Source organism: Eufriesea mexicana, unplaced genomic scaffold (genome assembly GCF_001483705.2).
Source record: "Eufriesea mexicana isolate 0111107269 unplaced genomic scaffold, ASM148370v2 scaffold47447481097, whole genome shotgun sequence".
In the NCBI taxonomy this organism is placed as follows: Eukaryota; Metazoa; Arthropoda; class Insecta; order Hymenoptera; family Apidae; genus Eufriesea; species Eufriesea mexicana.
This window is the reverse complement of record NW_016907857.1, coordinates 20543-90916: the sequence shown is the minus strand read 5'-3', so window position 1 is coordinate 90916 and position 70374 is coordinate 20543. Positions and strand designations below refer to the sequence as shown.

The 70374-nt window shown below is 26.9% G+C and overlaps 13 protein-coding genes across 15 annotated transcripts in view; 6 read left to right on the top strand and 7 right to left on the bottom strand.

The window, feature by feature from the left end:
• Positions 1–27974: 27974 nt before the first annotated feature.
• LOC108552797 (transmembrane emp24 domain-containing protein 2) lies at positions 27975–29869 on the bottom strand. Its single transcript, XM_017907839.1, has 3 exons — positions 29659–29869; positions 28313–28653; positions 27975–28140 (listed from the first exon to the last, which is right to left on the bottom strand). Exons 1-3 carry the CDS (start codon positions 29783–29785, stop codon positions 27991–27993), a joined length of 618 nt encoding a protein of 205 aa, XP_017763328.1. The 5' UTR covers positions 29786–29869; the 3' UTR covers positions 27975–27990.
• A 1576-nt stretch (positions 29870–31445) lies between these two features.
• Positions 31446–32624, top strand: LOC108554447 (protein ABHD11). Its single transcript, XM_017910048.1, has 4 exons — positions 31446–31576; positions 31660–31816; positions 31869–32234; positions 32313–32624. Exons 1-4 carry the CDS (start codon positions 31446–31448, stop codon positions 32622–32624), a joined length of 966 nt encoding a protein of 321 aa, XP_017765537.1.
• Positions 32625–33210: 586 nt separating this feature from the next.
• Positions 33211–34325, bottom strand: unc-119 (unc-119 lipid binding chaperone). Its single transcript, XM_017910256.1, has 4 exons — positions 34026–34325; positions 33830–33943; positions 33421–33720; positions 33211–33338 (listed from the first exon to the last, which is right to left on the bottom strand). Exons 1-4 carry the CDS (start codon positions 34168–34170, stop codon positions 33211–33213), a joined length of 687 nt encoding a protein of 228 aa, XP_017765745.1. The 5' UTR covers positions 34171–34325.
• Positions 34326–34908: 583 nt separating this feature from the next.
• LOC108551148 (synaptic vesicle 2-related protein) lies at positions 34909–37498 on the top strand. The gene is made up of 7 exons (XM_017905580.1): positions 34909–35089; positions 35727–35911; positions 35994–36190; positions 36273–36336; positions 36407–36532; positions 36612–36820; positions 36892–37498. Exons 1-7 carry the CDS (start codon positions 34924–34926, stop codon positions 37496–37498), a joined length of 1554 nt encoding a protein of 517 aa, XP_017761069.1. The 5' UTR covers positions 34909–34923.
• A 1020-nt stretch (positions 37499–38518) lies between these two features.
• On the bottom strand, positions 38519–41494 carry Gint3 (GDI interacting protein 3). The gene is made up of 5 exons (XM_017900952.1): positions 41325–41494; positions 40356–40502; positions 39885–40284; positions 39225–39499; positions 38519–39139 (listed from the first exon to the last, which is right to left on the bottom strand). Exons 1-5 carry the CDS (start codon positions 41399–41401, stop codon positions 38743–38745), a joined length of 1296 nt encoding a protein of 431 aa, XP_017756441.1. The 5' UTR covers positions 41402–41494; the 3' UTR covers positions 38519–38742.
• A 91-nt stretch (positions 41495–41585) lies between these two features.
• LOC108547049 (uncharacterized) lies at positions 41586–42394 on the bottom strand. The gene is made up of 2 exons (XM_017899784.1): positions 42000–42394; positions 41586–41661 (listed from the first exon to the last, which is right to left on the bottom strand). The coding sequence occupies exons 1-2, from the start codon at positions 42307–42309 to the stop codon at positions 41621–41623; spliced, it is 351 nt and encodes a 116-aa protein (XP_017755273.1). The 5' UTR covers positions 42310–42394; the 3' UTR covers positions 41586–41620.
• Positions 42395–43298: 904 nt separating this feature from the next.
• LOC108553616 (pre-mRNA-splicing factor CWC25 homolog) lies at positions 43299–45152 on the top strand. Its single transcript, XM_017908979.1, has 4 exons — positions 43299–43410; positions 43516–43855; positions 43959–44119; positions 44193–45152. Exons 1-4 carry the CDS (start codon positions 43393–43395, stop codon positions 45150–45152), a joined length of 1479 nt encoding a protein of 492 aa, XP_017764468.1. The 5' UTR covers positions 43299–43392.
• A 310-nt stretch (positions 45153–45462) lies between these two features.
• Positions 45463–51386, bottom strand: LOC108553352 (probable phosphorylase b kinase regulatory subunit beta). 2 transcript variants are annotated; one of them, XM_017910315.1, is made up of 20 exons: positions 51349–51386; positions 51126–51244; positions 50916–51051; positions 50584–50791; positions 49803–50159; positions 49519–49716; positions 49237–49375; positions 48887–49167; positions 48789–48803; positions 48003–48233; positions 47758–47945; positions 47512–47627; positions 47297–47439; positions 47106–47238; positions 46872–47014; positions 46599–46801; positions 46378–46515; positions 46057–46297; positions 45706–45813; positions 45463–45639 (listed from the first exon to the last, which is right to left on the bottom strand). In XM_017910315.1, the coding sequence occupies exons 1-20, from the start codon at positions 51384–51386 to the stop codon at positions 45463–45465; spliced, it is 3312 nt and encodes a 1103-aa protein (XP_017765804.1). The 2 variants fall into 2 exon arrangements, with proteins under 2 accessions (XP_017765804.1, XP_017766582.1); XM_017911093.1 differs by lacking the exon at positions 48789–48803.
• Positions 51387–52486: 1100 nt separating this feature from the next.
• drongo (Arf GTPase activating protein drongo) lies at positions 52487–55429 on the top strand. Of its 2 annotated transcripts, none has more exons than XM_017897819.1 (6): positions 52487–52826; positions 53863–54383; positions 54467–54661; positions 54738–54914; positions 54992–55110; positions 55185–55428. In XM_017897819.1, exons 1-6 carry the CDS (start codon positions 52660–52662, stop codon positions 55236–55238), a joined length of 1233 nt encoding a protein of 410 aa, XP_017753308.1. In that variant the 5' UTR covers positions 52487–52659; the 3' UTR covers positions 55239–55428. The 2 variants fall into 2 exon arrangements, with proteins under 2 accessions (XP_017753308.1, XP_017754090.1); XM_017898601.1 differs by having other exon boundaries at positions 52760–52826; positions 53845–54383; positions 55185–55429.
• A 371-nt stretch (positions 55430–55800) lies between these two features.
• On the bottom strand, positions 55801–60514 carry dock (SH2/SH3 adaptor protein dock). Its single transcript, XM_017896631.1, has 4 exons — positions 60344–60514; positions 58661–58893; positions 56783–57720; positions 55801–56590 (listed from the first exon to the last, which is right to left on the bottom strand). The coding sequence occupies exons 2-4, from the start codon at positions 58677–58679 to the stop codon at positions 56369–56371; spliced, it is 1179 nt and encodes a 392-aa protein (XP_017752120.1). The 5' UTR covers positions 58680–58893; positions 60344–60514; the 3' UTR covers positions 55801–56368.
• Positions 60515–61487: 973 nt separating this feature from the next.
• On the top strand, positions 61488–63147 carry LOC108554982 (spindle pole body component 110). Its single transcript, XM_017910480.1, has 3 exons — positions 61488–62669; positions 62757–62816; positions 62899–63147. Exons 1-3 carry the CDS (start codon positions 61488–61490, stop codon positions 63145–63147), a joined length of 1491 nt encoding a protein of 496 aa, XP_017765969.1.
• A 3275-nt stretch (positions 63148–66422) lies between these two features.
• Positions 66423–69334, bottom strand: LOC108551979 (E3 ubiquitin-protein ligase RNF25). Its single transcript, XM_017906719.1, has 6 exons — positions 69284–69334; positions 69134–69205; positions 67780–68020; positions 67244–67462; positions 66814–67125; positions 66423–66605 (listed from the first exon to the last, which is right to left on the bottom strand). The coding sequence occupies exons 1-6, from the start codon at positions 69307–69309 to the stop codon at positions 66423–66425; spliced, it is 1053 nt and encodes a 350-aa protein (XP_017762208.1). The 5' UTR covers positions 69310–69334.
• An 855-nt stretch (positions 69335–70189) lies between these two features.
• Positions 70190–70374, top strand: part of LOC108545158 (PRKR-interacting protein 1 homolog) — a 2255-nt gene continuing 2070 nt past the window's right edge. Inside the window, exon 1 of the mRNA XM_017900569.1 lies at positions 70190–70309. Within this exon, the coding sequence (XP_017756058.1) occupies positions 70217–70309 (93 nt within the window). The 5' untranslated portion in view covers positions 70190–70216. The remainder of the gene's footprint in view (positions 70310–70374) is intronic.

The window sequence follows — 70374 nt, the reverse complement described above, 5'->3', positions numbered from 1 at the left end:
ATATAAAAAAAGAACCAAAGAATTATGTTGTTAATAATTAACATATATATGTGAAACTTTCAAAGTGAATAAAAGGTACCTAAGTATATAACCATCGTAGATTCATTTTCTTTTTACCAAGAACAAAATCATTCGCTTTCATCTGTGACTTAATGTTCGTTTATAATTAATTCATCAACTTTTATAATTGCATCATGAAGACACAGTCTTAGTGAGTCTTCTAATATAAGTCTGGATATGAATTCATTGTTATTTAATTCATTATTGGTGATTATTGCATAGAGTGTTTGAACCATTGCCAAAGATACTAATGATTTGTGTTTCCATTAGTGTAATGGAATAATTAATAATTTCAGTTTATGAATTAATTATAGAAATTTGGAATTTTTCGCAACAGAAATATATTTATATTTGCTTCGTTGACATTATTAAATATAAGAGACAAAGTTTGATATTTTACATTGATACTTTATCACGTAGCTATTTCAAAGATGCAACATTTTCCCGCTACAAAAATATCTAGCATATCCGGCTGCATCCAACTTCCAGTTGGCGGCAAGTGGGCATAAAGGTAACATGGTGGAATATTCTCATGCGTCAAAATGAAACATTAAATCTCAGAACGTTTCGTGAAGTAGTGATATCGCTGATTGACGTTTTAATTACTTTACGAAGTTCAAAATTACTAACTGTGAACATTTCTACTGTGGTAATATACTACATGTGAAAAAAAGTGATGTTGCATAGTGTAAACCGTGTAATGACACATGTGTGAAATGAAGTGGTGTGAGAGCGCGATCCTATAATACTACCGCATTGTCCGTTATTATTGGCTGTAGAAGCTTCTAGATTTCGACAGTTCATTGGAGTATTTGATCAACATTACTCTGAATAGGCAGTTTGTAAACAGTTTTTTCAATTTTTCTTCGATTTTAACGTTCAATTGCAATATAGTTATGTATTATCATTTTTACATTCTAAATTTCAATTGTGGATTAGAATATTTCCTTCCTAATGTATAGAATAGGCTATTCTCCAAAAAGTAGAGCAATTATATTACGATTGAAGGTGCATATATGAAACAAAGTAACGGAAAAGCAAGTGCCTGTGCAATCGTTCTACACAATAAACTTTATTCGCCTATATTTCTGAAATTAGGCTTTTCGGTTAGATTTTTTCGGCATAACAGCGTAGAGTAATTTTTTCCATAACGGGATTGGATATTTTTTTGCGGTTTTGAGCTTGCGTTTTCGAGAAATAGTGCCGGAAGCGTCAGTGGCTGTCAGATCGTGCTACGCAATTTACTTTTTTGGCTTCTAGTTCTTGAATTAGGCTTTTTGAATCGGATTTTTCCACTGATTCGCGTAGAGTGATTTTTTCCTTAACGGAATTGGATATTTTTTTTTGGTTTCGCGCGTGCGTTTTCGAACAATAGTGCCGGAAGTGTCAGTGGCTCTCAGATCGTGCTGCGCAATTTACTTTTTTGGCTTCTAGTTTTTGAATTAGGCATTTTGAATCGGATTTTTCCACAGATTCGCGTAAAGTGTTTTTTTCCTTAACCGAATTGGATATTTTTTTTTGGTTTCGCGCGTGCGTTTTCGAACAATAGTGCCGAAAGTGTCGGTGGCTGTCAGATCGTGATGCGCAATTTACTTTTTTGGCTTCTAGTTCTTGAATTAGGCTTTTTGAATCGGATTTTTCCACTGATTCGCGTAGAGTGATTTTTTCCTTAACGGGATTGGATATTTTTTTGCGGTTTTGAGCTTGCGTTTTCGAGAAATAGTGCCGAAAGTGTCGGTGGCTGTCAGATCGTGCTGCGCAATTTACTTTTTTGGCTTCTAGTTCTTGAATTAGGCTTTTTGAATCGGATTTTTCCACTGATTCGCGTAGAGTGATTTTTTCCTTAACCGAATTGGATATTTTTTTTTGGTTTCGCGCGTGCGTTTTCGAACAATAGTGCCGGAAGTGTCAGTGGCTCTCAGATCGTGGTGCGCAATTTACTTTTTTGGCTTCTAGTTTTTGAATTAGGCATTTTGAATCAGATTTTTCCACAGATTCGCGTAGAGTGATTTTTTCCTTAACCGAATTGGATATTTTTTTTTGGTTTCGCGCGTGCGTTTTCGAACAATAGTGCCGAAAAAGTGTCGGGGGTTGTCAGATCGTGCTGCGCAATTTACTTTTTTGGCTTCTAGTTCTTGAATTAGGCTTTTTGAATCGGATTTTTCCACTGATTCGCGTAGAGTGATTTTTTCCTTAACGGGATTGGATATTTTTTTTTCGGTTTCGAACGTGCATTTTCGAATAATAGTGCCGAATGTGTCAGTGGCTGTAAAAATCGTTCTGCGTAATAGACTTTTTTCTCTTCTATTTCCAAAATTATGCTTTTTGATTGAAGCAGTAATACAAATATGTAAAGTGTGATATTTTTATTGGATTCGAGGTCAGCTACCCTTATGATAGTATACGAGGTAGAAATCTTTGATGGTCAAATGAAGATTCATAAAAGGGAGATGCTTCAGGCAGATAAACGGGAATGAAATTAATTTAGGCAATTTCCTCGTTTAACAACATATAATATTCGAATGTCTCATCGTTGGGATGTTTATATCTCATCGTTGAGTTCTTCATATCTCATCGTTGGATTGTGTTAGATTTTTATATTTCCATGTTCTAATTAATTTTCTTTCAGGTTTTAATTATTTTTTACTTTTCAGATTTTATTTTTATTTTACAATTCGAATATTTCGTATAATATTCGAATGTGTCGTCGTTGAGTTCTTATGTCTCATCGTTGGGTTGTTCATGTCTTATGGTTAGGTTCTTAATGTCTCATCGTTGGGTTGTTCACTTCATTGAGTTGATATTTATGGTTTATATTTATTTTATTTGTTTATATTTGTTTTATTGTGTTTACTAATCATTTACTAATTTGTTTCGTTTCAGCTTTTCAGGTTTTTCAAGACATCATTGAACGACGCGGGATGCGTGCGATTAGATCTAAGTAGACTTAAGTATCTATAAGATAGATTTTAAGTTTTTCAAGATTTCATCGGAAGGCATCATTGGACGGCGAGGGATGCGTGCGTTTAGACTTAAGTAGATGTAAGTAGTTATAACATAGATTTCTAGACTAAGTTTCATGTGCGCGTTATCTGTTCACAGGTAAGCTACCTAACTTGGAGCGAAATATATCAATTCTCTATCCCCCTCGTTTACCAAATAGAACATAATTGTTCTCACAATAATCGCGATCGTTCTTAAGTACCGACTAGCCTACGCGACGTACTTCCCGTGTACTCGACAACTCCACGCTTTGTAAGTCATTCTCACGATTCGTCTCCGACACTCATTCTGCCACTGTCAATCTCGTCATGCGTCAAGATCTCTGATGGCTGTCGGGCTGGTGAGGCATCTGGAGCAACACGAGGGTCCGTCGACCTTAGTCGTCCTGGGTGCCAATCTGTGCACACGACCGGGGCATGGGCCCTGCAGTCGGAATCATTGCATGAGCGTGCCTGCCTGCCCCATTGCACAGCGGCTATGTGGTTATCTTTGCATAGCGCTGGGGCAAGGAGCATGCGCGTGATTCCAACTCTTAGACCTCGCATAGGACCCTTGGATTGACTCTAAGTGTTTCACTGGTTCGTTGGCTGCCTTAAATCACCCAGTAAGCCATAGCGAGGTCGGTAGTGGCAGGGTGGGTTAGGCACGATCGAGAGGGTGCCGAGGCATGAAGTTGTCTTGTACACGAGAGTACGTCTCGTAGGCTAGTCGGTCTTTCGAATAATCGCGAACTCCCTTTGTAAGACACGATATTTAATAAAGTGTCAGTAGAGTCGTTTTAACTTAATTCGCTCCAAGTTAGATTAGATATCTTTGATACAAATAGCACCAATAGGCTGCGCCACTAGGGCGCATGTTGGGTCTCGATGCGTAGCCACCTCCACGTGGTGAGATCTGGTAATTGGTATCGTTTCCCAAAGAATAATTTTTGGGAATCGATACCAAGCTAAGAGCTACGTACAAAATTTAAGATGTGTCTTATCTCTTGTAAATTTTCAATGTTTTCTTTGAACTTTGAAAATAAAGAGTGGGCTATATCTGACAGCAATATGAAAATTAAGACGAATCAAGTGAGGGAGGTAAGGTAAGTAAGGTAAGTATGGTAAACAACGTAAGTAAGGTAAGTAAAACAATTAAAAGTGCCCGTCAATAGCAGTTTATGTATAATATGTACATTCATGCAAATCCTGCAAAATTTGTCTCCATAGAATTCTCAGAAAGTGACGTCACTTTTTAGAATTCACCTTAGACCGGTGAACGACCTCCAGTCATGTTATTTATTCCTAATACAAAATCGGAAAATCGGCCGAAAACATCTCATCGAGACAACAAAAGTATTGTTCGTGAGGACCGACTCATTGTCAGTTTTATAGATGCTGTCTTTGAAACGCGGCAAAATTCGAACCACGTGAACTACGCCCGCGCAGTTTACACACATGACACCTATGCATATGTAGATCAGATTGATCCAACCCGCAATAGATTCGGCAGCCATCGAAAAGTGTCGACTTTTGCCACTCGCTCTCAGAACGAAATTTTCGGACCAAAAATCATTTGAAGTTTTTTTATAGTATTTATTAAAATGATTTTTTTACAAGGAAGCAAGGTCAGATTCAATAATCACAGCAAAGGTCATTTAATTCTCGTGTATCGGAAAATGGTAAAAAAACGACAAAATAATAATCACATGAAATAGCAAAAATAAAAAGGTGGACGTGGTGTTGAACAAATGATAGGAATTTTCGGGGAAATGTGACGAAAATGGAATTTATACAATAAATTCATAAATTATTATAGATTTATTATTGTACATTATACATTATACATTATATCACAAAATACGCAGTACATGTATCGTTTATACGTTTTATTTCGCATATAGTATTGCATGGTTACAATATGTATCATATAATAATGTATCATATAATTGTTGTTGAATACAATATATCGTTACAACGTATGTTATAGTTTATAGGATATTTATATTGTCATGTATTGTATCACATATTCATACTATATTTTAATCGTCTGTACTGCCACACTGTACATTATAATTTTATATTGTTCATTATCACAGGATATAGCTATATAATATATTGTTCTCCGAAATTGTTATACAATATATTACCATATCACATTCTCGTATTGCATTATCATATTACGCATTATCATATCATATACATATACAAAGTTTTCCGACATATTTCAGAGTACGCGTTAATACATGTTATCCCGTTTATTCTCTTGTACATATCACACTCTTTAACATATGAATCAATAACTTTTTACCATATATCATATTATCGCGTTACATTATTCCCAGTCATAAACGTTATTAAACTATGATTAGATTTCCAGCGAACTGCGTGCACGCGTACAAGGATACCTTGATTTGGAGCGGTCGCATTTCCAAACCGTGTGCCTGTAACTTATCTTTCCAGATCGCAATGCTAGATTTATGACACCGAATACCTTCAGAGCACGCGGAATAAAATATTTCTCACCGGTATATTACCCGACCCTAGCGAAACGATATGCAAGCTTGTGTTTTTACGTTCCTCAGGGCCATTATTCCGCGTTCTTAAACATCCATAAACACCCAGACCACTTTACACCCAGGTAAGCGCAGATCGTTGTTTTCCAGGCAGGGAAAAGGCGCGGGTCGTTGAATCAACCTGTCCACGACGAACTGGCCTGGGATTTTCACGAGTAGCAGGACGACTCGAGCCCTCTTAACGAAGTTGCTGCATAGGGACGATATGCGAGCACACATTCGTGTTACGCGTGCATGCGAGAAAACGAGAGCGTTGCTTACCCGGCTTGTAGAGTCGAGAGGAGAGAAAGGAGTGCGTACGGAGGACACTCGGCGAGAGGCAGCAGGCAGTGAAAAAGAAAGAAGAGAAATAATGGTGGAAGGGGATAAAGAGAAAGTTAAAGAAATTGTAAACATTGGAGGAAGGGACAGAGGGATGGAGAAAAGGGAATGATAAAAAGAGGAATGAAAAATAGAGAGGAGCGAAAGCCAAAAGGAAGAAATTTGATAAGGATTCCGGTGGTAGACAGAGATAAAAGCGAAAAACGGAAGGGTGAAGATCGATGAAAGATAAAGGTAAATTGTAAGAAGGGAACAGGGGTCTAACAGTGAAAGCAAAATGTAGAGATCGATATATATAGAGAGGATAGATCGGTTGGAATGATTGAGAAGTAATTAGTATTAAGGAAATCATAATTATGGCCAGGAGTAGATAATAAATGAAAGTATTGAGATTGTAGCATTACGATATCGTGGTTTGATTCTTGTTAGATTCGTAATTAAGTCCGACGAATTGATGATTGTAATGATATTGTAATGTATTCTTAAATCTTTTATGATCAGCTATTATTTATTTGAAAATTTTTTAATCTTTTTTACAAATTGTCAATTATTAAATCACGCATTGTAATACTTTCATAATTTATTTAAAAAAGAACAAAAAGAACAGTGGCATGTCATTTTTCATTGTAGAACCATTATGCACCGTTATTAATTTGATAATTTGCAATTTGCAAAAGAGAAAATATTTTGCAAGGAAGAAACAATATTATGATTTTTTTTACGAAGTATTTTATTTATTTACAGTTACTTTTTCATAAAGTAATGGATTATTAAATTGTTAAATTTACAGTAAGAATAAGAAAGAAAGAAATATGGTCATTAATGGTAACCCACTTGATTAATTTGATTAAGTTAAATCAATACTGCGGGAGAATAAATAGTGTCAAAAGAATAAAGAATTAAGTGAGATTAAGAAAGCCATAATTGCGATCAGAAGTGGATAACAAATGAAAGATATGTTGAGAAACAGTTAAGTACAAAAGCCAGAAGAACGTGTGACGGGGGAAAACAAAATGATGGAATTTAAAATAAAATTATATTAATATGAAAGATAAAAGTTATACTAGAATAAAAGTTACCAAAAAAAATCATCAAAATAGAATCATTGAAAAAAATAATAACTTCCTATCTCAATATATAATATGAAAAATAATTTCAAGACAAAGTACTTAAAAATAGAAGAACAGATAATAAAGGAACGAGGAAAGAGAAAATTTTAGAAAGGTAATCGAGGTAAAATTGTCGAACGAAATAACGAGAAGAGTAAGAACTAATCGTTATAAATATAAAATCAAAGAAAATATCGAGAAAGATATAGAAAACAGGAGAGAAAAAATAAATGTTTAGGAGGAAAGGAAGGAAAAGGACATGAAATCAAGACCAGAATCGAATTGAGGCAAGTAGTAAGATTAAATGATAATTATCAACAAGATGACACTTAGATGATAAGATTTTTAGTATGCCTGATCGTTAAATGTGGCCTGCATGGGATCATGACAGAAACAAATGCCAGATGCCAAGACGGAACTCATTTGAATAAATTAATTTTCTGACGATGGAAAAATCATTAGCGATAATGATTCTCGTTTATTTTTCGACAGACGAACAGCTCGAATGAAAATTTGCGGAAACGAGGCTAAACTAATGGATGAGTCATTACACGTGCTATATATATGTCGTTAAACGTCATAAAGTAGAATAATATTTTGATATGAAAATAAATTTTATCATAATAATAATAATTATTATTATAATATAATATAAAATACTAAGATTTTCTTTAAGATTTTTCGAAGAAGGTTTCGAGAATCGGCTGAATGATGATTAAATCGATAAGTTCAACGAGCTAAGTAATCGCGGAGTATTCCCACATTTTACACGTTTATTACCTGCGCTATCGCATTGAATGTTACCTGCACGATGATACAGGTATTATAGGATTTCAGTAGGTTTATCGGCGGAAAAGTTATGATGTCTCCCAGTCAGGTGGCGGCAAACAGCTTTTGCGCTTACAAGCAGCAGCTTTACATATGGAAATGGTAGCGATACGAATCCATACTGAATTAAGTAAATTAAATTTTTCTAATTACGATGAAACTACTTGTTAAATTGAAATCATATAAATTCCAGCTAATTGAAGTTTGTTGAGCAAATAAAGGTCTATACGATGTATAAACCAAATCAATCATCAAGCTAATGAACCTTATAGTGCAATACAAAATTTGCATTTCAATGAGCCTTGGTTAGTGAGATATAAAAGTTTACTTGTAATGTAAATCAACATTTTAATGAAAATTTCCTGGTCACTGTATGATTATTATTCAATTACCATGTTTAAATTTTTGAAATTAAAAAATACTTTAAAATACATCAAGAGATGCATACGTATATTTTGATAGAAAATTTGATATACCTTTATAGCAAAGAGTATAAAAATAGTACATTATGTCATATTGTACATGATATCTGTGATATAATATAATTACAATTGCAACAGAATAATTAATCAATTAATCCTAAAAATCTGCTTTGATCGCTGCTCAACTATAATTTTTGTTTGCCAAAGATTATTAACTTTTACGTTTTGACGAATTATCAATTCTTATTATTAAATTATTTTAAAAAATTATTATCATAATCCTCCTCATGTTATTATTAAAATATTTTCTTTCCTTTCATTAAATACTATTTATATGACAAGTTACCTTTCTGAAATTTAAATTTTATCAGCTTTAGTGCAAAATATATGAGAATAAAACTTTGAACAGTCGGTAATATATATGGTATAATATTTATAATCTTCCTTTACTATACAAAGTGTCCCTCACAACTGAGAAAAGCCATATCTTTAAAACTATTAGAGATAGAGAAAGATATGAGACAAAATTAAAGATTACCAAGTGATGCATAATTTAAACATAATTTTATACATTTTTATATATTGGTGTATCTAAAAAATACAACTGCATCCTTTTTTCCAATAGAACTTCATAATTTTGATTTTTCGATGTAGACTTGACAACTCTAATACGAAAAACAAAGATAAACCACGTAAAAAGTTCGGGATAATAGAATTAAAGGGGACTGAAACCGAAATGAAGGAGGCTGAAAAGCAAAGATTCCGAACTTTCGTTACACCTTGGCGTGTCGAACACCAAGATGGCTTTCCAAAGGTTTTGTCGAAAGGACAAGGAAGTCTTTTACCCAGAAACGTTCGTCGCAGGATGCACAATGGTGAGCGACAACAATGAGGCAGAAGTGCGATAAAATGCGGACTATCATCGGCTCAGAGGCACCGGGCCTCGTTAAAAGTGTGCGGCAATTAATCTGACTGGAGTCCGTAAATCATCGCCGCAGCGATCATCGAGAGGAAGTCGCGGGTCAGCGACGCGAATGTTCGTCAATCGATCGATGATACGCCGCGTTTCTCTACATAGTCGACGAAAGCTCACCTTAACGGCTATGTTTATCGATGTCGAATGCCATCGTGCACATTGATTCTTAGCTAACGAGATCCTATTACTGACATTGACGAGCCCAGCGCGAGGAATTCTTGTAAAGACCGCTATCAAATCACTTTCTAAGGACACCCGCGTAACTGCGCGTGACTACCGGTTGTAGGAAACATGGAAAATAATTAGGCAAAAAATATTTTTCTTTTTAGAATGATTGGTAGTGTTTGTATGGCATTAGGAAATGTTCCTGGTTCGGTATTAGAAATTGAATTATTTATAAATCTTTATTTCTAAAATTAGAATCATTTTTTTTTAATTTATTAACTACCGATTGTAGGAAACGTGGAAAATAATTAAGCAAAAAATACTTTTTTTTTTAGTATGATTGGTGGTGTTTGAGTGACATTAGGAAATTTTTCTGATCGATGTTACAATAGAAATTAAATTATTTGTAAATTTTTATTTCTAAAATTATAGAAATACCTTTTTTAGTTAATTTATTTAAAATTAAAAAATTAAAATATCGTATCAAAATAGTGTACTTTCTGAAATTCAGTTCCCTATCACATGAATAAAAAAGATAGTTCCTGATGATGTATAATATTCTGATATAAAACTACTTTAGTTACAATATTATTTATGATCAAATTAAATATGTTTATATAAATGCATATTTTTATAGCAAATTGTTAATAAAATGATATTCAAATAAACATTTGGTTTATCTCAAAAGAATCTTCCAACCACCTACACTGTATTTTGCATATTTTACGTATTTCATGTGTTTTGAGTATTTTTTTAGAGAGCATATGTAAGAGTATACTACATACTTCACGTACGTCCATCATATTTATTTTGTAAAATCCGATATTATTTGCCGAACTCTCGAACATATTTACCGTGAGTGACAACGCACACAAACATTGTATACATTACTAAGCAATTGCCATTAAACGATACGACAAACTTATTAAACGACATCGAAAGAAATCTAATGAGTATAACTGGAAATGTCGGAGAAGGAATTACGTAAAAATGGAATGCAGTTTCGAAGAGAAATTCCAGGTTTAGAATTAGTTTCTAGTATACTTCGAATCGATGAAGTTTCTTAAGAAATTTAAATATTCTTACTGTCAGTAATAAGATCACATCGCGTGATATCAAACTGTCCATGTATGTCAGATTATAAATTAATTTTAATCGATAAAAATCATCGATTAACTATACATAATATAAATATGCCTGCAGTTTATTATAATTTAAGTTATGACCAATAAATTTCAGTATTTCTCAGATTTCATTTGCATATTTTGATGTATTCTAAATTCATAAACGTCCACAATCTATTCGCGATATGATAATATTGCAAAACAAGTGAATAATTATCTGAAATTATCGGAAAAATAATTATCTAAAAAAGGACTGTTCTCGATAAGAGAAATGGTACCTAATAATACTTACATGGTATCATTATAGAAAAATATCTAGATAACGACGTGGTTTAGAATATTAGCAATTACTGCTATACTAACAACACTATAATACCAAAAATTGTTCTATTTTATCCCTTGAATTAGACCTGTATAATTAAGAATAAATATAGCAAAAAAAGCAGGTACATGATAGTAATGATGATAATAGCTACAAAAAGGCACGTGATAATTGTAAGTAGAAAGTACACAAAGTTAAAGGAAAAAGTGCTCAGGTTGCAGTATGTGAGTGATATCCCATTAATCCTTATCGTAATCTTCTCAATCAACGTTATTCCGCAATCTACTCCTAACAACTTTCAACGTCTGCAATCATAAACAATCTGTATCTGCTAGTACGGAAGACCGGCGTCTTGCATATCTGTCGTACAGCAAGGAAGTTACTTAGCAAAAGCTCAAACTGATGAGATAAGGTTGCTTAGAGTAACCTGCGCCTCATCCATAACCAGATATATGTTAGATAACGGCAAATCAGAAATAATAATAAACAAAAGCGAATTGAAATTTGAGAAAAATTTGAAGATAACCAATTTTTATAGAATCTGCATTTCGTTAAATACCTTATGGACAACCCTTCGACGACCCTTTGCTATTTATTAAATTGTTTCAGTATTGATTTCGTTAAGAATTAATTGCGGTTTTCAGTGATTCATTCGGTAATAGTCGGAGACCCTTGGGTGAAATAAATTAGAATTAAAGAGTAAAATATTTCGTTTACTGTTATTAGAATAACAATGGGATTGTGTTATATTAGAGTGGCTATTGGTGGAATATAGTTTACTGAAAGACCGTATAAATGCATGGAAGAATCTGGAAGCCAATATAATTAACACGTCAACTGTTTTATTGCTCAGAGCTCAACATTTCTCTATTTATGCGGCGCGAACGCAACGAAACCAGATAGAGCAGTTGCATTTTTCAAACTATGTGAACTAGTTTCGATAACGTCGGCCATTTAAAATTCAACGGGACATTGTTCCCGGAATAAATTGTCTTGAGCCGAGCGGCACTGAAACGCGATTCGATATTTCGATATGCGTATCCGCTTGTCAAATGAACAATATAATGATTCCAATAATTTTTGCCATGGAGAAAACACGCTAAAGGATAGAAACTAATGATCGACTTTATTCGTCGCTTTTCATTTTCTAATACCGTTTGCGAATGTTACTACATATTAACTTTAATCATTAGATTGTTAAAGTTTCTTTACTCTACCTAAATGAAAAAACATCGATAATAATAATATTTCTATTAAATTTTCTCGTATTTATATTAGCAATAATACTATTACTGATTATATATATTTATTATATATATATATAATATATTATAATATATTATTATTAGTATTAATATCAATAATACGTAATATACTACCATTTAAATTAATACGTACAAAGTGAATAAACATAAAAATGAAATATAATCAAGTATAAATCCAAATTGAATTCCAAACAAATATTGCAAAGTACCCTATTAAAAACTTAATATGTACGTAAGCAAATATATAAAAATGCTATTTAAATTCGAGTTCAACGATAAATGCAATTCCAAGATTCGTCGAGGATATTTCAATATATATGCTGTTTTAAATAGACTAGGCTTTCCGTGTATTTATAATCCTATCGATTCCAGTTTGTAATTACAACATTAATGCGTTAATAACAAAGGCAAGGTTACATTATCGATACTTAATTATTATGGCCCATTAAATCGATTAAACGATTACTCACCGAACCGGGTGTATCCAAAGTCGTTAAGGACGAGTTAATTATTGCCTCGGCAAGATCGGCTACCGTTTCACTTTTTTATCGATGAACGACACAGTGGCACTTACTTTTGGATTAATGCCGATAACGACGAGTGTCGGCTCACTTTCATCGAATCGTTCCTCAGATTTCCGGTTTTGCCGGCAAACCGATCGTTTTTCACGCGGCACAATTCATATCTCATCTTGAGCATCGGCGCACTTGATTTTCACGATTTACAGGTGAAAATTGTCCTCGACCAACATTCCTCCTTCCATCGACACGTCACTTTCCTTCCTTTGTAAATTTTGTCGTAAAATAAAAATTATAATTCGAAATTTACCCTCCTAAGTTTCCTACGAACTGAAAGTTGACAATTGTCTGATGATTTCCCGAGACAAGTGAATACTTAACTCAAAATTTTTAAATAATTCCAATTAAAACACTTTTTCTTAAGAAATACCTAATTTTACATGTATAGCGTTGAAACTATCGATTTTTAATACTTTACTACTTATACATAATGAAATGCAATTAAAGTGATACGATGAAAATAAGCAAGTATACATAATTACATCTTTATCTGAATAAAAATCGACGTTAATTTAATATTTTCGATAACCGTGAAAATAAAATATCCAAATCTAGTGGGAAAAGTATATTTCAAAGTAATTCCGATCTAGTAAAAATTAAAAAATTAAATGTTTGACTAGACTCATGAATCATGAAAAATTTTTCATAAAAGCTACATTGCTATTCAATTTTGTAAATCAGACGGTTCCTTTCACTTTAGGTAAATCAAAACGTTTGACTGGAAATTATATGTGGGGTACACAAATAAGAATCTCGACACTATAGAATGTAAACCAAAATCCTGTAACAAACCTCTATGAATTCTACACCATTTTTTCCAAGCTTTTATACTACTATATTTAGCACAATTATATCACCAACTTCCCTCTAATCACCACAAAAGTTGTCCTTTACACTCTCTCTTCCCATCTGACAAAACCACTTCCATCACGAATTTCCATCCAAGAACCAAGCCGATCGTGCCGGAATCACGAGTCAAGAGGGTGTAAGGAAACGTTCGTTGGGGTTCATCCAAAAAGACCAAGCCGTGCGTTAAAAACGACGCCAGGATCACCTGTTTGTCGAGCAACCGGTTGCGGAAGTGTCACCCAAAGCAGTCACTCGAAGCACCAGCGGGTAAACACATTCCAATTCTCGATCATGCTATGGACTCTTCAAACACCGAAAGATCCTTGTCACTTCCTCTCCTCGTATCCACGACAGACGTCGTTCACCGTGCTAAATTCCTCTCGACCTTCTTCGTAGCCCGTCATCCTCGTCGAAAACGAAGCGTCACCAGGACGAGAGCTGTTACGTACAGCTTGGAAAGAAACGCTTGGTACCCCGTAAGCGGCAGCGACTCTCCTGGTAGAACGTCTGGAGAATTTAACCGGCGCGATATCCTTTGAAACACGTCCAAGTCCTGTTCACCGTTCACCACCGTTGGCCGTCCCCAGACCAAGGAGTTCAAGCAATCCGAACCATATTTGGCACGTGAAATTCCGTGATCTGGAGGATTTTTCGGCAGCCGACGGGTAGTTGGAAGGTTGCTTTCCCGGAGTCGGACAGGATCACTGAAAGGAGCCGGTCCCACGGCTGATCGGTTCTTGGTGCATCCCGAGAAGAGGTGCTGCCTCGTGGCAAGAGGCCAGGGACCGAGGTACGCTGCGAAACCGACTTGGACGACGTGTTACTGCGGAATGGTCGCAGAGTGCAGGCAGAATCCACGAGACCGTGGTACGTTTCGTTCTCTCCCGCTGCCTTGTCTCTCTTGCACGCCACGGGATCGGCCTCTCCTTCTCGTTCTCCCAAAGAGGGAGCCCCCTCGGCTAGTGATGGCCTTAAGGCACCTCGAATCAGTTGGAACGTATCAAAGCTACTCATTATCGAGATAATTGCCCGATCGAATAACAAACCGAATAGTTTCTCGCTTGCCTTCTGTCGAGGCTTAATGTACGACAAATAACGTTGCTGATGAATTGAGATTGGCTGATCATTTGGGTTACGTGCAGTTTCGAGACTGCGTTTAGGTATAATTTAATAGTAATTTATTTAGGTGATTAGGTGTTTATTGACCTTTGCTTTTGGTAAATAAACGGAGTGATAAATAATAGATGTTCGATGTTAATAGCGGTAGACGATGAATGTGTTGTAGAAAATATCTTTGCGTAGAGTGAGTAGGTTTTTAGCTAATGGAAAATTAAGTATGGTATAAGGCATGTACTTGAAATTTATGTTAGCTGATAATATTTTCTAAATTTGTTTACGGGTGTGTATGAATTATTAAAGATTTTAATGCTACGTGATTTTATATGTACACCTACTTACTTAATACTTGGTACTTTATTTTTAATACTTTTATAATTGTTGTTGACAAAATTATAGTTAATGACTTTTTTATCTTTGATTTAGTAAAATACCAAATTGCATTATTTTCAATAATATTTTAGATATTTTATGTATTATTATGTACTATCTTACATATTGCTGCGTATGTTATAACAAAAGAGGCATATATATATATGCATATTTTAAAGGAACCTGGATTTTAAAATGTAGAATGATTTAAAACTTTTAATCTAACTTTGCAGTTGAAATATAAAGATGTATAGTTCATATGAGTTATATATATATATATTTACGTAGGATGTAACATAATTTTTAATACTGAAACTTCATCAATTATATTATATATTAATTTTTTGAGTAATTATTTTCAATTATTTGCAAATTAGTGACAAATAAAGATTAATTTCATAATTTTAAAAATTAAAACATTTTGCAGAAGCTAGTTAATTAATAAATCTTGTTTTACTTTTATTAAGTTTTATAGAAAGAAAATGTAATATTATACTATAGAAAGAATATATATATAAGCAACGCATATCCTTTTTATAATAATATACGAAAGAAGATAAATCTATATCTTTTAAAGATGATTATAAAAAATGTAGCGTATAACAAATAAGAAATATTTAATTTACATTAATCACATTTTTCCTAAAATGTATTTTTATATATTTATATAACTAAAATATGTCTCTATATTTTATTTAACGACCTATTACAGTCTCCTAACTTATTAGGTTTATTTGCAATGATTTATCATAAACGTAAATTAGATGAATTCATTATAAATATAATAATCACAAACATTATGCGAACATAGTAAATTAAAAATTACCAGATCAATTAAAAAATCGCATCGTCTGAATTAACTGTACGACTATTTCTTCCATTGCATCAACTCCATTACCAGTCTAGAAAATTGAAAGTTACCTTAAAAATAAAAATATACATACACGTGAAAAAAAATTAAATTTACAATACAAATATGAAATTATGAGATTATTACATTTGAATTTAAAAAAATTCAAAGTTACCAAATCAGCTGAAAAATCGCAGCGTATAAGAAAGCTATGTGAATATTTTTTCTATTACACTAACATCATTTCCAGTTTAGAAAACTGAAAGTTATCTGAAAAAGAAAAATATACATATACGTAAAAACTAAATTTACAATAGAAATATAAAATTTTGCAACTATTACTTTCAAATTAAAAATAGACTCTAAATTACCAAATCAGATAAAAAATCCCATCGTATAAACAATCTGTGTGAATATTTCTTCTATTATATCAATATCATTACCAGTCTAGAAAATTAAAAGTTACCTGAAGAAAGAAAATATACATACATGTAAAAATTAAATTTACAATACAAATATGAAATTATGGGATTATTACTTTTAAATTTAAAAAATTCAAACTTGCCAAATCAATTCCACGTGGACTGAACCATTTTGTCTGAATATTTCTTTCATTATATCACCAGTTTGAAAAATTGAAAATTACCTAAAACAAAGATACACATTCGAATTAAAATTCAATTTACAGTAAAAACATAAAATCGTGCGACTATTATTTTTCGATATTATTATCTATTCAGAAAGGTTCGAAACTACCAGGTCAATTAACGCTACAACTACCAAAGTGGTCAAAACGATTTATATCGGACTTCTTATTTTTGCAGTTGCTGAAAATATGTAGTTGCTTTTGACAAAGTTGATACTGATTTTTATTTAAATAAGTAAATTATAAGTACACGTGCTCTTTTACTTTTATCGTTTTTGAAAGTATAATTAAATGTATAAAAAAATTAACATCACCACTAAACCTACCACGACCAGTCGAAAGACTACATGGAAAAATGAATGGAGAACTTTAAAAAAGGACTAAGAATCCATTTGTATTGAAAAATTCATAAATGTATATCAAAAGGAAAATCGAAAAATCAAGTGACCAGAACGGTAACGCTGAATACAGAATTTTCAATAAAAAATTAAAAAGCAGTTATTTAGTTTGTAATTAATGGTTAATAGAGGTAATATACGTTATATTTGAATACACACAAGTTGGTGGTTCTAGCGTTAAAAAATCGCATTGTCTGAACTAGTTGCCACTGATCACTGAGACGCCATAGCTGATGCAAGTTGTTTGAAAACTCACGATACGGTAGCAACTGAATGCCCATCGCTACCCTCGACGGAACTCGCCGGCTGCTTCTCTCCCCTGCTTCCCTTTGCCTTTCTGTTTCTCTCCGGCCCCTCTCACCGCTCTCTGGCCGGTTCATTGGTTCATCGGTGCACCGGTCCAGGCTCCGTATTCTTCTCTCTAATTATACCGTTACGTGCAATCGCTCGTGTCAATTAGCAGCTCTTTTTTTCCTGCCCGAATGCAACCCCTTCTTTCGCGAAGGACCCCGAGCAGGATTTCGATTCGACTTTACCTTCCCACTCCTTCCTTCTCTTTCCTTCCACCGATTCCGTGCGAGCAAAGGGGTGCGTCTCTGATCCTTCTCCTTCGACGAAGACTTTTCTGGGGGGATTTCTAACAAGAGACACAACGAAACGTGATTCGATACTAGAACTACCGACTAATCAGAATGACTCTTTTCAAAGTCTTTGTTTTTGAAATTTAAGAACTTAATTTCATTGTAGAATTTACTTTTCAGTTTGTTGCGAGAAATATGACTATATAGTTTGACATTAGAACTATTAAAGTAAACAAAATGACTAGTCTCGGAGTTTTTATTTTTGAAATTTGAGGGAGTTGAAGTTTGGTTTCATTGAGGAGTATAATTATACAATGTGACACTAGAACTACTAAAGTAGAGAAAATTTCTACTCTCAGAGTTTCTATTTTTGCAATTGTTTAAAATTTACAAATTTACAATTACTAAAAACCAGACTATAATTCTGTATGTAGTGAATGATATTTCGATTTTTAAAATACCACAAATTAATATTTCTACATATTAAAAATACCAAAGTGTCAATGTCCTTTGTTACTTTAAATTCTATTATTATAATACTTAAAATTTTTCAAATTAAGTTTATTTGAAAATAAATATACAATGTATATTTATAAGTTGCTCCGTGCATCTATTACTATAAACAAAATGTTTAAGAACATAATTTAGAATTTAAAATTCCTATATTTTTTGTGTTCGCTGAAAATTCTATTCTATTACTTTCTCGAAATAATTTATCGAGAAATCTTTTAAATGATACAAATTACGAAGATGTATACACATCACAAAGGTATTCAAGAAAGTAAATCGTAGGAAGCAATTAAGGAAAAGTAGGTTATCTAAATAAAACTTTCGTAAGCAAATAATAAAACGTGTTATCTAGGTTTTAATATGTCTATTAATTATTGAAACAAATTCTTCTAATGAAATAATTAAGAATTTCATGCTAACAATATAAATTATAAATTATTTTAATTAATTTATTATTTAATTATTTAATTTAATTAGTCACAAATTATTATAATTTGTATTTTAAAAAAATATTAACTGTATATTTTTGCAATTAATAATAAAAAATTTAACATATTTTTTAATATTTTTAATAATTTATTGGCTAACTTAAATCGAATAGCTATAAAACAAACTTTCAAATGTTATGTAAAATATTTTTTAAACTGAATTATTAAATGACAATTATTTCTACAATAAAATATAACGCGTCCCGTATTTTAATCTCAATCTGTAATATATATAATCGTTTGATTGGACGATAAAGCAACTGACTATGATTTGCATATACATACAATCAGTGATCAAACAATATAATATATCTATTTCTTAGTTGTTTCATTTTATTAACGTATTATTATTGGTTTCTTCTGATTATGATCTGATATGTTGAAGCCTTCCATTTAAAAAAATGACAAACCCATATTTATTTAAATCACATCTAATGTAAATCGATATTTCTTTAAAGTACTTGATCGTTACTTTTATATACATATAAACATATCGAATTTATTTATACTCGTTAAATTATTACAATAAATCTTTACTATCTTATTTCTTACTATACTTAATACTCTATCAGTATTAATACAAAGTATTTTACACTTTATATGTAGAATACGAGTATTACATTAATTTATATTGGCAAATTAAGTTCTTTTTAGTATTTCCATATTTTATATTTTTCAGTATACTTGCTGCTGAAAATTAATTTCTTACAAAATGATTTTCTAATTTAAAAGCCGACTATGGAGAATATAATACATTTTTTAATTAAGGATAGAATAATTCAAATTTAATAAAATTTAAAATTTAGTTAAGTTAATATTTATCACTACTAAATATTAATAATATATATGTTATATTACCTTTTATTATAATATAATTAGTCGTAGGTAATTACAGTATTAGTACAAATACCGAATACAATAGCGTAACTCTTTGTAGGTATATCAGTATAGTTAGAATACAATGTTTAACTCTCTGTGGGAAAAAGAATGTGGGTACAATTATCCAGCCTTTAAAGGTAGTCTCCCTTCGGAATGAAGTTGGGTCATTAGTAAGAAAGGCAGAACTCTTACTCACATCGATGAACACGATAAACCACTTGTTTTACATGTAAACACGTTCTGCTCTGGTAATTGAACGGGTTCATTCTCAGGTTCTTCTGTCTATTGTCATTAGATTGACATTGAAATAGACAATGCATTTTCTGCATAATTAATTCAAAAAGATTTTTTTATAGAGGATCACCAAGGTTTCGCTATAATTATTCCATATGTATATAATTATACAATATAATCATTCTAACTTCTCAAAGCAAAACGATTAATCCCGATGAAGTTGATTAATTTTATTTTCGTATGACTCGTTTAGAAAATTTATTTAATGTGCTATTATCGCGTCAAATTATATCAGAGTCCAAAAGATGGCTGGTCAAGGACATTTCTCTGCCGGCGTTTTTAAGAGACTACGAGCCCTGTCTAGCGAGATTTGCATATGTAGTGGTTTAACAGATCAACGTAATAGGTTCATGGGCGGCACTTCTGAACTTCAGGCATATATCTGTAGTGTAGTTTGATCTTTGTTTTCTTTTTACTTGGCAATACTTTGTCTTCGTCTTTTCTTTTAGAACAGAACGCTCCATTACCTCCTCGTTTTCTTGTAGGGTTTACCCCTTAATGGCCTTGGCCGACCAAATCTTTAATAAATACATGTATGTTTAATATTTTAATATTTATTGTATATTCGTATATTAACATCTTATTATTTTTATATTATATTTTTATATTTTTATATTTATATTTATATTTTATATTTTATATTATTAATATTTTAATACGTTTATAAATACATGTTTAATATTCATTGTAAATTGTTATTAGAAATAACATTTTTAGCTAGGGCTTTATGGTCCAGTTTATTTATTAAGGCATTTGGAAAATTCATAATGGAGTTTGAAGAAAAATTTGATAGTAATGTATTTCTATAGGATTCGAATTCCTGAAAAAATTTAAAGATAGTGTTAATTTCTATATAATTAATATAGTTAGAAATATCTCAATATGTGTGTACCGTTCCTTTCAATGATTTATTTATTATATATTTGTTGGACAACAATTTTTTTTGTAAAAGCTTTTCGACCTTCCTTTTATTTTCTTATTTATAAAAGTTTTATGAAAACCAGAATAAGCGCTGATAAGATAAAATTCAATATTTCTGGAGTTTTCAAAATCTAAAATTGTCTTGAAAAATGACACCGTTTCAAGATTGAAGCTAATAGATTTCTCTGTTTATTATCAATAATTTTAATACTATAAAAATAATTAATTATTTATTTCAGTTCATATAATATTATAAAGAATATTATGAACAACATCATATTTAATATTCTATCTCATAAAACATTATATTTCATTATTTTTTGAACATCTTTGTTTGAAGAATTGATAAATGAATATTTTGCGTTTTGCCACTCTAAAATAAACGAGACAAAACAATTACCTCGAAAAAATAGATACAAAATTATTTGCCACAAAACTCATAACAATCTTTGTGATAAGTTCAACGTACAACTCGAATATATTATATCTCGTTAAGCAAGCCGTGTTCCTTGCATGTTCGATTAATGCTCTGCGGGTAGAATCGTTTATTTGCCGTAGTACCGACTCTAATTCTTCTTTCTTCCTCTTAATTATACCGTTACGTGTAATCGCTCTCCTTAATTAGCAGCGCCCTTTTTCTTCTGTTTTGGGCCAAACCCTTTGTATCCTCAATAAATCTAGCAACTTATCCCGTGAATCTCTTTTCACGATCAGAGAATAAATATTACAGTCGATTAATTAAAGGATCTACTGTCGAAAGCATTTTTGGGAAAATCTCTCTACACCTTCATCCTCCAATGAATCGCATTCACTAGAGACTAAAATATAGTTAATCGAAAAAGTATACAGACATGTACAGTATACAGTATACAGGATATTAAATCCATATGTAATTTATGAAAAATTATAATACAGTAAAGAAGAAAATTAATATTACATTACTCTATATATTCTATATACTTTATTATTAATTAATTGTTATTAATAATAATAGTTATTATTACGATTTATTAATAATAATAAATTTATTAATTAGTATAATATTAATATTAATTTTAATAATTAGGATTGTTTATTATAGTTAACATTTATTATTCTACAATAAATCGTAATCCTTGTAATCTCTTTATTGTACCTTTTTAGATGAAATTTAATTAAAGATATTTTTATTACACGTGAAATAATTGATCGGTCCTATTAAGGGTATTCACTAGTAAGTGTATAATAAATTTTATTCCATTTCGTCGTTTTATTAATAAGGTTATAACAGAATTTACATATTTCTAATTAAATCTGATATCTTGATACTAAACCAATTTAATCCTTTTTACTTATGTTATCTGAGCAAATAAAAAATTTATTGTGAATTGATCGAGCTTACAAAGAATACCTATAATATAGTAGCATTAGATTTTTAACATTAGATTAGAATAGGTAACTTAAGAATTTATTAAATTTATATTCATATTTAATAAAAAGAAATTCTTTTAATAACATAATCTACTTTTATTGTGCTATATGAATTCTACCTCATCTTTTTTGTTATATATTGAATATCGTTTATAGCAAGTACAGCTAAACTTTTAATTTTATTTTTAGCGATATCTATTCTAATATAAAATAAATCATTAATTTATTAGCTTAATAATTAAAACCAATTTATTAATACAAGAATTTTAGTTTATCAAAAAATGCTTGGTTTTATTTTACCTTTGTATCTTTAATCATCCTGTGGTATTTGTTTTATTCGTTTATTCTTAATTTTTCTGAATTTTATATGCAGTATGCATATACATATGAACATGTATATTTCTTCTGCTATTCAAAAGCTTGCATGTAAAAAAATAATATTAAAAGCCATTTAACGAAATTCCAATGTGTAAAAGGGTAATTTCACATGTGAATACGCTGAATGGGGTGTCTGATATTACAAATTCTTCCAAACGACCGAATTTGTTCAGACATTGACAGGACAGTAGTAATTATACCCTAAGACCCCTCGTTAGAGTCGTGCAATTGCTCTAATAAATTTGCATATTTCTTGTCAAGAACACACGTGCCAACCAGAGCGTTAAATTATAGAGTAGTTTCTCTAATCCAACGAAAGGTAATTGGAAGCTAGTGAAATTACTAAAATTATTTTTTTTTTTACTATACGATGTATGATAAGCTTTAGAATCGTGTATAAATTAAATGAAACTCCCACAAGAAGTATGGCGATATAAAAATATTCCATTATTATAGTAATTCCTATCATCAAATTTTATGCTATTTTAAAGATTTATACCACCTTGATTCTTTCATATATACTTTTTAGAATAATAAAGAATTTTATAGTTAATAATTAATTTAACAGTTGAAAATATTGCAATTTACAATTAATAACTAAATTTTACATTTTTCAATAAATTATTAAATTTAACATTCGAGCAATAAATAATAACTGTAAGTAATTATCAGCAATAATAATAATTTATAAAAGCCTATAAATTATTACTTCGTTTATGTACGTAATAATTTATATTATTATTCAATTTATAAAAATAAAAATAATCCGTAAAAGAATTCATGAAAATAATTCTAATTTACAAAAATTCACCTAACATAAACAACAAACAATATACATGTACATAATATACATGCATATGATAGTATAGTAGTAATAAAATAGTAATCAATAATAAGGCACGTTGCAAGTTAATAATTGATTTATAAAGAACAATCCATTCCTAGACCTATAAACTACCTTCAATGATTGCAAAAACTTCACACTCTGTACTCCTTATCGTGTAACTCGTAGTTCACCCTGAAAGATTTATAATCACCGATTAAACTAACGTTTATAATCAACGATCTTTAAAAAAGAAAAAAGAAAAAGAGCTCGTTCAATAAACTCTGTAATTCATAGTTTGTTCGCGAAACATTTATAATGAACGTTTTCCTTGCTCTCATATCGCACCATAATGGCGATGAATTTACGACCGTATGTTATATTTTTCAACGTTGTTCACAATGGTAGTCTGTTATACGAGACCGCGATCAAATCGTACATTTAGTAAATTCGGTAATTACCTATATAATCTCGTATCGTTTGTTACACGCCTGATTACACGTCAACTGTAACTAAAAATAATAAAAATCATTGACGAATTCGAAACTGCGTGACAATGTGAGTGACATCCTTGGATGAGTATTACACTCAACGTGAAAAATTAATAGTTTTCATAGGTTCCAGGAGTATAAAGAGATGTATATTTGAACTTACAATATTTGCCTAAGTTTCTTGATTATTCACATGACACTTCAGTAAAGTTTAGTAATTAATATTATTGGTAATTAGGAGTATAACTTTATAGTATATAAACTCCTAATACAAATCTATAGGTAATAAAAGTTAGAAACATTCTTCGTAGGAATATTATGGCATTATGTATCAATATTAATAAATATTATGTAACGATACCAGAATGTTGATATTATGTAAAATTGGAGTTTTATTTTGCTTTTTTCATAAGAAAATACAGATATAGTTGTGTACGTTTAAAACTATACATTTTGCTATAGCAGTTGTAATATTTTTATGACAATCACATAATAATCTTACAATTAGTGGTACTCTGTGATATTAATGTCATAATCATAGTAATATTCTATAATAATAGTATGGTAATCAAAATTATTTGATGGTATTTTGTAAAGGTATTATATTAACCATAGTGACAGTCTGTAATAATAAATCAACAGCGGGTACTCCGTGATGGTAACATAAATTAGTCGTTAGTTTATGAACATGGTCTCGATGAATTAGGGTATACGAAACTGAGTACATCGCATGAAGCATTCCAATTAATTTTAAGCGATAACGAAGGCTAATGACAACGTCCAGTGACAGGGTATCTGACAGAATAATCAAATATCACGACCAAAACGTAAACCGTATGGCTATAACTGATTCATCGTAAGTGTCTCGATTAAACATGAATATAGCCCTGAAGAATCTCATGATTCACATTTAAAAATTGTACAATAATGACTGTCTCATATATCTAAATCGCTATTGTTAGAATAAAACTTTTCTTTATATAAAAGATAACGTGATCTCTACTTTTTAGCAATGAATTGCAAATGAAATAACAATTATTAGTTTATTCTGATAAAACAAATTAAATTCTAATAAACAAATTAGAATTAACAAAGTTACAAATTACTTTACTACAAATTTATGTTAATTAAATGAATATAAATCTCGTTATTGATGACTCAGACAGGTTTTATTCAAATATTACGTATCATCATCGTCATCATTTTAATCATTAAACAAAATCGACTCTCTATAACGATCGATTTTAAGAAATTAGTAACAAACCTTTACGACTAACTATTTTCAAATTACTTTGTTCTGTATCCTAATTTTCTTAATTCAATATCTTATCTTCTGCATAAAATCATAAGTGCTTCTTATTTCAGAATTTCTCTTATTACAGCGTACAAGACTTTTTTTACAGTGTATCTTTTGTTCCACTAATTGTTACCCGCAATTTGTTTATTCAAACCTTTTATTAACTATGTTTAGAAAGATAATAATTATTTAAATATAAGTTTTAATTAACAAACATAAAAGATCACCATGTTATTACATTTATCTTTAGTAAGTAACATAATATTCTTTATAAATTACAAGAAAGTTATTAAAATAGTAAATGAATGTATAAATAATAAACTATTTAAATTTTCTGTCGTTTAATAATAAACCGAAGATCTAATAATTTTAAACAAAGAATATTCCCGATAAACGATGGGATACGTTAATTTATGCCTTATTATCTCCATTAGTTTAATTCGTATAATATATTTTAATAAGAGATGAATATAAGCTCGCATAAAAGTTACCGATTGTAGATTTTCCAACTTTCAAACTCAAACGAACCACTGAACAGTAATACTGTCCATTCCTTTTCCGACGTTTCACACAAGCTGCTGGAATACCAAAAGTATTGTCTTTCGGTATAATCACGGCCGGGATTAGAGCAGACACCGAGCCATGCAATCCGCTCGTGTTTCCTGTAGCTACAGATCAAGAAGAAGGAAGAAAAAAAGCATCCACAGTATTGTTACTCCGTAGGGTCGATGGAACTGCTAGGTGGCATCTAATGAGAAGGAGCGGACAATGAGCCTTTCTAACTTAAGTGCCCTAGGGTGAATACCAGAAGGGTGCTTCAACCACCCTTCTTATTTCATTCATTTATTCTCACGCTTGCTTCACGAATCAGACGAGTTACCTGGCTAGAGGGCTACGCTATGAATGGTATCAAGGTTTTGGAATATTTGGTAACAGAAACCTGGTAAATTGAATAATCGTATTTGAATTTTAAATACGAAGAAAATAAGAAGTTCAAAAATTCGAATAACCTCTTCCCTGGTATAAAATAAGATGAAAAAAGGAATAAGTAGGTGATACTGTAAACAAACAATCGTACGATAGAAATTGGTTAATTAGAAAAATCATGAAAATTTGAGAAAGTTTGTGGATCATGAGAAAAATTGTTTGGTTTATTATTTTCATCTCAAATCTAGAAGTTAACAATTGTTATGAAGAAATCGTTTCATAGTAGTATAATGGTATACTAATAAAATACGAAAATATTGGAATAAACAAATAAAATAATTTTCAATATACCGCGTTCTAGTAAGTTAGTAAAAAGGTTGAAAATTGAATTGATAGTTCTTTTTTTCAATAAACAAAGTTTAGCGAAACATATGTTAATGTTCTGTTAAAATGACATTGCGAATTTGAACGATGAAATTATTATACCGTGCTAGAAAAAAACAAATACATTGATATATTAACATACTTGTGAATCAAAATGATGTTATACAAAGCTAATGAACGAATTCAAAAAGTGATAAATTGATAAAAAAAAAAAAAAATGAAAAAATTTATTCTATTTAGTTTTATTTAAGACTTAATTTAATCGTCTAATTTTTTAACATCTTGCATATGGATGTACTATAATATTCCATGAATAAAAATATAATAATCTTTAATGAATGTCAGTTATTTGAGAAATAAGGATAATAATGACGAAAATTAAAAATGTTTATTCCTATAATAAAAGAGAAAAGAAAGAAAAACGAAAAAGAAAAATATACATATATATGTATACATCACACACACGCACACACATACATATACATGCATTTAATAATAATCAACTGAAAATCATACGATTTCGTTATTCGTCAAATCATTAAAATGTTTGATATATCTAATTATATCTAATTACCTAAGCATTTTATAAATTTTATATATATTTTACAAATTACTTATAAATTTTATGTAGATATATCTACAATTTTACATATGTTCTATACATTATAAAAACACAGATATATGCTAACACATATGTTATAGCAATTTTTGTCTCCTTTAATAAGATTTATGATAACTGACGATTAAATAAACTAATAAGAAACAAACTAAATGTAAACTTGAAACAGTTCTTCGTGTTTTAATTTGAATTAATTTTATTTAAATAAAAAGTTCGAATTTGAGTTTTCTTATTGAAATGGCTTTCATAAGAATTTTGATGCAAATAGTTCCTTAATCATTATGTATCAATAAAGTAATAAGTAAATAAAATGAGGTATGTTTTTCTTTGTTAATAACTAATATTATGTACTTAAATTCTCAATGTTTAATGGAACTTACCAAAATTATTAATCAAATTATTAATCAAATTATTATATCATAAATAAAATCTTATATCCAGATAAATCTAATGGAAGTATCAAACAATTAATTTATATAGTTTTATTATATTATATAACTCTGTACAATTGTATAAATGGTATTAATTTAAGTTGTACTTCTTAAATTATTTTAATGTTTGCTTATACAATTAATAGACAAATTATAGTATTTTAATTGGAATATGGAAATGACATAATATTTCAATACAAATTTTTGTACATATTTGTTTAATAAAAATAATAACTCTGCAAATTGATCATTGATATAACAATTATTTGGTTTCATATAACGTATATTTTATAATTTCCATATAAACTGAATTTTTAGTTATCCTTGGTACAAAAAACATTTGTTCATTTTTATAAATTTATGAAGTAAATCTTAAATATACAGTATGATTATTTTTAAATTACTTAGCATCATAAGAAATATTTTACTTTTAACAGTTTTATAGATTTTCAACATCACTGTATATTTGCATTTTAATTTCATTATGTCAAATTTAAGGAAAGAAATAACTTCAAAATGCTGAAATTTTTTAATTCTATTATAACTTAATCATATAAAAAAATGTACAATGAGTGTATTGTTTTATTGCATGTTTTAAATTAGACAACTCTCCTAACTTCAAAAAATCGTTTTAAATACAAAATTTGTCCTATTGACATACAAACCAAAACTGTAGCTTCAAAACATGCCCACATAACTACACGAGAATTTGTGCTTTCATTGATAGCTCTATGATTTCGATCTCTAACCTAAAAATAAAATGTTAATTTTATTAAAAATTTTAATACAATATCTGGATGTATATATTTTATAGGCTATTTATGTATACTTGTTTTATGTATTATCTATATTACGTATATAAGATATATATTAATGATATATAATAACAATTATTTACATGTAAATTATAAGAAATATTACCTGCATGTATTCTTGTTCACTTTTCACAACCCACAAACTTGTACTTAATTCTTTGATCATATCATCTATTTTGTTATGGTATGCATCAGGTGCATTTTCATCTGAAGTATGTTCTATAGGCTTTAGATTTTCGCCAATATCCATATTAAACATTACAACTTTTGGTGTCATACTACTTTTTTGATTTCCAAAGCAGTATGTATAAATGCCACGGAGATGTGCAGCAAATGTGTATTTACCACTACTTTCTTGGTCACCTTGATAAATTATTTTTCCATCGGGACCAATTATTTTTACATCTATGTCTAAAAATCCACCTTCAGCTATTTCAAATGTAAGTCCTATAAAAATATGATAACATAAAAGTTTATTATATTTTTTTTCATAGTGTAATACACATGATATTTATTATCTTTTACATATGAAATGCTTATATAAATATTTTACCAGTTCGAAGAATATTACAGTATATTAATGGTTAATACTTATACTTAAAATTTAATAAATATTTAAAAATTATAAAGTATATACATCATAAATATAATATGTATACAAAACTGATATAAATCTGTAATATAATATCATAAAAGATTTTTACTGACATATTTATGTCAATTATGACTGCTACATAAATTTCGGTATATTAATATCTATTACATTAAATTATAATGTTACATTATAAAATCTAATAATAAAATATTTACTGCCAATTAAATTTTTGATATATATTTAGAATAACATATGATATGATGAAAATGTATAGATTATAAAATATGTATTAAAAAATAAAAAAATTATAGATTTCTTATAAATATTGTCATTGATAATAACAGATGTAATCACATTAGATATATATTTTATATTCTTTGTATTAAAATATTTCTTAAATCAAAATTTAATAAGCTTACATTGAATTTATTAGTTATTATATTTACTAGCTATTGTAATTCATTGTATTAATAAAAATAAAATAGTGATTTTATTTATAAAAGTAATTGCATAAAAAAAATTGTTTATATTTTCAATATTACAATATCTTTAATATATTCCACAAAATACTTATACACATTTTTTCAGTCAAGTTGTACAACTATCTTAATTATTTAAATCAACAGATTTTAGTGACATAATGACATTGTTTCGTGTTATTTTATATCGTAACTTTGAAGTTCTAAAAGCAATAACAACCCTTTTATTAAATCTGTATACTTCGAATACTGAAAAATTGCTTCAATCAATATTTAGATATAAATATAAATATAATTTTATGTTAAAGTTTTATTTTAAAAAATTGTAATTTATTATTTTCCAATGTGTATTATAAATAAGTACAAAAGGAAACTAACCCATTTTCGTGCCTGCTTCTACCTTATCAAAGAAACATTCTTCAGCATGAGCATCCACAGTAATGAAATAACAGTTTGCGTTAGAGCTCAAAAAAATGAGAAATAAACAAGAAATAAGCCACCTCATTTTATTAAATTACAATGTGGACCAATTAAAAACGACATACGCTCTTTCTTTTTCCTGCCACTTCACAGTGGCATGTTGCTACCACAGCGCCACGTATGCATTCTACCATAAAATTAATAACATAATAGATGTACGTCCTACTTATTTTAATAGACAATTCACATTATAATATAAATTTTTAATTACAATATGTTTAAATATCAAATGAAAATTATTTTATTAATTAATACGTAAATATATAATTAAAAAGTAATATATATGTGATTGCAGTGGTAGTATATTGCACTTCTATAATTATAAATTAATTTGGTGATTTAGAAATTCAGTAAAAAAAAAACTAAATTAAAATGACTTTATTACTACATTATAATTTTACTACAAAACTAATTATTTTATTTTAATTCCTGTATTTGTATAAAATTAACTCAAATTAATATTTGTTTATAAATTCTGCAATTATGTATGTGTATTTTCTGTATAATTGAGAATACATATAATAATATAATAAAATTTTAAACATTAACAAATCGTTGGCGTTTGAAATGCATACAAGTAATTTATTTTTATATATAAATTCTTTAAAATAATATTTTTACTTATGTTTATAATCATATTATATAAATAGCATTTTATATTTTTATGTATGTGTAATTTTGAGGCACTAAACTTAAACTAATAAATATCATTTTATCTACCAAAGTTACAAATAAATACTTTTGTTTTAAAATGATTTAAAAATAACTTGTATAGCATTTCATTAATAAAGTAAATAATTAATTTAAGCTTTTATGTTCATGTTATACAATAGTTCGCATTAATATTAAAGAAGTATTTACTATCTTTAATATTAGAAGTAAAGTTTAATACTTCATCAAAAAAATTAATACTTTTGTTTACTAGATTTTATTTTATTATTTTACGTTACCAAATTTTTTATTAGTGTCTAAAACACCATATGAAAACAATGTTTAATTTTTACCTACAAATACAGGTATTTAAGTAACTCAACTTTAAACAAAATAAAAGAAAATGTCTCAAACTTTAAAAAGTTACCAATTTTTATCTACTTTAGAAAGAGATACCCTCTTAAACATGATCAAATACATTTATATTTTATAAAAATGTTATTAATTTAAAGTTAAAATATTAAAAATTTTTTTATCCTATATATTGTATATACCTTTTATATGTTAAATATTGTAATTATATGATATATTAGTATAATTTTTTAAAGATCTTAATTATTAAATTATTAATAATACTTAACAATAAAAATAATATCACAACACGATAGTAAATATGAAAAGTAGATCATTCAACTATAGTAATTATATATACATTACATAGGAATATATGTACGAAAATGAATTTACGTTAATAGTGAATATATATAACATCTAACATTCTAAAATAATATAACTACATGTATGTTTATCGTTTATATAATTTAAGTTCTAAATTATAATACCAATTTATAACGTATTATTATTGTACAGAATTCATTCATAGTTCCCGATTCATGTTATCAAAAAGTAATATTAAAGATATATAATTTTGTATATATATATATATGTATAAAACAATCGAAATGTTATACAAATTTTAAATAAGTGAATAAGAATTATTGTTAAATACTTTTAAAAACTAACAAATATAAAATATGAGTGGTGTCTGCTACCGATATTTAATAATAAAACGAAATATTTTTCACGGTCGAAGACACGATTTTGTGGTTACTTCATCTTTTGTATCATATTTATGTTCCAAGCGAATATGTAGCAATTCTAATTCGTATGTATTAGATATATATCTCTCTATAAATATGTGTACATTGTTTTCCTTCAGTATTATTTTTATTGTTAATGTTTTTTAAGTGTATTACCAGTAAAACTTGCATATGTTTCTTATGAATCAATGAATAAAAATGAAAATGCTTCCAAACAACCTATAATTATAATGCATGGTCTTTTTGGTTCAAAGACTAATTGGAATATTTTATCAAAATCAATTCATCAACAAACAGATCGTAAGGTACATACTTGTATTTTATATAATATGAGGAATACTTGAAATAAATTTATAGGTCATAACTATAGATGCAAGAAATCATGGAGATTCTCCACATTCTGCAGACATGACATACAAACATATGGCACAAGATGTAGTTAAACTTATGAATGATTTAGGATTTGAAAAATCAACATTAATAGGACACAGTATGGGAGGTTCTGCAATGATGTATGTAGCTTTAAATAATCCAAAACTAATAGAAAAATTAATAGTAGTTGATATGTCTCCCGTGAGAACTAGCCCTAATCTTATGGAGATGGAAAAGATATTTAAAGCAATGCGTTCAATAAAGTTAAATGGAATTATGACATTAACAAAAGCACGTGCCATGGTAAAAGACCAACTTGCAAATGTTGTTGAACCTTTACCTTTACGTCAGGTAATTAAATATTTATTACATTCAATATAAATAATTAGGAAACCTGATGTTTACATAAACTAAAACGTTTTACCATAGTTTTTAGCAATGAACTTAGTAGAAGCAGATGTTGGAAAATATAAATGGCGAGTTAATTTACCTGTGTTGGAGCAAAACTTTGCAACACAAATAGCAGTATTCCCAAATATAGATTCAAAAATTTACGACGGACCAACATTGTTTATAGGTGGTTCTGAAAGTGATTACATAAAAAGTGACGATCATGATAAAATTAAAAAATTATTTCCTTCTGCCAATTTTATTTATATAAATGGTGCAAATCATTGGGTACATGCAGATAAACCAACAGAGTTCTTAAAAATAGTAGTTGATTTCATTAATCAGCCATAATTTATTATTATTTTACATGTAAAAAAAATACGCAATATGTTTTGTAAATATATACATGTATTTGTGAAATTTATAACTCTACATATAAAATAAAGGAGAGATAGTAAAGTAAAATATAATTTTATGCAATATAAATAAATCGTGAATTTTGTGCTTGTCAAAACTGTACATAGCTCAAGATGTTTTTAGTGTTTTGTCTGCTGCTTTCATAAGAAATGCACGTTTAATATTAAAATTGAATACTGTTAAAACTTGAAAATAACTTTACATAAGGCCACACTTAAGTAAAAAGCAACTGTTCAAATATTAAATACAAGTAGAATTTCTAATGACGATGAAAGCAAAATATATTTAATTAAGTATAAGATTAATGTAAAAGTGTTCAACTAGATACAAATTCAGTTAAAGAAATCTGAAAAATTGTAAATAATGCAAAATTCAACATTTAAATATTAATGTGAAAAATTTAAGAAAACTGTAATTATGTGTAAAAAGAAATAAAACTGTAATTTTAAATTAGCTAAATATTTGCTACTATTATCACAATCATTTTTGCAAAGTGCAAGTTTCCTATTATCTTCACCTACTAAAGTACATCATGTGCATGTCCACCATTGTATGCATAATCAGCTTTATTATGCATTACCAATTGATTGTCCACAAAATAAAATGAATCTGAACGTGTTTCAAATGGATTTGCAATCATTTCAGAAACTACAAAGACATTTCAGATACTAATATTATAGGAATTATTAAAAATTAATAAAGTTATATCGAAGGATTATTTGGTGCTTACCCAAATCAGCAGGTAAAGTAGGAAATTCGTAAATATGTTCACAAGTATTCTTACTATTTGGTATACAAAATCCAAATTGAAAATCAAAGGTTTTTAATAATCTGTCTCGAAAGAAATGACGTTCAATCATTCGAAAATTGTTCACTGGTTTAGAACCCACTAGAAACTCAATTGTAGCTCCAACAGTCTTTAGTTTAAGAAATTGTGGTGTAAACTGATACCGTACAAAGCGGCCAGTATTAGCATCATCACAATTAGATTCTTCACTGTCTGGTTCTACATCTAGGTTGGAATCAGATTCTAACATATAAATAATAAAATTTACCTTTTATAATACATGAAATATAAATATATTCGTATAAATTTTCGCAACTATCATTGATATAACAATACTGTAACAATTGCTAACCAGTAGCTGGTGGTTTTGTTATTTCAAATAATATTGCTCCTGTTTCTAAATCTCTAATTTGAAATCTTGTAAAATCTATATCATAAATGTTTGCCTCAGGAGAACATAAGTACTCTGAAATTAATATTAATACATAATTTTTATTTCATTTTTGCCTATTTATTAATATACTGAATTAATAGAAACGTTATTTTACTATCGGTAATTGTGGGTAACCGCAACACCATTTCAGGGGTTATAGTAGTTTCTTCAGTATTTCCATTATCAGCATTTTCTTGGTCTGCTGATGGTGTAAACGTAACAATTGCTTCATTTGATTTATTTTCGCTGTCAACACTCATAATTTAAACGTAATTAAATGATACAAAGACAATTAATTTATATTCCAAGACCGTGTATGATAATTATGAAGTGTCACATATGACATTCATTAAATATTTCTTATATAAAATTTCACATACATTAAAAATAGTTTATCCAATATTTTCAACTGTAAAAATACTTATATATTCGCTATTATTTTCATTGCACAAATGTTGTGACATTTCTTTGTATTTTGGTAATTATTTACGTTTTACATGGAGCATCAATCATAAATATCCTGAAATTATGCATGACTATAGAAGATCCACTTTGTTGTATATTTGAGTAAGTAACAAAAAATGACTAGAAATCTTGTGTTACTAGAATCTTTTCCAAACTAAATACTTTAATTTGTCTCTCACAAAAATCAATATGTAATAAATTTTATTAATTCATGTATCAAATTTCTTTATCTAATTAAAAGCTGTTATAAAATTCATTGTTTAAGTAATTTTTCTTTATATATTTTATAGATTTAGTAATTTTTTATATTTTATGCTATTCAATGTTTGTTTTGGTAAGATCAATTAACAGACTGTCAAGTCTAACCTCACCTTTATAGGAATTGTTACGCTCTACATATTAATGAAGATTCTAATACGTGATCGAGTAATTGTTTCATTTGAATCAACATATAAATTAATTGTGTTACTAGTGACAGTTATAAATATTATAATAATTTAGTTTCATTAATTATTTACTTATTACGTGTATATGATACACAAACAATCATGTCTAATTCGTCACAAACGTCTAACGAACCTTATCGTGAGTTAGGAGAATTACGTGGTTCTGAACTAAATGTTAATTCAGAAAATGTTTCAAGATGCAATAGAAATTTTGGAAATTGTGTTGAACGTTCTTTGGAACTTTCTTCGGTTGTAGTTATTCCAGATGGTAAACTTTATTTTAAACATGTATATTATAAGAAATATGTACAAATTCCTATATGTATCTTTACAATATTGCTGACAATTTTTATGTACAGGATAATCTGCTTAAACTTATCTGTAAAGGAGCGGGTAACTGTAAGTTGTGTAAATATCTTATTATGCATGGAAATATAACGTTAAATTTTCAGAAATGGGATTGCTTTAATTAATATTTCTTGCAAATTTAATTTACGAAAGTCTTGAAGTGATATTCTTACTTTTTACTTGGGTATGAATAAAATATCATTAACAATTTATTTGTACATAGGTGCATGCATATTAATTTAAATAGTATTTTCATGTATTTTTATATCATATGATTCTACTTAACAAATAACATTGTAATTATGTATTGTACATATTGTATCAATGTTTAGCGAGTTGATAATTTAATGATTTTTTTAATTATTCTATATATAAAGTCTATATATATTATGATATATGTATGTAAATAACTTATAATAAGTTATGTTATTTTCAATTTAATATATACAAAATTGAACGCATAATATTATATATAATAGTTGCAGCTAGTTTATTTAAAAACTGGTTTATTTTATTGAAATCTAATATATTTTTTAATATAAAAAATTAATTGACAGATACCTTTACTGTTATCCAAGCTATCAATGCATTAGGATTTGGGAAATTTCAAGTTAAACTATCTTTATTTACGGGTCTCTGTTGGATGGTAGATAGTATGGAAATAACAATATTAAGCATTTTAAGTCCATCATTGCATTGTGATTGGGGTATAACTAGATATCAACAGGCTTTAACGACTACGGTAACATTATTTAATAAAATATCCATATTTAATAAAATTCTGCTAATAATTTTTATGTAACATGTTATTGTATTTATTTTAGGTTGTTTTTTTAGGTATGATGCTAAGTTCTACATTTTGGAGTAATTTAAGTGATAGATATGGTAGTAAACAATCCTTAACTCTATGTGCAATATTGCTACTTTATTATGCTTTCTTAAGTGCTTTTGCACCAAATTTTCTATGGATTTTATTACTTAGAGGATTAGTTGGTTTTGCTATTGGTTGTGTACCACAATCGTAAGTATTTGGTAAGTGCTATAAATAAAAGTATCTATGTTCTTAAATTAGGTAAAAGTAACATTAATCATTTTTATTCTAGAGTAACATTATATGCAGAATTTCTTCCAGCAAAACAAAGAGCAAAATGTGTAATTTTATTAGATGTAAGCATAATCATATATAAATTTAATATATATATTTGTACTATTCACATAAAATGATTATTTTTTATAGTGTTTTTGGGCACTTGGAGCTTGTTTTGAAGTAGCAATAGCATTAGCAATAATGCCAACCTTTGGTTGGAGATGGCTTCTCATTTTATCAACGATACCACTTCTTATATTTGCTATTATTACTCCAGTAGGTATCACAAATTGAGTAATAATAATAGTCAATACTAAAAATATAAAAAACATCTTTCATGATATTTATATTACAGTGGTTACCAGAATCCACAGTATTTGATATAACAAGTGGAAGAATGGATAAAGCTGTTTCAACTTTAGAACGAGTAGCAAGAGAAAATAAAAAACCTTTACCTCCAGGAAGATTAGTAATGGATCGTTTTTATCAAGTTAATCATGGCAAATTGAAAGATGTGTTAAGTAAAGACATGTGTAGAACATCTACTTTACTTTGGCTTGTATGGTAAATATTATATGGCATACATATTAACAATATACTTGTATATTATATAAATAATAACTCTATAATTTTAGGATGAGTACAGCATTTTGTTACTATGGCGTTGTATTAATGACTACAGAATTATTTCATACATCATCTGAACAATGCAGTTTATGGGAAAACAAAAAGGAAGATGTTTGTCAATTAGATTGTCGTTTAGAACGCAGTGATTACATCGATCTTCTTTGGACAACGTTAGCTGAATTTCCAGGAATTTTTTCTACTATTTTTGCAATTGAAAAAATTGGTAGAAAAAAGACAATGGCTTTTCAACTAATAATGTTTGCAATATTAATTTGTTTTCTAGGCAGAGCTTGTCTATTAAGTAGAGTAGTATTAACACTGGCAATTTTTTTAGCTAGAGGTTTGATTGCTGGTGTGTTTCAAGCAGCATATGTGTATACTCCAGAAGTATATCCAACACATTTACGTAGTATTGGTGTTAGTACATGTAGTGCAATGGCTAGGATTGGTGCAATGGTTACACCATACATAGCACAAGTATTTCTTCAGTGGTCTATTACTGGAGCAATGACAATTTATGCTGCAACAGCATTATGTGCTGCAATAGCTACTCTTGCTTTACCTGTTGAAACAAGAAATCATACATCTAATGATATACCACAACAAACAAGATGAAATTTCAATTTTTTTTTACTGCTTAAATATTTTAGTGGAGAAAATATATTTTCGTTGACACTATATTGTTCCGTCAGTACATAATTGTTAAACTAACAGTTTTATACTAATGAAACAAGACTCATATTTATTGATATTCATTTATTTTGTTTCTACTATATTATAGTTACATATATATTGTTTAGTTACATTAATATTATATTTCGTCTTTGACCATCTTTACCATATAAATTACTTGAATGAATAGGATATACTATACATATCACATTATAAGTTATTTATCATATGTTTACTTTTCCACAATACTTTAAACAGCAATAGTATTTAAACATATAAGAAAAGTATAAAGACTGATACAAAATATTAAATATTAATGTAAAACAGAAGTGCCAAAATGCACAAATGTGCAGGATTAATGTACATGCATGATAAATAATGACTTTTGTTACATGTTTTATTATTATATTAATAACAAGGCATGTCAAGCTGCAATTTGATTCATTTAATTTTATCTGGATACACGTAATATTTTCATAAGAAAAAGGTATTAAAAAACATTAACTCACATTATCTTTCATTTCATTGTTTAAAATTCAAAATATAAGATAGAATCGTAGTAAATTAATAAATTTATTACAACTTTATCAAACACAAAATTTGTTTATATGTACCTAAACAAGAAGCAATAAAATGTAATATTTACAAATATTCAAAGTATCTTAATAACTTGTGTCTTGTACTTTTTTATATATTCAATTTTTAATAAACCTTTGTATAACATGGTAGAGAAATTTCAAATTTTGAAATTTATATACTACACTAATAGCATTCACGTTAAAAATAATATTTATCTTTAATTTTTAAAATATCATTACTACTTTTAATAGACTAATATCTGTAAAGCTTTTTCTGATAAAAGTAATGTTAAAAATATTCAGTTATTTAGAAAAAGGTACATTCAAATTTAATAACCAAATAAATTTTATTTTAAAATATTCAAAAATGATACAAAAATGGCGACACGAAACATTCCCTCCACACGCATTATGTAAGGTTCTACTGTAATTTCATATTTTTATTAAAACTTGGAATGAATGTAAATACAACTGTCTTTTATTTTTATCTTTTTTTTTTTCATTTCTATTATATCAAAAAAGGTAAGCCGTATTAAGATACTTGTTTTTATCTTTTTCAACATTTATAATCATAATTTGTAAAGATTAAATATTACATAAAGAAAAATTTCAAGCAATTTGCATGAGAGAAAGTAATTCTTCTTTTAAATATCCTACAGATTCATTATAATTTGTTTGTTCTGACCTATTTTTCCAGGAAAACATCAAAATTGTAGTAGGAAATAAGTCCAATTGAAGTAATGTTTTACCAAAGGAATCTTCATTATATGTTGTATTAGGTAGCTTTCTTAAGCTGAAAGGCCTCTCATTATTTATCAAATTCTCAGTAACAAAATTAACAACATTCTGAAAACTTTCATGAACAGAAAATGTTCCTTGCAATATAAGATTATCTGGAAATTTTATACGAATCAATGAAAACTTATATTTGTTAAGCCTTTCATTTTCTTCTCTTTCTCTCATGGCTTTCGTCATTAACATCTGATTCCTTTCATCTGCTGCACTTCTATAATGTTAATAAAAAAAGATGTTTAATATAATTTATCTAATAAAGTTTTTTACATAATTTAGAAAATGTGATGCATAAATACATAATTACCGAAGTTGTATTGAAAAAGGTTGGTGGTAATTTAGTTTGCTTGCTTGCTTGCATAGGTAACAATATTTTGAGATTTCTATCCAATTCAAGAGGAATGGATTCTGCAATTTTTAGTGCCTCAAGTAATGTAATAACATTTTCAATATTGCAATTATCTGCACTCCAAACTAAAAAATTTTCCTCTTTATCATTATTCAATAACTTCTTTTGACGAAAACCAGCAGCATTTAAAAACTCTAATGCACCTTCAACTGGGACTACTTTATCCTTTAAAATATTAATTTTATGTTAATGTTTAACTATTTTGAAATGTAAAGTGAAGAAAATAAATAGAAATTTTCATTGTTTTTACAACTTTTATCCAGATGTATATTATATTATTAAATAAATAAATATTAATAAATTATGATTTCTATTATAATCACTATTTTTACAAACTACATTGTGAAATCTTCTTTCATCACCATTAAAACAAATTTTTTGATAATCAAAATATACCTTAAATGTGGTGTTAATTATATTTAATCATTTTTAATTTATTAATAGAAATATTTACTTATATTCGTTTATATATTCATAAAAAGAAACTTCTTATGAAAATTTCTATAAACATTCTTCCTTCATACATTTATTAATAAAACAAAAGTATTACTTGAAATATTTTGTTCTGTATTCTAATCTTTTTATACTTTTCTTCATCTGGATTATTTATAATGTTTTCCAAATATTTTCCAAGTGTTTCAACACAAACGTCAATTTTTCGTTTTTCTTTATTGCAGTTCTTTATAATTAAACAAGATATTAAGCCTGCATCTTCTCCTTTTAATTGTTCATACAAAAATTCTCTTATTTTCACTTTCCATTCATTTTGTGATAATATTTCATCAGATAAATATGGACAACGATACCCAACATTGGTAACAGCTAATAAGGAATTATCCTTGATTTTATCTTTAGCCTTTTCTTCTGACTGTGCTTTTTGTGCATTTTGCTGCGCTTTTCTTTCTTGTTCTAATTCTCGTTTTACTTGTGCTTTAATAGTTGCATATGATCTACAAATAACATTTTTATAAAATTGTTAAATGTTTACAGTTATAAATAAACATAGACATGTTAAACTTACGTGTTAAAATTTTTTATATTGGCCTTCTTTATTTCTAATCTTGCTAAAGCTGCTTGACCAGCTGTTTCAGCTTCTTTTGTGGGTTTTACCCTTTCTCCTGGATCTACTGTAGATGTAGATTCAACAGTACTAGTTGAATCAGTCAACCTACATAAAATAAATTTATATTTATAATTATATTATGTATTAAACAATTATAATTTAACTTAAGTATAGATTTATATTAAATATCTACTTTAATGAAAATAAAATTTGCTTGACATACTTTTTATAATTATGAAATTGTGATCTAAAATTTTGTATGATTACTTTAGCAAATAACTAAATAGTTTCTTTTTTATTTGCTTAGATGTAATGAACTATTTCTTAACTATAACATAATAACTTCCCATAGGAATTCAAACAGATAATATTATATTATTATTTAAAAGAAAAAATACAAATGGTTCTAAAAAAATATAATTATTTCTATATCATATAATTTTTATTAAATAAACTTTTTTTTGATTCTCATGAATTAAAAGAAAAGACTCATATTAAATCAAAGAAATATTTTTGTATTGCATTTCTTTTGTTGCAGGTAATGCTTTTACATTTCAAGAATATGGTATAAATGCGGTATAAATGTTATTAGACAGAAATTTAACAAAATGTTACATCGAGTATCGATCCACATCTATAAGTTTCTACTGTTTCAAACTACACTAGAATAAACTTTTTATTATTTGATAATAATAAAATACAAATGTTCAAAGAAAATAATATAAAATAATAAGAAAAATGCATAAATAATATCATGTCAAAACATTAAATATATTTAGAAAACATATTCTAAGGATATGCTCTTAACACAGAAAATATAGTATTAGTTTAATAAAAACTGAAATACTGATGAAAAAACTGGTATAAACTTCTATCTTTCATATCAAAATTAATTATTTAATTATAATATATTATAATAAACCTTACTTGTGACCTTCTCCAGCATTCATAAATTTTACATCCAATTTTATTTTTTGGAGAAACAATTTAATTTTGTCTGTCATAATTTTTTTTGTTGATATTATAAGAGATAGGAAAAACAAATTAATACTATAATTAAAATTTCCTTGCCACTAATAATTCTATAATCCTTTAACCTACAAAAGAATAAAGTTCTATAAACTTATATAATAATGCACACATGTATATATATATATTTACAAATAATTCTATTTTGCTTACAATTATTTGGTTTGAATAAATAATTTATTTTAAGCAACAAGTTATTCCTCGGATGAAGAATCCAGATCTTCCGATATAGATTCTATGACAAATTATATTATTAAAATTAAAATATATTTAAAATTTTTAATACAAAAACGTAATTCTTCAAACAAGATAAATATATGTGATCATAAAATTGAAAGCCAAATAACATTAAAAATTCATAAGAATGAAATAATTCCATTACTATATGATTAGGAGAAACAGCTTAAAATAGACGTAAAAATATATATATTGCACAGTCATCACAATGATAACAAATGACTCGAATTAGATATTTACTATTGTAAATACAAATATAATAATATCCGTACAATTTATTTGATATTACTATGCATATATACGTACATATTAAAATAAAAATATGAATTTTCTTACTTGATTCCATAAATTGTTCGGAAATTCTTGAACCATAAATATGCCAAGCGATGAAAATTAATGCCACGGTACTAACAAATGTAAATAAAAAGATCTTCAATAAATGTAACTGAAAATCATCAAATGTTACTAAACCAATAAATTCGTTAAAAAAATCAGATAATTTTTGCTGAAGTTCATCGTTAATAACACTGTCAATCGGATGAGATGTTAACTCTAACGTCGTTGAGCTCACTCCATGGGTAAGCTTATTGATTGTTTCCACCAAATAGTCTATCCAAGACCACGAATTTTCATGTACATTACTCATCACATGTGAAAAACTCTTAATTAAATTAAATAAACGTACACTTTGTTCACCTTCACTTTGGCATATCACATTACCACATCGCACATTGATATTTTCAAGTGTTTAAATTATTCTAATTTACAAGGTCAGATTTCAGAATATGATGAAACTTGACCATTAAGAAAATTCCTAAATAAGATTAAAAAGTAACATTCAATTTACCATCTTAGAATAAATATTTGTCGTAACTCATGGTTTCAATAACGTCATTTTTGTAATATTAAAATTTTAAATTACTTATTTACTAAATTGTAACTAGTAATCTCGAATATAAATTTACTTGTCTTTTTATAAAATAAATTATGATATACTTTTATATTAACACATTTAATCTGGAATTTATTTATTAAAAATTATTAACAAAATATATATACAATTTATATTTTTCAGTTGTAACTTATTATTGTATCTATAATTATTTTTATATAATAAAAGTTTTTTAATTTTCAATTTAAATTTACATTAAATTTAAACTTAATTTTAAACTAAATAAAATTATAATCCCATTTATATAAGATTCAGTACAATTAAATTATTTAGATCTATGAATATAATTAATGTTTTAAAGAAGAACATAATCAATATTTTTTCAATTTTATTAATTAATAAAGTTTCTCAACAATTTCTCAACATTATTATATTATTTAACTATCATTAAATTAATAGAGACATATTAGCACTAAAAATATTCAAGTGACTAGTAAAATTTCAGCTTTAATATAATCCTAAAATATTATAAAAGTAATTATATAAATATATCTTCGTCGTACATATGTTTAAACAACGTAAAAAGATTGCATTAAGTACTTTACTACTTTAATCTAGATTCTTGATGTAAAACTTAGAATTCAACATTTGATAATTTAGTCATATTTACTAGTGATATTAGTAATATTTTTACAATACACCCGTTATATCATTTTATACCTTGTGCAGTAATATCAGTTTGGTTATCGATATTGTATATAATGAAAAAAATTGTAAGTATAGCAATTTCAGTAGTACAATAGTATATCTGAGCTTATATCTTACTCTCTATTCAAAATGGGTGGTGGAGATTTGGTAAGTTTAATCGTAGTTTTAAATCGAATGAAAATACATCACGTTCAGTAAATAAAAGTATAGTAGATATATTTATTTAATAAAACTGAAAATTTGTTAAGATAGAATTTGAAGAAATCATGGCATCCATCTACTATGAAAAATATAGAAAAAGTTTGGAAGGCAGAACAACAACAAAGTCAAGAAAAGAAAAAAATTGCCGAATTAAAAAAAGAAATAGAGATGGAAAAAGATCGAGAAGATATGAAAAAATATGCAATGGAGCAAGGAGTAATAGAGAAAAAAGATGATAAAAAATTAGATTGGATGTATAAAGGGCCAAATCAATTAATCAATAGAGAAGAATATTTACTTGGACGACCAATTGATAAATCTTTTGAACAAATGACTCAGGTGGAGAAGGATATTGAATTAAATCAAGTACCAAGAAACCATGTTGAACATGGTATTTTGTATTTTAAATTTTATATTTGTATTATATATTTATATTATATTTCTATTATAATTTATATTATATGTCACAATAATTAATAATCCAAGTATTTCAGAATGTATTCCACCATCACTACGTTTCTTTTCTGGTAACGAACAAGTAGACTTAGCAAGAAAGATGCAAGAAGATCCTTTATATGCTATAAAGAAGAAAGAGATGGAAACAAGAAATCAATTGTTAAAAAATCCTGTTAAATTGAAGCAATTACGACAATTGGTATGTGAATTGATAATAATAGCTAATGTTTAGATATTTATTTATTTCCTTATTATTATCAATTATTGTTTAGTTGGAGCAGCAATCAAAAAAAAGCAAAAGTGAAAAGAAAAAGAAGAAAAAAAAAGATAAACAAGATGTTGATAGTGATGATGAAGAGCAATTAGATTTATTATTGGCTACTAAATATAAACAGTTAAAAGAGAAAATTAATAATAAGGATTTAATAAAGTCAATGAAGAAAGTAAAACATAAACGTAACAAAAAACTGAAAAAAGAAAATTATTCTAATGGTGAATCAGAAAGTAGCAGTGAAGAAAGCAATGAATATATAACAAGATATAAAAAAAAAAGAAGTAAAAGTAAAGAAAATAATACTGAAATCAAGAAATATAGCAAGAAAAAATGTTTAGTACTTGATAATGAAAAAGAAAAAGAATATAAAATTCATGAAAAGCGTGTTAAGACTCGTAGTTCAAGCAAGGAAAGTGATGGTAGTTCAATTCAGGAAAAGAAATACAGATTACACAAAAGAGGTATAAATAAGAACAGAGATAAAGATCTTCGTTCGAGAAGTCCTCAAGATAGAGAAAACAGTACTTATAGAAATAAATATAATGACACAAGTACTGTTGAGGATAGGCATAAAGATGTTTTGAATAAATTAAATCAAAGAGAAACAATGTATTCAAAATTATCTTCTGATAAAAAATATTACAAAGAGGACAAGAATAGAGATAAGTGGAATTTAAAAAAAAAACAAAATCTCACAGAAGAAGAAAAGGAACGACGTAGGCAAGAAATGATAGCAAATGCATCATGGAGAGATAAGGAACGAGAACGCAATGTTAAAAAATATCGTGAAGAAGAAAAGAAAGAAATAGACGGTGGAAAGGTATATAACCAAGATTTTGTTAGAAAACAATTAGTAGCTGCTGCAGAAGTAGGTACGGTTGCATCTAGAATTAAAGCTAATATAAATAATATACAGCGATCTGGAGGAGCAATGGATACAAATTTCGCTAAAAGATGATTTTAAACAATGATATCATTAAATTTATATAGATGGATAAATTTGATTGAATTTTTTGTAGAAAATACCATAGAAATGTGATATATTAAAAAATATATACTTTTTAATATATAGTTGTGTTTTATTGTCTTATAAATACAGATTTTTAAATAGAATTACTACTTTCTATAATTTTGATATTTTTTTTATATAAAGCGAACTTGGGAAAATATGCACACATTAAGAAAATACAATATTTTTATACAAATATAACTCTGATTAATATATATACAAACAATATTGTATTGTAATAAAAAGTTACTTTTTACCATTATGTAATCTTGCAAGTTTCTCTATTTTCAATTGCATCATTAATATCATTAATGGTTACAAAACATCCTCCAGTAAGCATATTATTAACTACAGCTCTAGCAAGATATCCTGTAGTTATTGAGTAGTGAGCAGAGAAAAATAATAATTGATCAGTGGTTTCCTCCAAGTTATGATCCTAAATAAATTTATATGCAATAATTAATTTAATTGTAATTAGTATACATAAAATGATAATATGTACCTTACAATACATGAGGAAACTATCTTCAACAAGTTTATTAAGATTCAATTGTTTCTGAAAACTTAACTCTGGATTTCGAAGTAAAGTTGTTGACACAATAGTCAGTAACTATAAAAAGAACATTCTATACTTTTATATATACATTTATATATTTTATATATATATATATTTTTTTTCGGATATATAACGATACTTTTGATTTAAATTGAAAGATTCAGATAGATCTGATTTAAATAAAATTATAATGAAGTTCTGTTATTAAGGTGTGTTCAATTTTACAAACATATAATTTTAGTATTTCTAAACTACAAAAAAAAGTATATTTATAAAATAAATAAATAAAGAGAATACCTCTACAATAATTTGACGATATTCTGGCAATTGTATATGATGAAGTAAGGATTCTACAGACAAAGCGAAAGTAAGTTCTGAACGTGTCATATTAGACAGAGTAGGTTGTTGGGGTAATTCTCGTCCATTAACACAAATACCATCTGGGCAACGCATTAACACTTCCCATACGTGATTATAAAAATGTGCAGGAACTCTACATAAACAACCTTCAATTTTTCTGCGTCCTAACACTGTAAGTCTGGTACAACATAAGATATACATTAATTTATGTACAATAGATAAGTAAATAGATATCAAATAAAAAATAAATTAATATACTTCTCATTACTGGCCCAGTCTTTAACCGTCAACACTTTTATGAGAAATCGACGAATCTCGTATGGACTATAATTTTCAATTGGTTTTGGGTTTTTAACAAACATTTGTAAATAAAGTTTTATTGCTTCTAATACCCATCTATAAATATAAAAAATGGTTAGTAACATTTATACTAAATTAAATTTTGTTTTTTAAAATATTAATACTAATATAAAACACACCCAATACGAATTTTCAATATTCCTTTAAACATTTCTGGATTTGTTCCAATAAGTCGACCACAGTATAATAGAACTTCTTGTTGAAGTACTGACTGAACTACATTATGTGGTTGAATTGTAGAATACATAACTGATTGAATTTCTGTAGGTGTCATCGGTTTATCAAATACTGTTTCTTCTTGTCCAATTACTCCAACTGTTATCTAATATTAGCAACAAATAAAAATTTTAATTTTATTTATATGCTATAAATATCCAATTAATTTAACGAACCTGTTTTCCTTTAACAAGAACTCCTGTTATAAAAGGACTTATGCTATCAACAGTATGATTTAATAAACTACTACAATAACGAACAACCATCCAATATCTAAGACACCCAGCTTGTTGATATAGTGATCTCAAATGGTCTCCAACTAAAATAAAATATTAATCAAATAAGATAATAATGTACTTATCATTTCTAGATAATAATTTATATTATTTTCAAAAAATGTAAATTACTACCTGTTATTCCATTAATTTCATAATTAATTCCTTCACGTTTCAATAAAATACCATAAAGTTGACACAAAGTATATAAACTTTTATTGTTACGAATTTCGTTTAATATATTGTACAATGGTTCATTCATACAATGCTAAAACATGACATAATTAAAATAAACAAAGAAATAAATATTATTTACAGACACTTACAGAATAATCTTTTATGCTTTCTGTGTATGTTAAAGCTTTAGGTACATCTGTCAAACTTTGATATCCGATATAATCATGTTCCAGTTGCTTAAATTGAGTAAGTTCAAGATCTGTTTCTATGGTATTTATAAAGTCCAAATGTTCTATGCAACATAGAACTTATATGTTAATATTTAGATATATGATAATAAAGAAAATTAATGAACATTAATTACCAATACACGAAGATGAAATTAGATTCTGTAATCGACCAATTCGTACTTTCGTTTTATCACAATATCCCTTTTTTAACATAGCAAAAAGATCAAGCATTTCCTTAAATTGTGGATCCCTAAGGAAATAGAAATTTTTGATTCTTGTATATAACATTAAACTTAAAAAATATATAAAATTGTTACTCTACTTTTTATTTTACTTTATATACTAATATATTATTAATTACATTCGAAGTGAATAAATACCTCATATGTTCTTCCCGTATTAAAAGACATACAGTAGGTCGACCTGAAAGTCGCCAGTATTTACCTACAAACTGAAGCTCAGTTTTAATATCATCAATTAATAGAGCCATATCTCTATACAAGTAAAATTCTGACACTTCAAATATTAATGGATAACAGAGCACCGTCATACCACACACTCTATAAACCTAAAAATATAATGTTGAATTTCCTATAGCAATCTGTATTTTATGCATTAAACACACCTTACTTGTACCCAAAGATCCAATTGGTCTTGCAGGTCGGCCTTGTAAATTTAATTTATTATTCACTCCCAATTTTTCATAAACTTTTACTAATTGCATAGATGATAATATTTGTACAGGTTCTACTTCATGTGGTGTCTGGGTTTGTATACCATATGTTGCCATCATAGCTTGTAATCGCATAGATTCAGCAATAAGGACGATTTGTACTACAAGATCAGTATGAGTACCCTAATATAGAGAAATTTTAATGGATAAATCATGCATTACTATAATATAAAAATATTGCTAAAATTATCAATATAACAAATTTTTTCATTCCTTAATCCATTCAAAATTAAAAAACTAGAAATTCTAAGAAAAACCTGTCAATTAGATAATGTGCCATAGAAAGTATAAACTAAGTGTTGTGAAACTAAGAAGTAATACCGAGAAAAAGAAGTAAAACAATGAAAACAAGCATCTTAAAAAGGAACTAAAATAAATCATGCCTTGATTCAAGCTTCATGCACTATATTACTAAAAAGTTTTGAATATGTATATTGCTAAAATATTTATACAACTGATATAATAATTTGATATCAATAATAAGTAAATAATAAACATTCGACACTACAATTAAATCAATATAAATATGCCATACATATATTATCATTTGTTTAATTTAAAAGCTTCAAATACATACATATTATTCAATTAACATTCTAAGACTACTATCAATCTAACTATCAAATACTAAAACAAAATATTCCAAAATATACTATACTACATATATCATTTACTTACAATACTTGGTTTAGCCTGCATGAAACAAACACGTATGATATAATTTATAAAACTAATTAATTTAGTAAATATATTAATTAAATTGTATTCTTACTTACTTGAAAAGCTGAATACCTTCCAGCTTTTCGTGGTCTGTTGTATGAAGGAAGATAACGCCTAATTGGATCTAATTCATTAATATGTAATAAACCAGCAGTAAGTAGTTGAGCAATTATAAACATAGCTTGATTCCACAAATACATAGGTCCAAGTTCTGTATCTGCAGTACTTTTTTGCCCTCTTCCTTCATTACTTGGTACTCGATAGGTACTACCAGGATCATTCCTTTCTGCTTCTAAATTTTCTTCAGGTACATAGTAATACATAGGTATTACTGGATCTATTTAATTAAATAAAATGTAATAATATTCTATATCATTACAGCCAAATGCATTTCCTATCAACATACCCCCATTAACATCTTTATACATTCGTTCTTTTAACAAATTCTGATATTCTTCTACTTGTTCTGGTAAGGTTTTAAAAACACCATCAATGATCATAAATATATAAAATAATGGCCATTCACATTCTATATTATCAAACTCCTGTAACAGAAAAATATTTTTTTCACTTTATTCTATAATAAAAAAAAAAAGTTAATATAATTATACGAACATTATAAATGTAGCAAATTCATTTAAACACATTTCAAAAATAATATATACTAACAATTAAATACATCAGAGACCTTGATTTCACCAGATTTGTAATATCGTCGATCTTTGTTTTCTATAGTTGTTTTATATCCATCTCTACCAAATCTTTTAAATCCATAATTGCCTTTTAATCTTCTAACTATGTTTGCCTTTGTCTCGTTATATAATACTTCTTCATGAGTGGCAAATGCAGGAAAAGATACTGTTGGCAATAAAGCTGCATCTACACTCTAAACAGGTATAATATATTCAAATTTAAACTGGAACATTTTTTTGTATAATATGTAAAATATTATTTTATAAAAATACCTTTTACCTTAGAACTTGATTCTCTTGGAAGCATTGTTTCAAAAATGCTACGATTTCGATTATGAGCATCAATGTCAACATATATGACTGACCAAGAAGCTCCTTTTTCCCCAAATAAATTACATCCATTAATAGCTTCAAGAGCACTTTTAGCAATACCAATTGAACTTGCATGTATTTCGGGAGTACCATCATTATATCTACTACCTCGTTCCCACATGCCATAATCTGGTGTACGATATGCTCTTTCTACATAATAGACAAGATTTTGTATGAATGCCACTTCATCTTGAGTATATATAATTTGCAATCCTGAAGAGATCATTTGAACCAAAAATATCAAATATAGGGAAACAATATCAATCTGCAAAAAATAAAAATTAGTATAATTAATTTAAATTCATAATAAATTATGTGAAGTATTATAAAATGTGAAGTATTAAAAAATATCAATAATAATTTTCTTATATATGACTTAAATTTTCAATATTCTATCATAAAGGTGCTCTTTTTAATATTTTAAGTGGAAATAAAATGAATTAAAATATTTCATGACATAAACTTCAATTTATAAAGTATGGCAATAAGAATATCTATTAATATGTTTAATGTAAAACAATCTTCAAATGTCTCATTGCTAATATGATATAAAATCATATCAGTTGTATAACATGTATATAAAATAACATAAAATTGAATTTCAGCTTGTTGCCAAACAAAAATTTTATAATACTTCATAAAAACCACACTATTTCAGTTTCTTATATTTCATTATGCATTATGATTACTTGCAAATGGTTGTAGTCTGCATCTTTAAAAATTTCATCACCAGTGTCTAAATAAAATTTACAATGTAATGCAAAACGAATACATTGATTGCGTTTAAATAATTCTATTCGAGGTGACTGTTTTACCCAACATTCTAAAATTCCACGCATACATTTTACAGCTGATTGTCCAAGTTCATAAGATTTTCCACGATCATCATCTATACGTCTAATAAACATAATATTATAGATTATAAAATAATAATAATGTAATATGGTATAACATAGTATAATATTAATATAGTAATGTAATGTAGTAATTATAAGGAAGACTATTTAATCTACTTTATTACCTGTATGCTTGATACAAACTCCATATAGCAGCAGCACAATAAATACTTTCTCTCACACTTCCAACTGTTTCATCATTTGAAATTTGTGGAAAAAGACCTGTTATGCAACTTTGATAACGTAACAATTGTCTTTTAACTAAAAAATATATATTACTTAATATAAATCATTATTACATAAAATAAATATAAAATGGAAATAAACATTCTTACCAATTCCATAATAGATATCTAACTGTCTGACTGTATCTTCATAATTTGATATCTTGAGAAACATGTCAATATCCAAGTCAATAACACTACCTTGACGTACATTTCTGATCTGAGAAAATCTAAACAAGTCAAAAAGAATTAAAACATTTTCTTGATTTTATAGTTGAAAATAAATTAATTGTACTCTAAATTGTATTCTTTTTTATTAAACATAAAAATTAACCTTTTTGTATTTGTTGGTGTTGTATTAAACGATGTCATCTTATTCAAAATAATCAATTTAGTTTTTTTTATAAATTAATTTTATTGTTTGACTATTATATAAAAACGATAATTCTTTAAAATTAATAACATGTTATTCTTGCGCGAATTATAATAAAATGTTTAGTATACAAAGTTTTTCAATATTGATACAAAATAATTACATTCGAAGATGACAATTAAAATAATAAACTGTTTCTTTGATATTGCATACGTGCACGCTTATTAACCTTGACTGTGTTCCTATGAACAGTTATTTTACTTATACTATAATCGAATCATCTATATAATTGGCACGTAAAAGTTATTTGCTATCTTTAACTTATAAATAGGAATCAAAAAGCAGCTGTTAATAGATTTATTCTTAACTCGTTTTAAGGTTATCTGAAATGGAAAATTTATAACCTTTATAATTATATTTTTAAGTATTTTACAATATTTCAATTTTTCAGTTGAAATTGATCAAAATAAAATATTTTAAATACATCATGGTTGAATTTTCGCGGTAATTATTTTTTTCTCGCTGCTATTAAGTTATACACACAAAGAGCTTTCACCAAATACTTGAAATAACTCAACTTACGTTTCATTTCTAGACAACATCTATAAATATTTTAAAATTGTAATTTTCTAATATTTGTATTTTATAATATATTATAATACAATATTTTCAATTAAACATGATAATATAGATGTTAAACGTTTTCTTTTGATCCTTCCTTATAATATAATTTATGATATCACTTAAATGTTATCAATAATAAATTTTGTTTATTAATTATAAATAAAATTTATTATATGTAACTTCATTATCCATTTTATTTAAATATTACTTTTTATATGTTACAACTTTTGTCAACATTTTTGAGGTTTATGTAATTTTCATATTCTAAAAAATATTTTGAAGCATATTTACACATTTATATTTATACAAATTAAAATGAGAACAAATCTAAATATACTTTTTTCATGTTTCATTACTATTGGTAGTTTAAAAACATTTTTTTTAATCATATGCATCTTCAGTCCGTAAAAATTGGCCAATGATCTCTTATATTCTCGTATAAAAATGAAAATACTAACGGGTAAAAATCAACTATAAAAAATCGTTGCAAACATATTCTGCGTTTGATCTGTTTTCTTGTGAAACATTTTTAGAATGTGTTACGGAACACGCACGACTGTCGTGACAGAAAATTGAGTCAGTTCCGTAAGCAGAGCGCGAGAGCGGTTGTGTGTCTGTTCCACTTAGAATTATAAAGTGTATTCGTATATGATGGCGTCCGCGAAAAGAAAGCAAGATGAGAAGAATTTGAAAATATTACGCGAGCTGGTTTCGCAACCCGGTAATAAAGAATGTTTTGACTGCCATCAGCGAGGCCCAACGTACGTCAACATGACAATCGGTTCATTCGTCTGTACCTCTTGTTCTGGTATGCTGTAAGTATTCGTTACTTGTAAGAAGCCAATAAAGTGTACCAAATCTTCTGGCTTGTAAAAAATAACATAATGATTGTTTTATTCATTATTTTTTTACATAATAAGTAGAACTGACAAAATGTATTTTACAAATGCTTTACATAATATTTAACGATTAAGCAATTATAATTATAATTGTGTAAATGTCAACATTTCGAACATATTAGACAGGTTGTTTCGTTCTTAAGTAAAAACAAAATATTATTATCCACATATATAAATAGTATAATTATTTTGTTGTGAAGTAGATTTTGTTGAGACACGTGTGATGAATACATTTTACTATGAGCTTATGTAGAAGAATGTAGATCTTTGTTAAACGTTCGCATTTGCGGTCAGGAAGTTAATATACTATCAGCATCAGTGTTTTTTTTGTGCGTAGTAGTTGTTATCAGTGGTCAAAATGTTATACTCATAAAAAATGTAGAAAATCAGTAACTATTTTGTGAAGAGCATAATATAATTAACTTAGTTTGAGTATGGTAATACAGATTGATTATATAAAATTATTCAGTGAAAGAATGGCTACATTGCTAAATATAGTAAATATAATATAATACATATAATATAATATAGTATGCTTGTGCAATATAATACAGTACACATATAATACATATAATATAATATAATGTAATATAATATAATATATAAATAGTAACAGTAAATATTTTTTATTTTTAAATTCTAATCCAGTTTTTCATTTTTGTTAAAAATTGTATGATAATACTTAAAATTTAATATAATTGTTAAAACTTTTAATAACATTTTTGTTATTTTTATATTCTATGTTAGATGTAGCAGTAATATTTAAGAAATTTAGTTATAATTACTTAAATCCATTATTAAATACATAAAAGTACTAAATAATTTTTTTAATTTTATTATCAAGGATTATAATTTTATTAATGAATTCATATAGAATAAAATTAATTTTGTTACAAATATTTTAATTTATACAGATAGAAATTCGTGTCAATAGTTTTATTTAATATTACAGGCGGGGCTTGACACCACCACATAGAGTAAAATCTATTTCTATGGCAACATTTACACAAGAGGAAATAGATTTTATAAAGGAACGTGGTAATGAATATTGTAGAAGAATATGGTTGGGTTTGATGAACCAAAATTCGTCTCAGATCTTAGATACAAAAGATGAACAAAAGATGAAAGATTTAATGAGTGCAAAATACGAGCTTAAGAGATATTATTTGGATCCATCTATGGCAAATCAAAACTCAAATCAAAAATCACAATCATCTAATCAAACCAACATTCCAAGAGTTCCACATTCTGGAACATCTACATTGTCTTCTGTATCAGCTTCAAAAGCAAATAACATTGAGTCAGTTAATTTTAATAATTTTTCAACAGATTTTGTAGCTGATTTCAGCAAAGTTCCTGATCCATTTATTACTACTACAATGCCTGCAAATAAACTCAGTCAACCAATTGTACCTCAGCCATTCTTTGCCAATTTTGACAACAATCCTGTTTTTAATAGTCCAAAAAATACAAGTAAATAAAATCAATATTATACATTTCTATTTCTACAAATTAATGCGATATAATTTTGATATTGGTAATTCATCATTGTTTAGATGTTGAATCCTCAAGTCCATTTAGTCAGACTACAGGAAATTTGAATAATACAATGAATGCAAATGGTGGGCATGTACCTCCATCAGAAGATCGTTATGCGGCACTGAAAGACTTAGATTCTCTAATGAAGCAAATACAAATGAAAGATGATACTACAACAACAGTAAATACATCTACATGGAATACTAATAATGGTATATGTATAATTTATATTATTAAATTTTTAACTTATTAAAATTTTACTAAATTGTTTTGTTATCTTTTTTCTAGCTTCAAATTCGATTTGGAGTGTAGGAAATCAAACTGCAAATGTAATCTCAAATCCATTTGCAGCTGGTGATTTATGGCGACCATCTAATGTAGTTAATAATAATACACAATCAATTGATACCTCACTATATAATCCTATTAATCCTTTTAAACCAGTACAATTTCCTATGAATAATGGTAAGTTTTTATTTAAATAATACAAAATTCAATATATTGGAAATTTTTAAATAAATTAAAAAATATAAATATTTTAGATCCACAGTGGGTAGGTATTGAACCATCTAGTAACAGAGATGTAATTCAGTTTAGTCAATTAATGACAAATAAAGTGTGGCAACCAACTCTTCCAGCCTATCATGCAAATCCATTCATGGTATAAATTTTTTTTTGTTTTAACTTTATAAAATATATTTAAATAGATATATTTAAATATATAAGATTTTTTAGGTTGGTTCTGGTGTGAGCAGCATGACGAGAAATTCGAATAATCCTTTCTTATGATTAAATAAACATAAGTTTTTAATGGAATTACGAACAAATAATACTGACCTAAAATATGTTTAGCTTAGGGCAATTGTTTATATACGTGACCTTATTGGCAATTAGTGCCATTAACTTTTATCTACAGGAGCACCAATCTCTTATTCATATAACTAAATAATACTTTTATTTATGAATATAATATACACGTTAAATAAAGATTAATATTTGTTACCAATAATGTACTATGTCTAGTAAAATCATCCCTTACTACAATTCAATTTAATTTGATTTGATTTCATTTTATCCTAATATAAATTATCTTTGTATATCAATTATTTTTGCACAAATATAGAAATGACTTTTTCTAGTTTTAAGAAGTTTTAAGAATAGCAAGACATGTACATGTTTTAAATATTAGAAAGAAAGACATTAAATATTTTAAATAATTTTAAATTGTGTTTATTAATAGAAACATGTTTAATATGTTAATATAATAAACAAAATTCAGTTTAAAAAATATATAATAATAATAATGTACATAGTCAATAAGGGATTGAAAAGAATCTACATTTTACCTGATGCACACTTAAATATAGTTTATTTACTTAAAAATTTCTAATAAATACAAAATCACAAATGAACACTTAGTCTTTGTCATAATTCAATACCAATAGATTCAGAGTAGAGATCCACTTAACCGGTCATAATTGCATGATAATTAACCGTTATTTGATCGTTACACTTGCAGTCTACATTACGTGTAGTTGTAAATATATTATTAATTGTAATAACATGGTCGGTCGTGTTTTACAATTATATATGGATATAAAGAGAAGCCTTGTGTGTCAACTAGTCAATTGTCATATAGCTGCCGTACAAATGTCTCGTTTCTCTTAGCTTTGTTTGCTAAATAGTATGGAAGCTCCAATGAATGATAAGAACTGTTGGTGGCAATTACTTAGAGTAATAAATTATTTATCAGTGTAAATGGACAAACAATCAAGAAACACTAATATATGAGTTCACCAATTATATTAATTGTTATGTATAAACATACGAGATGTGTGATATTGATATTACTAGGCAGGCATTGCGTATCTCAGAGATACATTCCAAAGCGCATGGACCGTTTCATGGCACGAATTCACCTAGCAACCATTACTACTGGGGTTGCCTTTTGGCAATGGGCGCACCAAGTACAGTTTCTCACCCTGCTTGTTAGTATAAATAGGCGCTCGTTGATAATGGTCTACCAATTGGTCTAGTGTATGGAATTTTCTTTGACCAATGCAATATAATGCTCCTTCCACATGTACCCTAAAGTGTTTGTTACGTCCTGGAGCTTTTAAAGATACTGAATAATCTCCCACCTAAAAGTTATAATATTTATAATGCATAATTCAAATGTAAATATTACTATACTTAAAAAAAGAAGAAAAAAAAAAGAATATGTAGATGTAAATAAATGTCTAATTTGTTATTGTTAACAGAATAATGATTTAAATAAACTACTTTAAATATATATGCATTGTATTAATTACATTATTTTAATTTATACTTACATTAGTTTCACTATCTCTAATTAAAAAATCACCATCATGACCATGTTGATTCAGTAACGTGTCACATTGGGATCGTGAAATGCTACCATAGTACCAAGGTTTACCAACAAGATGTGGTCTATCACCAGGATCTGGCCTTCTTTCAAGAGAATCTCCTGTGCTAATCTCACTACTTGTCATTCCTCTTTCACGATATGGTTGTGTCAAATATTCACTGAGTTCTTGAAGATAATTACGTGGCACTAGACCTATTTGACCTTGACTATTTCTTGCTTTATACCATTCAGGATCTGCTGGTGGACGGTCAAGGATTTCTAAACGATCACCTTTTTCAAAGGATAGTTCTTGATCATTATTGGAAGAAAATGAATATAGTGCCACAACAATATCAAGAACATTTTCTGCCATTGCATATGTATGAAGAGTATCATCTGCATCTCCTTCTTCTTGAGTATAATTTGATGGAAACCAGCCTGCTTGTGTACCACTTTGACCTCTCCACCAACCATCATTACTCTTTTCTAATATTAAGATTCTAGTGCCTTTGACAAGTGATAATTCATCCGCTTGTTGTGCTTGATAATTGTATTTGACAACTGCTGTACCTATTGCTTCACTTGGATCAGCAGGTAAACGCCTAGCCATAATAGGAGATTCCACAGCTCTGGATGGTGAATTACTGGATGGTAAAGTTTTTGAACCAGAGCCCTTTTTGACTTTCTTTTTAATACTGTCAAAAAGAGATGGTTTTTCCTTCTTGACATAATTACTTGGCACATAGCCAGCTTGGCCTCTTGCACTTTGTACTCTCCACCAATGTTTAGAATCATCAAGAAGCAAATAACGTTCATTTTTACGTAAATCTAACTCCTGAGCACCTTGTGCTCCATAGTCATACTTGGCGACAACATAGCATACGTCGTCTTGACTTGTCTTGCCTGAAAATGATCACAATACCTTTTAGATATTAAAATTTTTAATAAAAATATAATATTTTCATGATATAAATATTTAATTAATACATAAATTTGATTAATATTAATTTTAATTTTCAAATTTAATATTGCAATAAGCTTTTAGAAATGTACAATTTATACGTTGTAAACAATTTGTAAAATTAAAATTTTATGTTTTTTACATTTATCATATAAATATAAAAATTAAGTTAAACACAACATATATACAATTTAAAAATATTCAATAATAATCATGATCATGATTGGAAAGAAAAACACAATTACTAAAATTTAGAAATTAAAAAAAAATCAAATAAATACAAAATCTGTCATTAACCAATTTTTAAAACAGAAAATAAACTAATGGAATTAAACTGTTGTTCACTGATAATCTCCAACTATCATCCTTTAAATAGACAATATGAAGTATAATAATTATATTGTAGTATTAAAAACAATAACTACATATAAAATTATCTTCATAAGTAAATATTTATCAATATTATTTAAAAAATGTATTAATGATCAATGTAGAATATATAATAAAACATATATTTGTATTTACAACTTATATATGTTTCCTATACATTTTTACAATTATTTTCTATAAAATTCCTAATCTATAAATATATAAAATCCTCAGTTATAAATATATACTTATGAATATATAAAACTCACTAAAAATATAATTACAGACAATAGTTTCTATGTATAAATTATTATTATTTATATACTTATATAAAAAATTATTTAAAATTTCTCAATACTTCGCTATTATCATATATTTTCAAATATATATAAAATATAAATTAAGAAATATAGTTTAAAGAATATATCAATTATCTCTTTTTGATAAATTATAATGATATGGCCATTAAAATAAATTTACATACAAAGCAAAGCATACAAGAATAAAACGTACCATGCTTCATGGCTGCCATGTGCGAAAACAGATATATACGTCTGAGTGTGGCGTGAGTAGCTGCTACTCACGCACTACTTGCATAAATGTTAAGTCTGCTTGTTCTGTGTCGGCGGCGTGAGTGCAGCAGGCATTCATTCTTTAGCTTTTTGTTTAGTGTTGATATACCTGCTGATTTCTTTGCTCAGAGTCCATCGTTCTCAAGGGTAGGGCAAGCAAGTGCATTACCAACACTTTAGGAAAAATGAAACAATCATTAACTTGACATCATATATATTCTAAAATACAAAATTTTGATATATCGCCAGGAACATATAATGTTACATCTTCACCTAATTTTATCGTATCATATCCATATACATAAAATATGCATATAAATTTGTAAAAAAAATTTATTTGTTTTTATAAACAGTATAAACATTTTATTTATATTAATTATTTTTTTAATTTTATTACTTTACCATCGAACAGTTGTTAAATTAAATGTTTTTGATATACATTATATAAATAATAAATTTTATGTAATATATAAAGGAATATTTATAAGTTCTTCAAAAATGTTATATCATATTTTGACATTATACTATTATATTTAAGATTTTAAATATGAAATATAAAAACTAAATTATATGTAGAGAATTGATAAAATATACATGCAATTATTTTATTTTTGTGACATTTACTTTATTACTATATGTACAGAATTTATCAAATTGTTGATTTTGAAAATAATTCAATAGAAATAATGAAATTATTCATGCGATATCATGTAGAAATGTCAATATAGTTCTATGAACCAACTTTTTGCATAAATAAAATAATGTTAGAATATATAAAAATATGTATAAAAATGGATTAACATATTTATTTTTTAAATAAAGTTACTTATTACAAGAAAAATATATTAAATCATAAATATTAAAAATGTTAAAATCATATATATAATATACTTTAAACATATTTTTAAACTAAATATATTTTTGTATGTATTTCTAACAACAAAATTTACTTAAGAATGTATAAATACTATTTTCTTTTATTATTGTTTGATAAAGAGAACATTAAACATTTATGCTATCTACAATATATCACAAAGTAAAACTATTTAAAAAAATATACAAAATGACACATTGTTACTAAAATCTTTTAAAGAGGAATAAAATATTAATTGCAAATGATAATTATAATAAAAGATTCATAAAAAAACAAAAACCTCTGAAAAAAATAAGTAAAATATCATTAAACATCTTATTTAAATAGGAAAAATACGAACAGAAACTTATATGAAAAAACTGGAGAAAACAAACGTAATATTATTTTAACTATAGCTTATACACTATACAATTTGGCAAACGTCATAAATGATGATTCGATAAAACACGCGAATGTATCATCCATCGTGAAATATTTACATACGCAACAAAATGCGTATACAAGAATTGAAAAATTATTTCCTGATCCCCTTCACGCAAACCTTGAACGAGAATTGCTAACTTTCGAAGCACGTATATAGAGTACGTTCATTGCCTTCTTGCCTACCATACTACAAAAGCAAAGTAGAAGCGTGTTGGATGCAAAGGGGCAACAACTAGCACGAGTCAACTCAGCCGCTCGTTTTATTATTGATGAAATACGATAATTCGCCGCTTTGTTATTAAAAATGACAAATAAATACTAACTTACCGATTTTTAAACTTGACATATTCTTGCATACAAGCTTCAAAATTTTACGTCGTTATACAGCTTGTTTTCCCCCACCCCGGGCCGTAGCCATGAACGGGAGCGACTAGAGTATATAGGGGATTGAATCTTTATGGGGAATCGGGTCGAATGAAGGGGGGACCTGGAAATTAGGGAAAGTTTTTTTTTAAAGATAGCACGAATCGTAGAGAACTCCATCCACCAAGAGGTTTTGGCCACTGTTTCGCTGTCAATGATCATTGAACACAAAAATACAATATCGACACTTTTACCCACAGTGTAAATCTTCACAAATACGTACAACGTATAAATAAGATCTGTATAGATATTATTTTGTTCTTTATTACAAGACTCCTCCCGCAAAAAGAACAGACCCACCCTTAATTCAAAGATGTTGAACGACCATGCGCGCTACTAAGATTATCTTCTCTATAAACTTGTATCTAAAGCGACGCTGGCGCCATGATATGAAATAATATTTTGATATCTTCACACATATAATCGATAGGTTATCTTTTAATTTTTATTATTTTGATCTGTATTACTTTTATTATTTGTTAATTATTAGAAAATCAGAAACGAAAAATTATATGTAATTAATACTGATTCTTTAATTTAATTTTTAATGTTAAATAACAGTATTATAATTTTTCATTATAAAGTTCATTCTCATGAAGTTACATAGTAATAGTTATGCTCTTTCCACAAAGTGGGTTAATTCAGAGATCTACATTTAAGTCAAACAAATTCATAAGTGTAATAAAAGTTTAGGCTGTATGTGACATGTACGTATAGTCACAATCTCCATAAATTTAATATCAAGTGACATTTAAATATATAGAAACATACGTTATCTACAATTAACATATTCATGTTGGTATTCTTTATATTTACTAATGTAGTAACAACAAAAATATATAAAAGTTTAAAAATGAATTACGTATAAAAATATATTTCATAAAAAATAAGAGAGGTCGTAATGTTGACAATTAATGGATTAGTATATTTTGGCATTATAAAATTAAATTATATTCTATTTATAATATGTTACATTTAATGAAAAAATACTTGAAAACTTAAAAAAGTTTTACATTAATAACATTAAATTATTTTATAATTTCGAATAATGGACAGCTTACCTGATTCATTCAAAGGAGAAGTAGATTCTGTTACATCAACAGATTCCTTGCAATTAATAACTGATGAATTCCATATTAGGCATTTATCAACTCCAGATGTTTCAAATATAGAATTATCAAAACGTGTTGCATTATTAGAATTAGAAAATGAAAGACTGCGAATAGATTTAGAAAATATACGTATTGAACTCAATGCTAGAATTGCAGCTAATGAGGGTCTAAAGGGTAAAATAACAGAATTGTATGTAGAAATGCAGTTAGTAGTTCAAGAAAAACAAAAATTACAAAATAATTTAACAGATCTAAATAATCATTTAGATGCATCAGAAGCATCTATGAAATGGTATCAATCTCAAGTGCATGGTTTACAAGCAAGCAAAAAAACTTTACAATTAGAAATTGATACCTATCAAGGTATTTTGCAAAAAAGGCAACAAACTATAGCAAATATAAATGCTAGATATAAACAATTGAACATGGATTATACTGAACTTCTACAAAAACATCAAAAAGAAAAACAAGATTTAGAAAATGAAGTGCAAAATTTAAAAACACAAAATCAATCAGACACTATGTTGGAATCATTAAATATCAATTCATCTAATTCTCCAGATATCTGTACAAAGTTAGAATTGACAGAAGATGAATTACGGGGTACAAAAGCAGAATTAAAGACATTAGAAAAGCGACTTTTAGGCAATGAAGTTTCCAAAGCATTGTTGGAAAATGCTTTAGCTAAACAACGTATATTAATTACAACTATGGAAGAAAATATGCAAAAATGTGAAACTAAAAAAAATCAAACTGCTGATACACTACGTAAAACACAACTTGAAATTCAAAAGTTAAAATCTGAGAACGAAGCATTGCAGACTACTCTGTTTTCTTCCAAACAGGAACAAAGTCAGATAGAAGATGCAATATTCCAGCTACGATTACAGTTAACTAAAATGATTGCTCAGTACAAGCTTCTGAAATCCAAAAATGTAGAAGCAGAAGAAAAATTAAATTCAATGCAAGATGTAATAAATGAAAATAAACGTTTAAAAACATTGTCATATGAAGCCAACACTACTTTAATTAGGAAACTTAGGCAAGAAAAACGCAAAGTTAAATGTTTAGAAAATAAACTTCTTGGTATTCAAACAAAGGGATATTTAAGTAATATGGTATAAAATGTTTCTTATGTCTAGATAAGATTAAAATATTTTAATAATGAGATTATATGTAATTGTTTTATAACTATTTTATTTTAGAAAAACAAGATGGAAGTTTCTTTACATGAGTGCCTAAAACAGGTTTTAATAAGAAATAAAGTAATTTTTACACTCAATTGTTCATAATCTTTTTACTTTTTTTCAAATAATCTGATATTAAACAAGTTATTTTTTCTTACAGGATTTAAAAGACCAATTGAAGGCACTAACAAAAAACTCAGATGAAAGTATTGATGAAGGATATGGTGATAACAGTATTGCTAGTTCTATTTCTATAAACATTCCATCACCCAAATCTATTAATCCAGTATTATTAGATGCAATTTCTAATATTTTGCTGCAATCTAAGGATTTTTGTAAACCAATACAAACAGAACTTGAACATCTAAAATTAAAACTTAATAAATTACAGCAACAATGTACTACATAGTATTTAATTATTTTGTTAAGTATTAACTATTTTTAATTATTTATAATTTTATCGCAAATTATATATCATAACATTCATAGGAAACGGTGATTGGTTATTGACTTTATATATTCATTCCAAAATAATTAAATTGTAAATATGTTAACTTAATTTTATAATTGTTACAAATGTTTTAAATTAAAAATTTATTTGTACAAATGTTTTATCAAAATTAACAAATGAACATTTTTAATAGAAGATAAAATATTCTACAATTTTAAATATATAGTAAAATAAGAAATTAATTTTATTATTTGTTGCATATTTTTAAAATAAATATTAATTTAAAATTAGAACAAATATATGAATATATTAATATTACATATATCTATAAAATATTATTTTTATAATAAATACTCATGTTAGGTTCTTTTAAATGAATGAATAATAAAACTAAACATTTTATTTTACAAATGTAATAAAATATTGTCAAAATATTCGAATGTTTGAATATAGATGTTTTGAAAACATATACACTAAATAAAAAATATAGTTAACAAAAATTATTTAACTTAAATATTAATTATTTCAATCTGTAGGTACCTATTTACCTAGGGTAAAAATGTACTAGAAATAATGTTTTAACTAAAAAGGATAATATTTATTGTTTTGATAACATTATAACACAATATATAATATGACAGAATTTTTTTAATTGCAATCTAGTGGTTTATTTCACATTTTAAATACATTATGTTTATTTAAATAATTCACTTTGTTCTAGTGTAATGCTGAATTCGTGAAATAGAAATTATAATATTGAAATGAATATTATAAATCTTTAAAATAATGTTTTATAATTAATGATTAAACATACAATGTTCATAAAGCATGCAATGATTTAATTAATTGTATATTTTAAATTAATTATATATTATTTAAATATATAAAATTTACTCTTTTTTATTTATTTATTTTTTTTAATAAAATATATATTTTCTAGAGAATGCCAAATCTAGAAAAAGTCAATAATAAGCAATTTTAAGCTTTTAATTTTTAAATTTCGTATAATAAATATTATGGATCAGAAACTTTCAAAATTTACTAATGCTTTGATAAGTTACAATAGTTATATTTCATTATACTGTAATATGAGTTATATATTTAAAAAATTGCAAAACAATAGTAAAGTAAATAAAAGATCAATAATGAAAGACTACAAATACAAGAGTATATTAGATTTTTTTTGTTAAGCAGTTTATAACATATTTTGCATTAGTAATTTCAAGAACACTATAAACATTACTTTCATAATTAATTTTATTTTTAATTGGCTATACATTATAATTTTATTCATGGAAAAATTTTTTTGTTTATTGCAATTAGTATTTGCTTAATATTAGTGCAATTTAAAACATTTTTCCATTGAATGTTTTTATTACATTGGTAAGAAACAAATATCAATATTACAAAGATTCTATATTAATAAACACACACTGAACTCTCAATTTTTAATTTTTAGCATAAATATTTATGTACATACATATTTATAAAATAAGCGTAGTAAAAATTGAATTATAGTTTTTGTTTAAAATATCACAGACAAATATAATATCAATATGAAAAAAGAACAATAAAGTTTTACTGAATTAAATATAGTTCTTTGGTACAGAAAAATAAATATTATATAAAATCAAAATAATTTTAAAAATAAAAAAAATGTTTTTTCAAACTGATTTTAGAAATGTATTTAATTTATTAGTTTTATTTCATTCTGTTTCTTAAAGAATGCAATTTCAACAAGAATACAGAAATATTTACTTTATTATTTAATATAATAAAAATTTTAAGTTATAATGAAGTTAAAAAATTGTTACAAAAACAATTTTTTACAGTGTTTAAATTATTTGCTGTATTAAATATGACATAAAAAGCGAATAAATACATAATGTTGATTTCATTACAATTTTCACACAGTTTCTTGTTCATTTTTGTTAAAATAAATTAAAAAATCAATGTACTTTATATTAATTTAAAGTGTATGAAGTTATTACTTCATATTATTTAAAACATAAGTTGCAAAATATATATGAAATTACTGTATTTTGTATTTGTTTAAAAATATAGACAGTAACTGATATAACAAGTTTTCATAATTTTATAAGTGCTAAAATATTTATTATTTATAAAAGCATTTTCTATTCTATTTTTGGAGATCATAATAATCTTAATAATATATAATTAATATCAAATTTTTTGTTACTTTAAGAAACTCACATTATTATAATAAAATTAATATCTTAATTTATTTTAATTGGAATGATCTAATTATTTTCATTTCTCTGTTTCTTTTTTTAATTTTTTCTTATTTTATGTATTATCCTTTATAAATATCACAATCACAAGGAAGATTTTTTTATACATTAATAGAACCTTCTTTTGCACACAACAAAGAAATATTTACAATAAATTTCTTTTAACAAGACATTTGAAAATAAGATTAAGGAAACAAAGTACAAATAAATTACAAAAATTAAAATCTTACAGTTTTTGAATATAGATATTATTTGCCTGCAGAAAATATTCTGCAGTTAAAATATACTAATGTGCAGTGTTGCTTACATCATTTCTTGAACAGTGTTTTTTCAGAAGTAGTGGTTGATTCATGCATTAAACCAAAATTCTCAACTCTTGAAAGGTATATTTCATATGTTAAACTTGATATATAATAGTATTACATACATTTTCTAAAGATTTACATTGCTTCTGAATGTATGCATAGATCAAGAATTAAATTTTTGATTCCTTTAAAAGGAATAAACAAATATCTGTTTAAACACTGATCCATGTCTGCTCTATTATATAGTACGATCTATATTATTAATAAATATTTCTATAGAAACGAGTATTATAAATCATGGAATTTAATTGAAAATGATTAATTTGAAAGTGATACATGTTACTTTTATAATGCTTTGAGACCATTAAATTTTAAATGACTGGTATAAAATATTTTTAGTATAACATTTTGATTACACAGTTTTCTTTCTCTTATTTGTTCATAATATGCCACAGTACTTACAGCTCTGTATACATATTTATATTAAAAAAAAAGAAAAAAACTAACTTTGTACGATTGTAGATCGTTTAAAAGAGCACCATGGCTTCAGTCTACACAGACAGTCCTTGGAAGTTTCAACATATCCCATATCTTATGCACTAATGCTATTCATATTATTGTATACATTTAGCAAAATAGGAGACCAGACAGTAAATAGTTTATCTCGAACCCATTGTCATCTGGGAGTAGATTCCGTCTGCCTAACTCTGTCAAACTGACGACGATAATGAGCTCGTCCACGACCTCTATTTCGATGACCATGATTATTATGCCTATCGTAATTATGATGTAGTTGTCTTGATTGATAGTGGGCATGATTCTGTGTCGGATGTGAGGATTGTTTTGATTGTGGCATTTGCTAAAGGAAATGTTTCATCATTAAACCATTTTATATACAATATCCATTGTATATTAATAAAATAAAAAATTCAATTTTTTAAATAAAAATGATAGAAATATATAAATATCCTTCCATTATAGTTAAATTATTTATATAAAAGTTTCTTATAATGAATATCTAATGATTTAATAACATTTTTTTAAATATAATTAGAATGTAAACATACCATATGATTAACAGGTTGCAGAGTTTGATTTGAATATGCATTTAAACTGGTTCCTGGAGGATTGAGTCCTTCAGTAGTAGCACCAGATTCATCTTCTGTTCTAACCAATGTTTTTACACCTTCAGCTTCTAAATCAATTATACCACCCCTTTCTTGTTGTCTTAAAAATAAAGCTGCCATTTGTTTTTGTAACTCTCTTAGCTCTGCAGTCACTGAAAAGTCTATAGCAGCTTCAACATCAATTGGCGGTGGAGCAGACCACAAACTTTCTACATCACAATTAATGGATTCTCGACAAACAGGACATATAGCCTAAAAAATGTGTTATATTTATTTTATTTTCTATTCATAATATAAATTATAATAAAAATATTAAATATAAAATATACACACAATTATATTAAATTATGAAAGATAAATAATGATGTACCTGAAATTTATTGGGAGCATCTTGTTGCCACTGTGGCAATTTTTCTTGCTCTTCTCTATAATATCGTTCTGCAGCAGCAACATGTGCTGCTAAACAGTGTGAATGAAAATAATGATAACATTCAGTTTTTGTAAATTCATCTCCTTCCCGAAAACCATACAAACATATGGCACACTGATCAGTTGGAAGATTACTTCTTGTAAGATGTTCTCTTATTAACTGTTATAATAATATCACATTAACATATGACATAACATATAGCCAATAAAACAGTGGTTGTTAAATAAGTAACTACTATAAGTAAAACACATAATATATAATATAATAACATCTATAGCAAGCAATAAATATAACAATACAAAGTTTGAAGTAATTCTGGTGTTAAATTTAATAACCATTTAATAAACTTTAAATATGTTACTTATACATACATTTTATTTAATGTATAGGTCAATGTATACTTCAACATATTTTATTATTTTTAAATGTATTAATTATATTTTACATACAAATTGTCTCCAATTTGTAATACATACCTCAATAAGTTCAAACATAACTGGTTGACCTATGAAATCCTTACATTTTGCTTCTGCATCTGACTGCATAAGCCTCACTGTATTTTCATCTAAACCTCTGGGATTTCTGAGACTAATAGTAGGTGATATATCAGGATATCCCACAGGTAACTGAACAATCAATGTTACACAAACATACTGAGACTGTGAATCTTCACCAGTTGAAGGAAATAACACAGTTTTAATACATTCTGGTTCACCTCTGAAAAAAGTACTGATTTTTTACAGCACATTCATGAAAAGAAATTATTAATAATTTTATATATATAATTGTAGATCACAATTAAGAAATCAGTATTCTAAGATTAATTACATGGGAAACACAATATAAAAGCATATATAATTTATAACCATAATTAAAGATGCCTGCATTATAAGAATTTACAAAAATATAAGTAAATAATAAAGTAACGAAAGTAGATCAAAATAAGTTTGTTCAATATTATCTCATATTGTACAATATATATATATAGATATTAAAATAATTAATATGATTATTATATAATATAGTATAACGTAATACTATTCTAATAATATGTAATATATATAAAATTATTTCTCAATTTTAATTTCTCAATGTTACATATTTAATAGTTTTTTCCAAAATTTAAATAATATTTTAGCATCTTAATAACTACTAACAATATCTTTTTCATTATATTATTAGTATTGTTTTATTTATACATTTATCATGTAATAATACGTATGTTACACATATAATTAATGATATAAGATAAATTTATGTATTATTGTATATATATATTTAAATTTTAAATGAAGATTATTATATCTTATAATAATAAAATTTTTGTAAGGCTTATGGGTGTGGCAATATTATTATAATTATTAAATTCAAACTAGATATTGGATAAACAATATATTAGATTGTTTCTAAAGGGAATATCATAAATATAATATTATTTGTATACAATTAACAAATATAAGAAACATAATTCAAAGTATAAAAAATATTTATTACAATATATCACTATGCTGAAATTTAATATAATTAAGTTAAAATAACTCTCTTTATTTAAAATTCAAATATATTTTAATTTTAAATAAACATTAAAAATATTTATTGAACTTTCAAATGATCAATTCTTACTCTATACTGTTAAAATTTGGTCTTCCTTAAATATTACATATTTATCTCATATCAAATACATTATATTGAGGAAAATAAATATTTTTGTTACAAATTACATTTTTAACAGTAAATTATCTTTAATTTAAAATGATTGGAGATCTTAAAATAATGATTTATTTCAATTATTAGGTTACAAGCATTGGACTTTTTAAAGAAAGTACTTACCTGTCATTTTCCTTTATATTTAACTCGTCGTCAAGTAAAATCGCTTTTAATGCTTCAATTTCATCAGTTACTCTATAAAATATTTTAATATATTATAAAAAAATGAATATTTATCGAAAAACTACTAATATAACATCCTATAAAAATTACCTTTCATCTATTAATGTTTCTGACATTGTTTATAGAATATGTAGTAATATAGTTTATCTTGTGAAAATCACTTCGAATTTGACAGCAGAATTTTTTCAGTCTTTGACGATTACAGGATTCTCGATAAGCGTCAATGTGCGTCAATATTGAAAGCCTTCTGCTACTATTACTGCTACCAACCGGATTACTTTAGAATTATTGGTAACATATTACCGCTGTTACTAAAGAAAATTTCACTAAGGAAAATGATTTAATTTTGTTTTCTTCAACAGCAAAAAAGTTGTTAAATACTTTTATTTTTTTTTTGTAATAGATATTTTTAACATAACAACATATATTTTACTTATATAACATATTTAAATATATCATAACAAATTTTGATTATATTTAGTAATTTTAATAAGATTAAAACAAATTTTCTTAATCTTTACATGTTGCTAATTGTAATTAATATATTCTAAGATAAATCGTATTTAACATAAAATTAGTAATTTAAATAAATCATTGAATATATGTAAAACTTAAATTATCACAGATATATGTTTAAATATACCGAAATAAAGTTGGAAAATCAGAATTTATAATAAAATGATAATTAAAATGAAATGATAAAGAAAATTGAATATATTAGTAAAATTTTAATATTATATGAATAAAATTACTAAAATATTTAACATGATTAATTGTGTTAAGATTGTAATATGTAACTATTTTTAAATATTATATTCAATTATTTATATTCATGTACATTCAATTATATTTAAAAAATTTTTTATATGTATAATCGATATAACGAAATATATCGATTTTGTATTATGCGTGTTCACTTTTGTTATCATATACATAACCTCTCATTGTTACAATTTGTCAACGTACGTAAATTATAATAAAATCAATAGATTTAAGTTATTTTTTATATAACAACATACCATTATGCCAGAAAATAAAGAAGAAGAAAAACCTGTTGTTGCGAAGACAGCAATTGATTTGCAACGACTAAAACTTCAAAAATTAATGAAAAATCCAGTAAATACACATTTAAAAATATAAAAATATTATTTTTAGTTATATTTTTTCTTGTTTTTTATCGT

Excerpts from the sequence above, each read along its gene's own strand:
- drongo (XM_017897819.1), top strand. The coding sequence starts at position 52,660 with ATGATGGCGTCCGCGAAAAGAAAGCAAGATGAGAAGAATTTGAAAATA. Across the intron at positions 54,662-54,737 it reads TACATGGAATACTAATAATG|CTTCAAATTCGATTTGGAGT; the intron begins GTATATGTATAA and ends TCTTTTTTCTAG. Across the intron at positions 54,915-54,991 it reads ACAATTTCCTATGAATAATG|ATCCACAGTGGGTAGGTATT; the intron begins GTAAGTTTTTAT and ends TAAATATTTTAG.
- LOC108552797 (XM_017907839.1), bottom strand. The coding sequence starts at position 29,785 with ATGAGGTGGCTTATTTCTTGTTTATTTCTCATTTTTTTGAGCTCTAAC. Across the intron at positions 28,654-29,658 it reads AGAAGCAGGCACGAAAATGG|GACTTACATTTGAAATAGCT; the intron begins GTTAGTTTCCTT and ends ATATTTTTATAG. Across the intron at positions 28,141-28,312 it reads GTGAACAAGAATACATGCAG|GTTAGAGATCGAAATCATAG; the intron begins GTAATATTTCTT and ends TTTTATTTTTAG.
- LOC108547049 (XM_017899784.1), bottom strand. The coding sequence starts at position 42,309 with ATGAGTAATGTACATGAAAATTCGTGGTCTTGGATAGACTATTTGGTG. Across the intron at positions 41,662-41,999 it reads CGAACAATTTATGGAATCAA|AATCTATATCGGAAGATCTG; the intron begins GTAAGAAAATTC and ends AATTTGTCATAG.
- LOC108551148 (XM_017905580.1), top strand. The coding sequence starts at position 34,924 with ATGTCTAATTCGTCACAAACGTCTAACGAACCTTATCGTGAGTTAGGA. Across the intron at positions 36,191-36,272 it reads ATTGGTTGTGTACCACAATC|AGTAACATTATATGCAGAAT; the intron begins GTAAGTATTTGG and ends TTTTTATTCTAG. Across the intron at positions 36,821-36,891 it reads ACTTTACTTTGGCTTGTATG|GATGAGTACAGCATTTTGTT; the intron begins GTAAATATTATA and ends CTATAATTTTAG.
- Gint3 (XM_017900952.1), bottom strand. The coding sequence starts at position 41,401 with ATGACAGACAAAATTAAATTGTTTCTCCAAAAAATAAAATTGGATGTA. Across the intron at positions 40,503-41,324 it reads AATGCTGGAGAAGGTCACAA|GTTGACTGATTCAACTAGTA; the intron begins GTAAGGTTTATT and ends TATTTTATGTAG. Across the intron at positions 39,140-39,224 it reads AATACAACTTCGGTAATTAT|AAGTGCAGCAGATGAAAGGA; the intron begins GTATTTATGCAT and ends TTAACATTATAG.
- LOC108553616 (XM_017908979.1), top strand. Across the intron at positions 43,856-43,958 it reads AAGAAACCATGTTGAACATG|AATGTATTCCACCATCACTA; the intron begins GTATTTTGTATT and ends CAAGTATTTCAG. Across the intron at positions 44,120-44,192 it reads TGAAGCAATTACGACAATTG|TTGGAGCAGCAATCAAAAAA; the intron begins GTATGTGAATTG and ends ATTATTGTTTAG.
- unc-119 (XM_017910256.1), bottom strand. The coding sequence starts at position 34,170 with ATGAGTGTTGACAGCGAAAATAAATCAAATGAAGCAATTGTTACGTTT. Across the intron at positions 33,944-34,025 it reads GTTACCCACAATTACCGATA|AGTACTTATGTTCTCCTGAG; the intron begins GTAAAATAACGT and ends TATTAATTTCAG. Across the intron at positions 33,721-33,829 it reads AACAAAACCACCAGCTACTG|AATCTGATTCCAACCTAGAT; the intron begins GTTAGCAATTGT and ends TTTATATGTTAG.
- LOC108554447 (XM_017910048.1), top strand. The coding sequence starts at position 31,446 with ATGAGTGGTGTCTGCTACCGATATTTAATAATAAAACGAAATATTTTT. Across the intron at positions 31,817-31,868 it reads ATCAACAAACAGATCGTAAG|GTCATAACTATAGATGCAAG; the intron begins GTACATACTTGT and ends ATAAATTTATAG. Across the intron at positions 32,235-32,312 it reads AACCTTTACCTTTACGTCAG|TTTTTAGCAATGAACTTAGT; the intron begins GTAATTAAATAT and ends GTTTTACCATAG.
- LOC108553352 (XM_017910315.1), bottom strand. The coding sequence starts at position 51,386 with ATGACATCGTTTAATACAACACCAACAAATACAAAAAG. Across the intron at positions 51,245-51,348 it reads ACACCAACAAATACAAAAAG|ATTTTCTCAGATCAGAAATG; the intron begins GTTAATTTTTAT and ends TGACTTGTTTAG. Across the intron at positions 45,814-46,056 it reads ATCGTCAAATTATTGTAGAG|TTACTGACTATTGTGTCAAC; the intron begins GTATTCTCTTTA and ends TTCTTTTTATAG.
- LOC108554982 (XM_017910480.1), top strand. The coding sequence starts at position 61,488 with ATGGACAGCTTACCTGATTCATTCAAAGGAGAAGTAGATTCTGTTACA. Across the intron at positions 62,670-62,756 it reads AGGGATATTTAAGTAATATG|AAAAACAAGATGGAAGTTTC; the intron begins GTATAAAATGTT and ends ATTTTATTTTAG. Across the intron at positions 62,817-62,898 it reads AGGTTTTAATAAGAAATAAA|GATTTAAAAGACCAATTGAA; the intron begins GTAATTTTTACA and ends TTTTTCTTACAG.
- LOC108551979 (XM_017906719.1), bottom strand. The coding sequence starts at position 69,309 with ATGTCAGAAACATTAATAGATGAAAG. Across the intron at positions 68,021-69,133 it reads AATATAAAGGAAAATGACAG|AGGTGAACCAGAATGTATTA; the intron begins GTAAGTACTTTC and ends TACTTTTTTCAG. Across the intron at positions 67,126-67,243 it reads ATGCTCCCAATAAATTTCAG|GCTATATGTCCTGTTTGTCG; the intron begins GTACATCATTAT and ends CACATTTTTTAG.
- dock (XM_017896631.1), bottom strand. Across the intron at positions 56,591-56,782 it reads TTAGAGATAGTGAAACTAAT|GTGGGAGATTATTCAGTATC; the intron begins GTAAGTATAAAT and ends TATAACTTTTAG.